This window comes from Tachypleus tridentatus, chromosome 10 (genome assembly GCF_004210375.1).
Source record: "Tachypleus tridentatus isolate NWPU-2018 chromosome 10, ASM421037v1, whole genome shotgun sequence".
In the NCBI taxonomy this organism is placed as follows: domain Eukaryota; kingdom Metazoa; phylum Arthropoda; class Merostomata; order Xiphosura; family Limulidae; genus Tachypleus; species Tachypleus tridentatus.
Genome location: NC_134834.1, coordinates 192,439,582 through 192,511,670, shown reverse-complemented (window position 1 = coordinate 192,511,670; position 72,089 = coordinate 192,439,582). Strand labels below are relative to the sequence as shown.

Genomic DNA, 72,089 nt, shown 5'->3' with positions numbered 1-72,089 from the left:
TACTCTGGCCTACTCTTTAGCCCATATGTCGCATGAGGTGTCATCAGATTGAAAATACAAAAGAAAAAAAAAAAGGCGAGCGAACAGTTACGGCCTAATTTAGGGTTAGTACTGGAATGATACCTGAAATCTATTATACTATTATCTAATGGTTTAAAACGGCATGTAGTCAAAAACCAGTGATGACGTTTTTCTTGACGATTCCAGTCGCACCAAACATGCTCGTACTTTCAGCCGTGAGGGCGTTAAATGTTACGGTCAATCCCACTATTCGTTGGTAAAATAGTAGCCCATGAATTGGCGGTGGGTGGTGATGACTAGCTGCCTTCCCTCTAGTTTTACACTGCTAAATTAGGGACGGCAAGCACAGATAGCCCTTGAGTAGCTTTGTGCGAAATTCAAAAACAAACAAATTTTTTTAACGAACTCTAGTGACAGTTGTACAAATTATAAATTACATTAATCACTTTTAATTAACTCTTTGGAAAATTCTTTCACCTTGTCAGTCCTAGTAAGATTCAATTTCAGCACGAACTATCTTAAACGTTATAGAATTGTTAAGAGATCTGAGTTCTACACAGGTGTTTATTACTTTTATCGTTATAACTAATCCAAATACTAACAAAGGTATCACTTGTTGGAAAAAGAATGCAGAACTTGGCTTCAAGTTTTTCGTATCCAAGAAATCTGTGGTGATGAGTTGATTAACGTTCAGTGGGGGAATATTTTTCTTTCCATTTTAACGAGTTCCTTCGCTGTAAGAATCGTTCGCTTTATCACATCAGGTACGTTTCTCCACAAAAAGAAAGAACGCTTGGTATTTTCCATTAATTCCAGCAACACGTGCACGGAATGTTCCATTATCGTGAAGATATGTCCAGTATGCAAATTAAATGATATTTTAAAACAGGACCAACTTTTGTTCATAATCATAACTTTCAGCTCTCAAGTCACGTTGAATCGATATCAGCAGTTTGAGAAAATGCTCAAGATATGCCGATGTAACGAGAGATAGAGGTGGGGTGGGGGTGGATATAGCTCCCACTGGTATCCGCCTCTCTCGTGTAACAGCAGAAAGGAGGAACTTTATTCGAACATATTTTGAACGACTAGGACATTATAACTTTGGAAAAACCAAGAATGGAATGTTTGTGTCTTTGTGAAAAATTAAGGTACGTAGAAAGAGAGAGAAGTGTTTCCAATACGATAGTTTATTTTTTACTTCTACGTTTTATATATATATATACACACAAGGTTCGGCATAGCCAGGTGGGTTAAGGCGTTCGACTCGTAATCTTATGGTCGCGGGTTCGAATCCCCATCGCATTAAACATACACGCCCTTTCAGCCGTGGGGGCGTTATAAAGTAACGGTCAATCCCACTACTCGTTGGTAAAAGAGTTGGCGTTTGGTGGTGATGACTAGCTGCCTTTCCTCTAGTCTTACACTTCTAAATCAGTGACGGCTAGCGCAGATAGTCCTCGTGTAGCTTGACGCGAAATTCAAAACAAACAAAGTTATTTCTGTTATTCAAGATCCATTCCCGCCTGAAAGTAAGTGGTGATAACAAGCTTCAGTTTGGTGAGTATCTACTAAATGGTAATGCTTATTTGTCAGCCTAAGATGCGTCTACCAGTTGTGTTTGTGAAAAATGCAAAGTAACTGTTTTCACAAGGTTGTACGTCTCATAGCCTGTAAAAAGCGAAACGTTTGCTTGATTTAATAGGCCTGGCATGGCCAAGCGTGATAAGGCGTGCGATTCGTAATCTGAGGGTCGCGGGTTCGCATCCCCGTCGCGCCAAACATGCTCGCCCTTTCAGCCGTGGGGTGTTATAATGTGACGTTCAATCCCACTATTCGTTGGTAAAAGAGTAGCCCAAGAGTTAGCGGTGGGTGGTGATGACTAGCTGCCTTCCCTCTAGTCTTACACTGCTAAATTAGGGACGGCTAGCACAGATAGCCCTCGAGTAGCTTTGTGCGAAATTCAAAAACAAACATCCTACGTCATAACCTGTACGCTAATGGCCTTCTTAATACACGCAGTGTTTGTATTGTAGTTAAGCCTTGTTTTAATACACGCAGTGTTTGTATTGTAGTTAAGCCTTGTTTTAATATACGCAGTGTTTGTATTGTAGTTAAGCCTTGTTTTAATACACGCAGTGTTTGTATTGTAGTTAAGCCTTGTTTTGATTGTTAAAATGTTTGATCTTAATATTTACTCAACTGTCGAAAAAATGGTTTACAAAAGTGTGTGTATATATATGTGTATATACTATTCATGTTTTTAAACGTGTGTGTATATATTATTCATGTTTTTACAGGTGTGTGTATATATGTGTATATATTATTCATGTTTTTACAGGTGCGTGTTTTTATGTGCATATATTATTCATGTTTTTACAGGTGTGTTTTTATGTGTATATATTATTCATGTTTTTACAGGTGTGTTTTTATGTGTCTATATTATTCATGTTTTTACAGGTGTGTTTTTATGTGTCTATATTATTCATGTTTTTACAGGTGTGTGTATATATGTGTATATATTATTCATGTTTTTACAGGTGCGTGTTTTTATGTGTCTATATTATTCATGTTTTTACAGGTGTGTTTTTATGTGTATATACTATTCATGTTTTTACAGGTGTGTGTATATATGTGTCTATATTATTCATGTTTTTACAGGTGTGTTTTTATGTGTCTATACTATTCATGTTTTTACAGGTGTGTTTTTATGTGTCTATACTATTCATGTTTTTACAGGTGCGTGTTTTTATGTGCATATATTATTCATGTTTTTACAGGTGTGTTTTTATGTGTCTATATTATTCATGTTTTTACAGGTGTGTTTTTATGTGTATATACTATTCATGTTTTTACAGGTGTGTGTATATATGTGTCCATATTATCCATGTTTTTTACAGGTGTGTTTTTATGTGTCTATACTATTCATGTTTTTACAGGTGTGTTTTTATGTGTCTATACTATTCATGTTTTTACAGGTGCGTGTTTTTATGTGCATATATTATTCATGTTTTTACAGGTGTGTTTTTTATGTGTCTATATTATTCATGTTTTTTACAGGTGTGTTTTTATGTGTATATACTATTCATGTTTTTTTACAGGTGTGTGTATATATGTGTCCATATTATTCATGTTTTTACAGGTGTGTTTTATGTGTCTATATTATTCATGTTTTTTACAGGTGTGTTTTTATGTGTCCATACTATCCATGTTTTTTACAGGTGCGTGTTTTTTATGTGCATATATTATTCATGTTTTTACAGGTGTGTTTTTATGTGTATATACTATTCATGTTTTTACAGGTGTGTGTATATATGTGTCTATATTATTCATGTTTTTACAGGTGTGTTTTTATGTGTCTATATTATTCATGTTTTTACAGGTGTGTTTTTATGTGTCTATACTATTCATGTTTTTACAGGTGCGTGTTTTTATGTGCATATATTATTCATGTTTTTTACAGGTTTTTTTATGTGTCTATATTATTCATGTTTTTTTACATGTGTGTTTTTATGTGTCTATACTATTCATGTTTTTTACAGGTGCGTGTTTTTATGTGCATATATTATCCATGTTTTTTACAGGTATGTTTTTATGTGTCTATATTATCCATGTTTTTTACAGGTGTGTTTTTTATGTGTATATATTATTCATGTTTTTTACAGGTGTGTTTTATGTGTCTATATTATTCATGTTTTTTACAGGTGTGTTTTTATGTGTCTATACTATTCATCTTTTTACAGGTGTGTGTATATATGTGTATATATTATTCATGTTTTTACAGGTGCGTGTTTTTATGTGCATATATTATTCATGTTTTTACAGGTGTGTTTTTATGTGTCTATATTATTCATGTTTTTTTACAGGTGTGTTTTATGTGTATATACTATCCATGTTTTTACAGGTGTGTGTATATATGTGTCTATATTATCCATGTTTTACAGGTGTGTTTTTATGTGTCTATACTATCCATGTTTTTTACAGGTGTGTTTTTATGTGTCCATACTATTCATGTTTTTACAGGTGCGTGTTTTCATGTGCATATATTATTCATGTTTTTTACAGGTGTGTTTTTATGTGTCTATATTATTCATGTTTTTTACAGGTGTGTTTTTTATGTGTATATACTATTCATGTTTTTACAGGTGTGTGTATATATGTGTCTATATTATTCATGTTTTTACAGGTGTGTTTTTATGTGTCTATATTATTCATGTTTTTACAGGTGTGTTTTTATGTGTCTATACTATTCATGTTTTTACAGGTGCGTGTTTTTATGTGCATATATTATTCATGTTTTTACAGGTGTGTTTTTATGTGCATATATTATTCATGTTTTTACAGGTGTGTTTTTATGTGTCTATATTATTCATGTTTTTACAGGTGTGTTTTTATGTGTCTATATTATTCATGTTTTTACAGGTGTGTGTGTATATGTGTCTATATTATTCATGTTTTTACAGGTGTGTTTTTATGTGTATATATTATTCATGTTTTTACAGGTGTGTGTATATATGTGTCTATATTATTCACGTTTTTACAGGTGTGTTTTTATGTGTATATACTATTCATGTTTTTACAGGTGTGTGTATATATGTGTCTATGTTATTCACGTTTTTACAGGTGTGTTTTTATGTGTATATACTATTCATGTTTTTACAAATGTGTGTATATATGTGTCTATATTATTCATGTTTTTACAGGTGTGTTTTTATGTGTATATACTATTCATGTTTTTACAGGTGTGTTTTTATGTGTATATATTATTCATGTTTTTACAGGTGTGTGTATATTATTCATGTCACTGTAGCACATACTTACACAACGTTATTTTCAGATCTATTTTTTAGGTAAGCGTGTATCCATTTTATTAAGTTTCCACTAACACAATTTTAATCATTTTAAGTTAAATCCCACAATGTTTTCAGGTTTTAACAACAGGTGATATCGTTCTGTTTTTGTTTTTATCAGTCTACAAACGTTTCAAACTTGTAACACAAGACTCTTGGCCATGTTCAGCACGTTGGATATACGGAAAAGTAACGAAAATCCCTATTCTGGTTTGGTTTGTTTCGAATTTCGCGCAAGCCACACGGGCCGTCCCATTTGAGTACTGATAGACTAACGCGGAAGAAGTTAATCATCACCACCCACTGTCAGCTCTTGGGCTATTCTTTAACCAAAGAATAAACTAAAATTATTCTTTAACCAAAGAATAGCGGGATTGTTCGCGACATTTTAACACCCCCCACAGCCAAAAGGGCGAGCGTATTCGGAAGGCTGGGGATTCGAACCTACGACCTTCAGATTGCTACTAAAACACCTAAACCACATGTCGTGCCTTCATATTTTGTACCTTGACGTATTGAAATGTAAGGACACGATAAAGTTACGTTTCGTAAGTCGTTGTTTGAGTAGCTCTGAATTTATCGTACAAGCAGACTCAGTAATGTGAAAAAGGTTATTTTTTAAGTTATGACCTCGCCAGAAGTAATAAGACAATGCTTAACGTTAGAAAATTAAACTAAAATTATTATTAAGCCCCTTTTTGTTGTTTCTTTTTGGTAAATTTGTTTGTTTGTATGTTTTGGGGCAGAGCTACACTAGTGCTATCTCCACATAGCCGTACCTAGTATTGAGCTGACAGATTAGAACGCTAATCTTGTCTGATAGGATAATGGGATTTGACGTCATTTTTGAACTCTCGTAGCCCGAGAATGTAAAACGGTTTTGGTTTTGTTTTTTTGCTGCAAAGGGAAGCTAGTGTTGAATTATTGGACACAAAGTCTGGTCATTCTAAACACCAAACTTATTTTTCATCTGCTGGGGATGATAACGAACGGATCATTATGGGATGTCTAGGACTGGATATTCCATTGTTTGTTTCTATTCTTTTTTTCTCATCGATCGAGAACACAAAATGGTGTAGTGAATACGTGGTACAAATTTTCAGTTTATCGTCTCATTGGTGTCGTCTCTTGAGATCGACACGACAAACAACAGAGAAAACATTTATCGAACTGTTTCAAAACGTTACACGAGGGCTATCTGTGCTAGCCGTCCCTGACTTTCGCAGTGTAAGACTAGAGGGAAGGCAGCTAGTCATCACCACCCACCGCCAACTCTTGGGATACTCTTTTACCAACGAATTGTGGGATTGACCGTAACGTTATAACGCCCCCACAGTTGAAAGAGCGAGCATGTTTGATGTGACGGGAATTCGAACCCACGATCCTCGGATTACGAGTCGAGTGCCTTATCCACCTAATCATGCCAGGCCTTTTCAATTAAGGAAGCCACGATACTGTAAGAGTGAATAAGTTACTACCGTTGTCAACAATTGTAAGATGGCTTTACAAATTTGTGGCACATATTCGCTAAGTCTTTTTGTTCTATCGGCTAATAAAAGTAAAGACAAAACCAGCGAGAAGAACACACAACTGTTGTTATAAATTTATAGATTTACACTGTTAAAGCCTGGGATTAGAGTCCCCAGATTTGACAGAGCGCATATAGCCCCCCGTGTTTGTTTTGGAGCAAAGCCATATTGGTCTATTTTGTGTGTACGCCGTGGAAATCGAGCACCGGATTTCAGCATTGTAATTCCGTAAACTTATCTCTCTCTCCCATCGGGTGAACAGCTCTTTGTGTAGCTTTGAGATAAACTTTAACAATTACAACGACCATTCATTATTATTGTTGATTACAAAGAAAGTTTGCAGTTCACAACTCATACAAGGCGTAGAAAGGTTAAAATTGACAGGGTTAGTAAAGGTTTTATATGGATGCAAATGTCACAAGAGTCAGATGTTGTTACCAGGGGTTCACAGCAGCTATATAAATGTCATAAGAGTCAGATGTTGTTACCAGGGGTTCACAGCAGCTATATAAATGTCACAAGAGTCAGATGTTGTTACCAGGGGTTCACAGCAACTATACAAATGTCACAAGAGACAGATGTTGTTACCAGGGGTTCACAGCAGCTATACAAATGTCACAAGAGTCAGATGTTGTTACCAGGGGTTCACAGCAGCTATACAAATGTCACAAGAGTCAGATGTTGTTACCAGGGGTTCACAGCAGCTATACAAATGTCACAATAGTCAGATGTTGTTACCAGGGTTCACAGCAGCTATACAAATGTCACAAGAGTCAGATGTTGTTACCAGGGTTCACAGCAGCTATACAAATGTCACAAGAGTCAGATGTTGTTACCATGGGTTCACAGCAGCTATACAAATGTCACAAGAGTCAGATGTTGTTACCAGGGGTTCACAGCAACTATACAAATGTCACAAGAGTCAGATGTTGTTACCAGGGGTTCACAGCAACTATACAAATGTCACAAGAGTCAGATGTTGTTACCAGGGTTCACAGCAGCTATACAAATGTCACAAGAGTCAGATGTTGTTACCAGGGTTCACAGCAGCTATACAACTGTCACAAGAGTCAGATGTTGTTACCAGGGTTCACATCAGCTATACAAATGTCACAAGAGTCAGATGTTGTTACCAGGGGTTCACAGCAGCTATACAAATGTCACAAGAGTCAGATGTTGTTACCAGGGGTTCACAGCAGCTATACAAATGTCACAAGAGTCAGATGTTGTTACCAGGGGTTCACAGCAGCTATACAAATGTCACAAGAGTCAGATGTTGTTACCTGGGGTTCACAGCAGCTATACAAGTAGGGATCAAGTGTGGTTCGTCAGTTCATGAATTGTTAACAAATCACGTTAAATCTGCTTGAAAAAATCTTACCGAAGAGTTATATGAATAAACGATATTTGAAAATCCATACTCTGGGTGACATAACGTATACTGATGCGTCCTGTCCTAGTACAGCATGGCTGATCTCAGCAACAGTTAGAGTCAGTGGTACTTGATTTATCACAAGTTCAACCTGTCTTCTCAATCTTCCTTTAAATGAACTTACACACAGCAAGAGTGGTACAAGGCCCTCTGTGGTTATTATGCACTGTACCGTATTCTCTGGAAGCTGCCTCGGTATTATATCCTTTCTTGTAATAACATTTCACTATACATCTTGTCAACTTCACGTTGGTTTAAACGAGATGCACTGCCAGGGACAGGCCCGTTTATACTCATAGAAAATATGCAAAAGAAACTACAGTAGCACTCCTGGTGGCAACTGTGGCATTTTTATCCGCGTGATACCCTTCAATTTCAAACAGTTTTATCTTCCTGTGCCACACCATTTGTGAGATATAAAATACCGAACTGCGAATCTTTTTAAAACATTACTCACCTGTAAAGAAAAAACAAACAAACTTTGAGGCCGCAACAATAGAACATTTTGATTAGTAGTAACCGTTACCCAAATTTATCCAGTGGTAAAAAAAATATTGAAAATTCAAAATATTTTCAGAACTCTGGTGAATTATTGTTTAATATTCTTTGATGTTTCTATCACGAAATATCATAATCGTCTCATAATAAACGAATTGTTACAAGATATGAATTTAATACTTGACAAGATATTTATACAATTGACTAACACGTCTTTTAATAACCATAAAAAATACCAACGGCAGAAGATCTCAGTCGAAGAGTTACGTATTTAAATTTATTCTAGCTTGAACTTTTATATACAACTAATTAGTTGATATACTGATAATTTTGTTACACTTAATTATGTGCGTATGTGAGTGTTTTATTATAGCAAAGCCACATCGGACTATCTGCTGAGTCCACCGAGAGGAATCGAACGCCTGGTTTTAGCGTTGTAACTCCCTAGACTTACCGCTGTACCAGCGGGGGGGGAATACTTAATTACTACGACTTTTTTGATGAAGCCGAAAAAATTTATCTACCAAAACTCATCATGGAAATCCAAAGACCTGTTGCTAAAAATAAAGGACTTTATCTGAATGTAAACCTTAACATTATTTATCAAATATTTAAGTTCAAGGTTTTCAATAAAATGGATAGTTTCAACTTTATAAAGTTTTAAAGTTTTCATTCCCCAAAACAAGTATTTCAAATGTCAAATAAGTTGTAAGACAATTTGTTCTACAATACAAAATTTAGTTGGCAAATCCATTTTGTTTAGTGCTTTCAGCTTCCACTACACGTATGTTTGTAAAGCGACAAGGGTTAAAGTCGAATTAGACACATCTCGTACTATATTTAGTATATGTAAATATTATTATATTTAACGTGGTTGTATTTTAAACGTCGTATTCATATTTTTACTAATTATCGTACGACTCTGGAATTCGTTTAGTTCTTTGTTCATTATTATTTTGTATCTGTTTGTTTGTTTGTTTTTGAATTTTGCGCAAAGCTACACGAGGACTATCTGCGCTAGCCGTCCCTAATTTAGCAGTATAAGACTAGAGGGAAGGCAGCTAGTCATCACCACCCACCGCCAACTCTTGAGCTACCTTTTTACCAACGAATAGTTGGATTGACCGTGACATTATAACGCCCCCACAGCTGAAAAGGCGAGCATGTTTGGTGCGACTAGGATTGAAACCCGCAACCCTCAGATTACGATTTCGTTTAATGAGCAATAATTTGTCGCAAGACGTTGTTTGGCAGGGCTGTGTAAAGTTTTGGGTATACTGGTTTGGAATTCTTCAAGCAATATTAAAAGTAAAATAACAAGTGAAAAAAACTAATGTTTATGTGTTTCGCAAGTATACTTTAAACGTTCGTTAATGTTACTTTGATTAAGAAATTTGATTAAAATGTCAAATATATTAATTTTTATTTACCTAATAGAAAGATTAATTTGCACCATTATCTTAGCATATTGATTTAGAACTAACTTGAACCTCCTAAGATTTCCGAAGCTTGTGGCATATTATTGGGATTATAACCGAAAGTACTGCTCACAGTAAGAGTACCTCACCGATGAAAATCATTTTAATCTATCAGTGTCATCTACACTCATTACCGGGTTTAGTTTTACTTATGATCTATGTAAGTAGTTTGCTTTGTTTTCAGTTTTAATTGGATGGATAAATTGTATATTGTGAAAGTATCAACATGGTTAATTTTTTATTGTCTGGTTTAATCTTTCTACGCACTAGTTTTTTATATATTATGAGAACAAATCGTGTCTATGAAATTATTTTCATGATTTACTAGTGTTCCTTAAAGGTGAATTTTCAACAAATGTAATTATTGCCTTGGAAACTGTACTTTGGTTAGGTATAATTCCTGTGTGGTTGCCCTATTTTTAAACACTTTAGTTTTTGAGTAAACAGTGAAACAAAATATGCAGGTCCTCGAACTCAAGTTCCTCTCGGTCGTTCGACTGTTTCCGTGACGTTTTACAACCATGACGTAATAGTTGCCAAGCACGCTTCGTTGCGCGCCGACCATTTTGTTCCTTTCAGTGCTGGTGTTTTATGTAAATCTATCGGTGCTTTTTTTCGGATTACATACTTTGTGAGACTATTTTTGTCTTGATATTGCTACTTTATGTTTGTTTTATGATAACATGGTTTACTGCGTTGCTTATGGTTGTAGAAACGGTTCGGCATCGGGCAAAAGCTTCTCTTCGTTTCCGAGCAAGGAGAAGGAACCGGCAAGGTAGCGACAGTGGGTGCGGATGGACAATGGGAAGAACTGGACTCCTTCACACCATGCAAAGCTTTGTCAAGATCACTTTGAACGCTCATGTTTTGTGTCGGATCCCCCCTGATTCCGTGGGTTTCAAACCAGGAAGGTTGAGACTGAAAAATCCATTGGTAGTAAACAGAATCGTCCCCACCATCTTTCCTCGTGTAGAGCTGAGGACTGATCTCAGCCTGCAGCGTACAGGTTCCACCCCTCTGAAGCCATCCCTTGCTATCACGAAAAGAACAAACATAAAGGTATGTGTGCAGTATAAAGCGATAAACAATAACTAGTATAATATAATAATTTAAAAAGTACAAGTTTTTGAAGAATGTAACTAGACATACACATTTCACATTCATGAGCGTGTTTTGCATTTGTGGCACCTGAAAGTCAGTGAAACCTTGATTTTCTAGTCTAGACAGTGGACAAATCTATCCCAAATAGAGTATATTCCAAGTTTAAAAGCTGGTAGATCATTCTGTAGATGTTTTTGTGTCATTTTTTAAATATGGAAAAGTTTGAAGAATTCCATTTTTCGAATTTAACATTTCAAGATAAATTTAAATAAGACTATGTCTTGAACATGTTGAAGTAATCAAGTACATGTTATGTATTTAAAAAAAAATTGTAGACTTGTAAATCAAATATAAACTCCATAACCTAGTTCCATAACTCAATAATAATAAAATTAATCTTAGCACAGTACGTTGACATTGTCATATTTAATGTAAATCTCATAAACCTCATAAAGCATGTTGTTTTAATATATAATCGTATTTCTTCAGCTTTCAAAGGAAAGTACTGCTGATGACACAAAACAGACTCCGCCTCTGTTTCTCCGTATGCACTGGCCACGTTTATTTACATTCACGCGCTGGCGTTGGCGGTTTGTTTGGCAACTATTACGTCACAGTACATTTCCGAGCGGCAAACGTAAAAACTAAAGCGTTCGGATTGCCGCTCGGAAAGGGCTCTTTCTGTACCAAGTTCTATGTTTCATTTATTAGCACATATTTTTTTATAACAAATATAAACCTGCAGAATTAATCAGTATGAGTAGTTCTTCTGACTGCAAAGTTTTCTTTTTTCTGTAAAATTCACCTTTAATATACCAAATTCGTCTCTATGATAACCAGGTGCACCTTACTACTGTCCCTTACTGTCCTAATCTTGTCTCTGTTGTAACTAACAACCTCTATTATTTTCCTTTATAATACTAATCCTGTCTCTGTGATAACCAATAACTTTATCATTTTCCTTATAATGCTAATATTGTTTCTGTAGTAATCGAGCATGATTTACCGTTGTTTCTTTTAATAGAAGTAATAACCATTCTGTGTAGATTAGTATTGGTATAATACCTTTGTGTCTCAAATAAGTGTTTTTAAAACTTACCAACCGTTAGTTATAGTTTCAAGCTAGCTAGAATGTTTGAAGTTATGCGCAATGCCACTAAAGTTTCTCTGTGCAATTAATAGAAAATCTAAAGTGCAACGTGGAACGTTAATACCGATAAGTTCATAGTCTTCCACCTGAGGGCGCTTGAAACAGAAATACAGTATTTTCAAATTGGCTGGTCACTGAATGTATCTATTACAGTTTTCGAATATATCTGAAACCTCTTAGACATAGCTGCAGAGCTATATGAGAAACACGTTTATAACAAAATTTAATACCTGACAGAAGGGGAGGAGACAAACCATACTGCACATCACGTGATTGGTCTATTTAAACATTCTTTTTTTTCTTCCTATTTTTACATTCGTTCGTAAAATACAGACTTTGTTTATTGCATGAAATGTACGAATAATGTAAAAACTACTGTTTTGTTGTGTTTATGAATTTGTGAAAACTTGACTTTTATCATGCTACCAGTACGTGAGTTAATCCATATTTTTATAATACTACCAGTAGGTGAGATAATCCATATTTTTATAATACTACCAGTAGGTGAGATAATCCATATTTTTATAATACTACCAGTAGGTGAGATAATCCATATTTTTATCATACTACAAGTAGGTGAGATAATCCATATTTTTATCATACTACCAGTAGGTGAGTTAATCCATATTTTTATCATACTACAAGTAGGTGAGATAATCCATATTTTTATAATACTACCAGTACGTGAGTTAATCCATATTTTTATCATACTACCAGTAGGTGAGTTAATCCATATTTTTATCATACTACAAGTAGGTGAGATAATCCATATTTTTATAATACTACCAGTACGTGAGTTAATCCATATTTTTATAATACTACCAGTAGGTGAGATAATCCATATTTTTATCATACTACCAGTAGGTGAGTTAATTCATATTTTTATAATACTACAAGTAGGTGAGATAATCCATATTTTTATAATACTACCAGTAGGTGAGTTAATCCATATTTTTATAATACTACCAGTAGGTGAGATAATCCATATTTTTATCATACTACAAGTAGGTGAGTTAATCCATATTTTTATAATACTACCAGTAGGTGAGATAATCCATATTTTTATCATACTACCAGTAGGTGAGTTAATCCATATTTTTATAATACTACCAGTAGGTGAGTTAATCCATATTTTTATAATACTACCAGTAGGTGAGATAATCCATATTTTTATCATACTACCAGTAGGTGAGTTAATCCATATTTTTATAATACTACCAGTAGGTGAGATAATCCATATTTTTATCATACTACAAGTAGGTGAGTTAATCCATATTTTTATAATACTACCAGTAGGTGAGTTAATCCATAATTTTATAATACTACAAGTAGGTGGGATAATCCATATTTTTATAATACCACCAGTAGGTGAGTTAATCCATATTTTTATCATACTACCAGTACGTGAGTTAATCCATATTTTTATAATACTACCAGTAGGTGAGATAATCCATATTTTTATAATACTACCAGTAGGTGAGTTAATCCATATTTTTATAATACTACCAGTAGGTGAGATAATCCATATTTTTATCATGTTACCAGTACGTGAGTTAATCCATATTTTTATCATACTACAAGTAGGTGAGATAATCCATATTTTTATAATACTACCAGTAGGTGAGTTAATCCATATTTTTATCATACTACAAGTAGGTGAGTTAATCCATATTTTTATAATACTACCAGTACGTGAGTTAATCCATATTTTTATAATACTACCAGTAGGTGAGATAATCCATATTTTTATCATACTACCAGTAGGTGAGATAATCCATATTTTTATAATACTACAAGTAGGTGAGATAATCCATATTTTTATAATACTACCAGTAGGTGAGTTAATCCATATTTTTATCATACTACCAGTAGGTGAGATAATCCATATTTTTATAATACTACCAGTAGGTGAGTTAATCCATATTTTTATCATACTACCAGTAGGTGAGATAATCCATATTTTTATAATACTACCAGTAGGTGAGTTAATCCATATTTTTATCATACTACCAGTAGGTGAGATAATCCATATTTTTATAATACTACCAGTAGGTGAGATAATCCATATTTTTATCATACTACAAGTAGGTGAGTTAATGTATGGATTGTACGAGTTTGACACATAAAACTCGTACAATGTCAAGATCTTTGTGACTAATAACGCTCAAATCCAGGCTTCGATACCCGTGGTGGGCACAGTACAGCTAGCCCACTATGTAGCCTTGTGTTTAACAAAAGAAATAACTATCATGTGAAACCGCATGGTTTAATATTATCGTATTAAAGTCAGTAGTCTACATCACGTGTTATCCAACTCGTACTTTGATATAATTAAATCATACTTAATGATTTATACCATTGTTAAGAGGATTTGTACTTAACACGGATTCAAATAAAAGTTAAGTAAATTAAGAGAAAAACATATCATACAAGTTAACTTCCTACCACAATAATGATATTTTGAAGGATTTCAGTGTTTGGAGACACGTGCGAACCAAACTGAAACACGTGTTACAAGAAGAAAAAAAAATACATCTATTTAATGAGTTCTAACTAACTAAACATTGGCAGGAAGTTAGAATGAGAGACCTGTCTAACTGATAAAAAAATAAACAACTCTGACTAGATCTGTTTAACATGTCGACTTTGTTTTTCAATTTATGAATTTAAGAATCCAAGTTTATTTTAGTAATGGGCAAATAAAGAATTGTGTGGTATTAATTAAAATTTAATATATGTCTCAAATTTTTAATATTTATCACGTGATAAATATTATTATTTAGTACGAATTTTGTGTCTTAATTATTATTGGACTTAAAGATCAGGGTTTATTTAATCTGGTTTCGATACCCGCGTTGGTCAGAGTACAGATAGTTTAAGTAAAATAGAAAAAAAAACAGCTGTAAATCTGCGAAAAATTGAAAAGTTAGTCTAGTTAGTTCTAACGTTGAAGAACCACATTTTACTGAAGAAAAAATCCTAGTTCATCCAGGAGTTATTAGGTTTTAGAAATACAGTTAAGTAACTTGTAATTTCATATTATTTTGGAACAAAGTTGTGCAATGGGTTGTTCGTGTTGGTTACGCCACGGGATTCGAATCTCGTATTTCAGAGCTGTGATCTTTGAAGCCTACTTACTACTGAGCCACCGTAGACACGCAACAGGTAAAAGCGAATATTTTCTACAGTGTTACTACGTAATGTAAAACCCTGCATGTTTAAAACTTTTTGTAATGTGTATCGTTCATTCACAATCAGGGTTAATTAAACCGGTGTTTAGAAAAATGTCGCTAGGAAACCACTGTCATGGTCACGCTTCATTCAAGTCCTAACGAATACTTTTTATCACAGAGAATTTCTCGGATCTCGACAAGTATGTAGAGTAGTTTTTTTTTATTACAAAAGTTCGTTAATATATATGAAAATAAACTACCCATCATGCTATACGATCGCTATTAATTAATTAGTAGTTGGCTAGCTGACTGAATAGACACTAACGACCACCTTAGATCCATAATTATCGAACACCGAAGCCCGTAATAACTTTATAAATTCTGTTAATTTATTTTATAAAATCACACGTTATAAGCAAAATACATATTAACCGCAAGGACAACATATAGGCTCCAACAAGTTAGGCTAAAACAAATCGTCGTTTTATGTTCTAAAAGTTAGGCAAGTGGAGAAAAAAGAACATTAATCTTCTGCGCGAACACAGTGACGTAGTGTTTGATGACGTAAATAACAGGCCCAGCCTCTTTTCCCGCCTCTGAAAATCGAATAACCAGGAAATAGTGACAATTCTGTCTTGGAAACTGAGTGCAAAGGACGGACGCGATTTCTCTGAAATGTTATGATGCGGTGAGTAACGTTCATTACACCTGGTGACAAGTGCATTACGACGTCAGGTAAAACTCAGCATTGTAAATATTGGTATGGTATATATCTTTAGGGTTAGGTTAGACATTACAATACCATTTTTTTTGTATTCTTTGATATCAGAATTTGAGGTGCATACTAAACATTTTTATTTATTTTTAATATCATACTATTATCATAAACATCTGTTGTACGTTTGAAGTTTCGCAGTGCTACTTACGCTTCAGACTAGAGCAGAAATATAAAACCATTAAACAGTCTGTAAGCATAGAATAAATACATAATTCCTGATATTTGTATTTCGTTTTCTGATAATAATAATAATACACTTAAAAACAACAACTCATCAGGGTATATAAAATCTGGTTTCGATATCCGCGGTGGTTAGAGTACAGTGTTTGTGTGTTTTTCGTATAGCAAAGCCACAAAGGGCTATCTGCTCAGCCCACCGAGGGGAATCGAACCCCTGATTTTAGCGTTGTAAATCCGGAGACATACCGCTGTACTAGCGGGGGGGCTGGTTAGAGTACAGATAGCTTAAGTAAAATAGAAAAAAGTCCGTAAATTTTAGAGCTTAGAGCGTTGAAAATTGAGTTTCGATACCCGACAAGGAGAGCTCATTGTGCAGCTTTGTGTATAATAATAAAGAAACATATCAAAAATACCAATAAACAATAGCTTAACACTCGTTATTATTAGGCTTAACTGTAACGTATATATTATTATATCAATATCAATTTGCCTTGTAAAACTTGATGGCATTGTTTTACAAACAGTAATGTAGGGGAAAAATAAGACGGAAACATAAGACTTCATGTCCTAGTGTTTTCCAATGTGCCATCTTGTCAGTACTCGAAATGTGAAAAAAAATCGGTGAAATACAGTAGCAGGAGTTTTGTTGTTGTTTAAAATTCGATGAATGAAGGTTATTAGGCCATAAACTTTCTTACTCAAGGTAAATCAGCTGAAGGTAATAAAACAAGGAAAGTTTATTTCCTAAAACATAGGTGGAAACGATAACAAATATATATATATATTTTATTTTTTATGAACTAGGTGATGACCCCCATTACTAAACTAATACTCATATGATTACACTTCAGACACATTAGTGCTATATGTTTTTATTTGTTTTGTTCTTGTCAAAAACGATTTATTCTGATTTATCTTAGGATGCTTAATGCATCGGTACAAGTACATAAATTGTATTTGAGTGGGTGTCAAATATAATTTTTTCCAGTGTCACGTGCCATATTATAAACTTTATTCATTCGCTTCGATAATATTAGCTATTGAATTTTATTTAATATTCCAAAGTCTATCGATGAATTTAAATCTTTCCAGCTTTTATTTTCGTTTCAAAATAATCCGTCGTATTTATCGGAACTAGAAAGAAAACTTGTATTTTAGGCTTTACTGTATAGCATCCGAGTATTGCCGGAAAGCTAACACAAAAAACTAAGAAAATAAACTAAATTCGAAAATAATAATAATAATTTCCTGCGAATAAGTTGCGTATTTTATCCCTAAGATCACCACGGTCCTTTACACTGAGCGTTAGGTTCACTTCACCCTAAAGCATGCTCTATACTAGTTGTGTTTAGTTAGTCGGTTAGAAATGTATATAATACAGCAGGAGGCGATAAAATTTGGCACCTAAGCCTTAATAAATTCTTGCTATACTTTATAGCTGATAATAATTACAATTTAAGCCTAAGACATTTTCTGAAAGTAAATGTGAACTGAAAAAAAATATGAAAAACAAAACGATAACAACAAATCAACGCATGCGTAGAAGTATTTCGCATAAAACAGTTACAACGAACGATTAAATGTTACTAATTTAGAATTATACCACTGTTAATCAACTATAATATCTAATACAGTCCCTAGATATACTGCAGGTAGTTAAACTAAGGTATACAGTTTACATAGTACTATTCACGTATTATGTGGACTAGGTGTTGTACTTTTAAAAGTTTTACATTTTAACGTGTCTTACATTTCAAATATTTCTCCACATTGAAATAGGTGTTGTGTTTTTGTCTTATTTTACAGCGAGAATATGTTTTACGTTTCGAATATTTCTCTATACTGAAACAGGTGTGTTTTGTCTTAAGTTACAACCAGAATGTGTTTTACGTTTCCAATACTTCTCCACACATATACAAACGTACTCGGCCATATACACCTATGTGTGTGTGTTTGTGTGAATAAATATCTAGTTCCAAAATGGAATTTTCAACACCTAGTTCTTACTTAACGTTTTAAACCCAAAAGACACCTTATGAAACACATGGGCTAAACGACAAGGTAAGAGACCTGTAAGGCTAATTTTGATCTACAGATGAAGGTAACCAGTCTTCAGTAACCGCCGCCACAGGAGCTTGCTTGATCTGGCTCTTTGAATCGGACTGACTCTCACTCTTATAACACATTTACATATGAAAGTGCGAAGCGTGCTCAGTAGCATTACGTCTCAAACCTTGAGCTTTCATAGTCGTAACCCAGCACGCTAACCATTTGCCCACATCCTGGTTGAATTATATAATAAAAAATTGGATAACACATTTCTATCTATTTATTTGTAGCACTTGGTCTATATGTGTACACATCTATTTTTTATTTTAATTACTTTCTTTAATTTGTATGTATTACATTCGTTGCACAAAATAGGAAGTTAGGCTTATATAATACTAAGTTTTTCAATAAAACATTTTTAGTATGTTGATGTTGTCATATACTCTCATGGAAAAAAAATGGTCCCCAATTATTTAAAACATGTAAAAAGACATTATAAATTTTTGTTTAGGGCAACGTAAGTTAACAATAACACTGGCCAGCGATGATTTTATTGTTTTGAAATGTTTACAAGTTCTATAGTATACCTGTATAGTGAACTGAAAAAAATTATATCAGTTATTCGCCATCACGAACAGGTTTTTCACAAAATATCATATGTGTTTTTATATAAGTGAATCATTTTCACTGTAATGGGGTTGCATTTTGTTATGCTTGAAATCCTGACAACCACTTGCCGTAGATTTCTCTAGACCAATCGCGACCCGAGAGTCCTATCGATCGTTCAAGAACCCAAAGATAACAAATATAATAATAATAAAAATGTTCGTTGTTGTGAACGAAATAATAATTTGATCTAAGTGATAGTTGTTTTCTGCCAGATATGTAAAAAAATCCTTACGTAACAGATAAAAAGTAATGTATTCGAAATATGAGTAGTTAAATTATGGAAAATCCGTTATTAAAACCAAAATAACTTTTATGAAGTTTAAATTCGTATGGCTATGTAATTGCCGACAAGAGAAAACCATCTTCGTGGGTCAGAAAATAAATCTTATCTGTTAATTAATGTATCTAATTAATACCGGTCTCACAACGTTATAAAACAAACACGTATGGTGGCTGCAATGCACTGATTCCTTATTTCAATACCATTTCGCTGTGTCAACTATAGGGATCGAAACCCAGTTTTTAACCTTACGTCTTTTCATATTTACTGCTGAGCCATGTAAAATAACATGATTTATTGTTTCTCCTCGGTACTATTTGATTTTGTTTTTCGATGAAATTAATTTTTAAGTTGGATAATAACCATTCTTATAAGAACAGTATATATATGTATAATTGATTTAAAATAATGTGAATAATAGACTTACAATGTTTTTGGAAAAACATAAATTAATTATTTTTTCTTTGCCGACTAAGGCATTCTAGAACAATGTAATCACACACGTGTTTTAAGCCTTCCATTGTAGACAAAATTAAATCTTATTTGTCTCAGCCTAGTTCCGCGTTTCTTTTCAATTAACTACTTAGAATTTATCACATCATACGGCTTGAAGGACAGAGGTAATTAAGTTGCTTTATTCCACTAGCCTTTTCCTATGGTTTCATTCTCGTATATCGCAGGAACTTTCCTCTTCTGTTTCATTCTTTTGTGTCCCCTTGGGAAGGAGGGGACAGTAGATTTACAGACTGACATCGTTAAACTCCGAAATCTGATTCCCCGCGGTGGACAAAGCGCAGAGAGTCCATTTTGTAGCACTGCGCTAAAAAAAAACAACACTTGTATGGTGTCTCCTGCTAGATCGGTGGTAAGTTTTACGAACTGCTATCTCTAAAATCTGGAGTTCGATCACCCGCAGTGGAGAGATCCCAGCTAGCTCATTATGCAGATTTGCATTAAAACAAATAAAGAAACATTCGTAGTATTGCTTATAATTTCGTGTTCGAAAATAACAACAACCAAGAGGCTACAGATAAAAACATATCTTTACCCTAACTTAAAACGAGAATACTTAACTTTATTATATAATATTAAAGAGATATAACGATGATCAGTACAAACGAGGCTTAGCATGGCCAGGTAGTTAAGGCCCTCGACTCGTAATCTGAAGGGTCACGGGTTCGAATCCCCGCCACACCAAACATGTTTGCTCTCTCAGCTGTGGAAGCGTTATAGTGTTACGGGCAATCCCACTATTCATTGGTAAAAGAGGTGGCGATGGGTGATGATGATTAGCTGCCTTCTCTCAAGTCTTACACTGCAAAATTAGGGGCGGCTAGCACAGATAGCTCTCGCGTGGTGTTGCGCGAATTTCAAACCAAGCCAAAACTTAAGTGATACACTAGTCAACCAGAGTAGTCACGAACATGGAAAAGTTCGGTAAAAGTTATCAAAATTCGCATATAAAACAAGCCCGGCACGACCAGGTGTGTTTGATTTGTGATCTGCGGGTCGTGTGTTCGAATCCCAGTCGCACCAAAGATACTTGCTTTTTATACTGTTGGGTCATTATAATGTGACGGCCAATTCCACTATTCGTTGGTAAAAGAGTAATTCAAGAGTTAGTGGTGGGTGATGATAACTAGCTGCCTTCCCTCTAGTCTTATACTGCTAAATTAGGGACGGCTAGCGCAGATAGCCCTCGTGCAGCTTTATATTATTTATATGCATTAAAGTATCTTAACGTTTGTCTGTAGTATTTATTAACTCTCTCTTTCCATAAATAAATGAATATTGTTTCTAAGTCTTCTTATTTATGAAACAGTTGGTTTCACTAATACATGTGGGCTATCTGTGCTCTTCCAATTGCGGATATCGAAACCCGGGGGGTGGCAGTAAACCTGTTGCTTGATTGCTCTGAGAAAATGCGTTTAGGACTTTCGCGCAAAGCCATACGAAGGATACCTGCACGTGACAGTTCCTAATATTGAACTGAAAGAATAAGAGAAGAAGGCAGCCACTCAACAACACGTAACGCCAACCATCACCCACGGCCCCAAAGTGCATCACTGTCGTAGCGCACCCACGGCCCCAAAGTGCAGAGCGTGTTTTAGAAGCAACGGGTCATGAACTGGAAACATTTGGATTCACAGACCTACACGTTAACCCCTAGGTCACTTTCAGCCCTGATTTTGGAACTATAGTAAATATATATTTTTTTAATTTTTCGTTATTTTATTCTATTTTATAATTCTATTTTCATTCTTTTTACGTAAACATTTAACTATCAAAACTCTGTTGGGTATTCCCAGTACATTTTGAAGATCCACAAAAGTAGATTATAGGCAATTCTATAAAATAAACTTACTATAAATATCCTAATTTCGTTTTGTTTGTTTTTTTAGCTCAGTGAATACGAAGATTATCCAGAAAGTTAAAACATGGAGTGAAGGACTTTCAGCAATGTGTTAGTTTTTAATTTGTTGTTTTTAAGACAGTAACTTTTACGCTCGTAATGAGCTCTGTTCAGTCACAAAGTTAAAAATGATTATCAAACGTCAAGAATAAGGTGGCAGGACACGTGCATGCATAAACATTTATCTATAAATTTGTTTACGATCCGGTTACGGGAACTTCTGTAACGAAACGCGAGTTGATTCGATAATCAACTCATTCAAATAAGCCACATAAGAGCTTACAGAATCGTCTACTTGTCGATAGAAAACAACAACTTACATTTCACAACGACTCGAAACGACGAAAGGGTAAAAAGAAATGTGGCGTTTTAACAACTACGGGATTCATTCTTCTTTGTATAAATGGCACCTTCTGTCGTTTGTCGTCACGTGTTTCCTAAGCCAGTCAACCTATGGCCAAGGTAAGTATTTTCTTTCTATGTCTTTTCCATTGGTTTAAGTCTTAAAAATCCTAGTCTGTTTTGATCGTTTTAAGCTGCTTCTTACACAACTTTGTCGTGATTGTGCTGAATTAGCATTTCGTTTTACCACCAGCATTATTTAGATTTATTTCTATTAGAAATTGACTCGTCTTAATACGTATAACAACTTGCTGTTTATTACTTTAATTAACACCGCGTACATTTAGAATTAGGTCTTAAGCCTTAACGGCCACAGCTCTTTCATCCATCTCCTCACTCTTGGTTTATGTCTTTCTCTCTCTATCTGGCACTCCTTTTATTCTTACTTCTCTCTCTCCAAACTCACACAGAACACGCCCGTTTCCATTATGTTGGATTACAACGTGTCATAGCCATAGGTGGTTCTGTAATCTCCACAGTAGCTGAACAAAAAGATGGCTGATTAGTCCAATAATTTTCCAGCGACTTAGAGTGCACTAATCCTCTAATCACTTAAAGACTGATTAAAATATGTCCGCATGCTTACCTCTCTTTACCCAAACTAATATTCCTTACCCCTTATTTTATAACACTGTTCTATAGTTCGATCATTATTTTTACACATATGCGCAGTTCCATCTGTTTTTATTTGACTAAACAATTAGCATCAGAAGGAACCGAAACCGAGTAAACAAAAGGCGTGTCAGTGAAATCCAAGTGAAAACTCTATGAACTAACATTACTGGAAGTTTAGATGGTTTTAGCCATGTAAATGTGTTACTAAATATATATCATTCCGTTTCCATGATACAGTGACGTTATTACTGCATACCGTTCATTAAAAAGTAGTGAAAGCTGTGAGATATTTAGGCCTTATGATTTATTAGTGTCACGTGGTCATTACTTTTATACCTTACACTACTAGCACACTAAAGCAGAATGAAAATAGAACTGAGTCATCGGGTGTGTTTCACACAGAAAAAAAAATGGTCTATGTGTTAATCTCTGTTCCACTATATAGTTCAACTATCCTCGTTGGTTATGACACTAATCCGTGCAGGACTCATTCTGATTTATCGTACGAGGTCCAACTTGGCACATGAAAAGTGTGATGTCATAAAACAACACAATTTATTAGTTTCTAAATAGGTGAGCGTTGACTTCGATATATGATACGTGGTTGACCAATGATTTTAAAAGGTAGAGACTACCGTTTAAACGTTTCGTGTTTGCTATTCTTTTAGCTTTAACCGCAACTGTGACTTTAAAAAAAAATGTAAACTTTACGTACGATGTCATTTCTTTAGTTAGTCACGTATATATTTCTGGAGATAAAAACTGGTATCTGAAAATTTTTGACAAGGAAGAATTGTAAAATATAAATGTACACGTCACAATACTTCTGTAAATTTTTACATAATTTCTGTAACAAATGTAGTCATGTGATAACATATGGTCAACCCCCTTATCCTCCCCGTTCCCCTCACATAGAGTTAGGAAGATCGTTTATTATTATTAGCAGCCGCTACAAACCAGGCTTCGGTTCATCTAACTCCAAGTATGCAATAAATATTCCGGTTTACTTTCCACAAGCGGCCGGGAAGACATAGTGCGGGGTCTAGTTTGTGCGTTTTCGTTACTAGCAACAATATAAACAGCGACTACCAGCTATTAGTGAAAATTATCAGAAAAAAAAGAGGGAGAGCTTACTGGGACTGTTCTGTCTTGCACGTGCCGTTCGAGTTTCACTCGTGGATGTATAAGATTAAACAAGTACACGTGGTCAACACGTGCATTATATCACCCTACAGTTTACAACTGAGTGTGACTGGCTTGTCAGCTTTGTTAGTTGTCCGAGTAAGGAGAAAGGTTTTGGACAAATGAGTAACCTTAAAGTTCACCACATGAAACTGTAGTTACATTTCTATAACATCAAAGATGCTACTGTATACTTACCACAAATGTCACTGTTTACTTACGTAGTATGTCACTATTTGCTTACTAAGGATATCACTATGTACCTACCAAAGATATCATTATGTACTTACTATGGATGTCATTATAAGCTTACTAAGGATGGCACTATGTATTTACTAAGGATGCTACTGTGTAATTACCAAAAATGTCATTATGTACTTACCAAAAATGTCGCTATTTACTTACCTAGTACGTCATTATGTACTTACAAAGGATGTCACTATGTACTTACCAAGAATGTCACTATGTACTTACCAAGAATGTCACTGTGTACTTACCAAGGATGCCACTATGTATTTACTAAGGATTTCACTGTGTACTTACCAAGGATGCCACTGTGTACTTACCAAGGATTTCATTATGTACTTATGTAAGATGTCACTGTGCTTCTATTACATTAAACAATAACAGTCTCTTATTATGTTAACAATCAGAAGCTCTCATTACGCCAATAATTAAACTTTATTATGTTAACCATTAGAAACTACTATTACGTTAACTATTAAAGCTGTTTTATTGCAGAGTCAAACTATAACATATTTAAAAGCGGGTTCTCTTTATTATTTTTGATAATTATAATTAATTACAACCCAACGTTCACATAAGAATTAAGAACCATTAAAACTTACAGCATGTGTTAGTTTCTACCTGATTATATTATGTTGTCAACAGAATTAGAATACAACTTTTCTACACCTCTAAACTGGAGACGTGAAGATTTCGTGACAGTAGTTTCGTTTAAGAAACTTTCCCCAACGGTGGGGGGGGGGGGTGTACAAATATATTGTTATCCCCTTTCGCCCCACTCGCTCGTGATAGTTTGTGTTTATTATATACGTAGGGTATTTTAGGTGAGTTCGAAGGCTTGGAATTGAAGTATTGAGAAATGAGCGAACCAGAAGCATGTCGGGAAAGTTCCAAGACAGAAAGAGAAAAACAACAAGACTGAAGAGATTACAAGTTAATTATTTACACATCCACCTGTAAGACACATTATGCGGTATTAATAGAAAAGATTATGAAGCGATTTTCCACGTTCTCTAGCTTAGACTGAAGTAATCTAAATTATCACATGTGGGATGTGCTCTACTGAAATCCATATCAAATTTCAAAGCAATCCATTAAAAAAATACACGAGATATAAAATCTCCCATTTTTATCCAAGCTCTTTTTGTTTGTTTCTCTCTTCGCACTGGTATTTTACTTGAAGAAAAACATACTTAACTTTCATGGATTTTATATCAAATTTGAAACATTGATAGATCCTTATAACCTACAATTAGATGTCACATTTGGTCTAAATACAATTGGACTAAAATATTTATACAGCTTCACCTATGAATAAAAGTAGACCGTTTTTGGTTTTTGTCACTCGGAACAAAGACAGCTCATTTAGAGCAGCAAATCTATAGGACAAAAGCATATGTAAATATGTAAGTATTAATTATGCGACGCAAACTAGATTAACAGTTTTTATATCAAGTTTTTAAAAGGATCGTACGAGTGGAAGGTTGTTATTCATTGCTAACTTTTAAGCGCGAACTTGCTAAATTTTATGAAATTCTCCTAATTAAAAAGGGTTTAAAATCACGTGATATTAGCGTAAATAATGATACTTGATACTGCTGTCCCGAGTACGTGCGGGTGATGACAAGAAACTGTTAATTTAGGGTCATTGGTGTTTCTATAAAGAAAGTTATTAACACTGTTTTAGAGAAAAACTTACACCAGATATTTTAAATAATTTGGCTGGTTTTGTAAAGAATAAATATGTTTCGAATAATAGGATTATCATCTTAAAATTAATGGTGGTTACTATCGAGTTTCCGTAATCTGAGGGTCTCGAGTTTGAATCCCCGTCACACCAAACATGCTCGCCTTTTCAGCCGTGAGGGCGTTATAATGGTACGGTCAATCCCACTATTCGTTGGTAAAAGAGTAGCCCAAGAGTTGGCGCGGGTGGTGATGACTAGCTGCCTTGCCTCTAGTCTTACACTGCTAAATTAGGGACGGCTAGCACAGATAGCCCTCGAGTAGCTTTGCGCGAAATTCAAAACAAAAAAAAACCAAACTATCGAGTTTCACTTTCTCACTTACCGTAGCTTGTTGGTGTGTACTGAGGTGCGACCGAAAAAAAAGAATTGAGCATGCGTTATAAAAAGGATGAAATCAAAATTGGTGACCAAACTGGTTGTTACGCTTATAACACTGATAATAGTTTTAAAACAAATATTCATTCATTAATTAGCCAGACCGCGTATTGTGTTTTACCCATCATCATGCTCCAAAATTAGATTTTTATTATACTGTATGATTGCAACTACTATACAATGCATTTTCTTATTTCCACAGATAGGTGGCACTGGTATGAGGAGTCTAAAGGAAACCTTCTCCGCAATCTGAAGAATGAGCGAAACTATAACGTTGCTAGGAACTTAATCCTCTTTGTTGGTGACGGAATGGGGCTCACCACCATCACAGCTGCCCGTATTCTACGCGGCCAGCAGCGAGGTCAGACTGGGGAAGAAAACAGCCTAGCCTTTGAAAAGTTTGAACACGTGGCACTAGCGAAGGTGAGAACACATATGTAAGATCTTTCTTTAAAAATGCAAATTGAGATCAGAGAATGAAAACCTTCAAACCAGGACTCTTTGGAGAACAGAGTAAAGTTTAATTACTTTAAATCATAAAAAAATGGGCTTGTTTGGGGATTTATCAAAATTTTTCTCAGTGTATTTTCTCATGTGTAGTTATTATTACGTGTAGACAAGGCTTTCCATGTATGTTCTTAGATTTTTAATAAAGAAAGTTGAGTACGTTACATTAAAATTATGATTAATGTGACACCATTGGCAATATAAAGTCCAGGTGGAATAGAATTACAATTATACATTGTTTGGTATTACGTAAGTAGTGTGGTGGTATTGAAAATTAATCGTTTTGGTGAAGAATCTGTAAAAGCTTCTTCTGACACAAAACAAAAGATGTGTGTTGGTGGAGATTTAGAATTTTAAAATATTATTTGTACTTAATAGTATTGAAAAGCAAAGGAATTTGAATCAGCTTTGGCAAATAGACCCTCCAGAAAGAGACCTGCAACAAGTCCTACCCCAAGCGTGGTAAGCAAAATGCGGAGCCTTGTTATACGTAAGAATCCACGAAAAACAACTTAATGTTGCAATAGCTGACCACAAGTCCTAGGCAGCAGTGAGCAGCATAATCAAGAAGGATCTCTGCCTGTAAAAAGTGACACAAATCACGTAAATACACATGTATTCCACAACATATCAAGAATAGGAATATCAACTGTAGGAAAATATACAACCCGCACCTCGCAAGGAGAAATTGGCAGTAAGTGGTGACTTTTGACGCAGCATACCTGAACCTTGATACCCGTTAAAATTCTCGTACCGTTTTATTCCGATTAATGAGTAAAAACAAAAATCTAAAAAAAAAAGGTTCACTGTATGCCACAAATATTTTTTTCGAAAGGATTCGTGATCATCGGCGAATACCACGTAAGGTGCAAGTTACGAATCATGGGACTAGAGACACAGGTCATGATGAACTCTGCCTATAATCAGATTAATGTTCTGAACTATTTACAACAAACAAAAATACCGGCTTTGTAGAAAAACATGAACCAGCAGAGTATGGGTTCACCAGAATAAGGTTTTTAGTTACAACTCCTATTCAACCATCACACACCTCAAGTACCTGAAGAAAACAAAATGGTTATTCATGTTATTCTATACAAATCAAGTCCCAGAATTCATGTGGGATCGGACTTTTGAAACAGAAATAAGAAAACTGTTGAACTCAGACAGTCGATGGCAAATAGAAGCAAGCAGGGAGGATTCGTGTGCTTTGAACCTGTCAGTCTTATGCGGGACTATTGTTAGAACATATAACCATCAGACAGAGCATGACTGGACGTGGTAAGGCTCCAAGTTGTTTTAATACAACACTCTTAATCCTCTGTATAAAACGTTCCTCGATATATTGACTCAGATTTATTTCAAAATAAACACAGTGTGTTTAAATGGGATAATACTGATATGTAAAAATCAGTTTTATATGCAGGAAATGCTCTTGTTTGGCGCCAGTCTGAGCAAATGGTGCGCAAACTTTATAATGGGCTCTCCTTTCTAAACACGTGCTTTGCTGCTCGCACCCCGCAACCCATATAATTTATTTCTTCTTGGACTATACACGCCATTTTTCCATTTAATAGTTGCTACTAAACGACTTAACATTGGTAATATTTATTCGACAATTTAAATGAAGTAAGTCTCGTCTAAGGTTGTGATACACTTGCAGGCCTAAAACTATGAAGTAACTCTCGTCTATGGTTTTGGTATACTTGCAAGACTAAAACTGTGAGGTAAGACTTGTCTAAAGTTGTGATATGTTTGCAAATGTAAAACTGTAAAGTAATGTATATCCTTTCCAACAGAAAGGAAAGTAATGCGAAGTAATGCGGTCAAAAGATTTTTTTTTCCAGAAGATTAAATTTTGTTATTTACATTTTTTTTATCTTACCTTAATTTTCATTGTATACAAAGTACTCATAACTTGTCTTAAAGTAAAACATACTAAACACTTTTTAAAGTACCCAATCTGTTTTCCAGTAATAAATTATTTTCGTTATACATAAAGTTTTCATTTTTATTTTACAGTAAACGGTATTAGACGAGATTTTTTGTAGACAAACTAATAGCTTTTTGTTTTTTAAAGTTCGCGCAAAGTAACACGAGGGCTATTAGCGCTAGTCGTCCCTAATTTAGCAGTGAAAGACTAGAGGTAAGGCAGCTAGTCATCACCCCCCCACTGCCAATTCTTGGACTACTATTTTACGAACAAATAGTGGGATTGACCGTAACTTTATAACGCCCCCCTCAGATTACAAGTCGATCGTCCTAACTACGTGGCCATGCTGGGTCCAGAACAGTCGTCGTTATCTTGTAGTAAACCGTACTAGACCAGTATCATGACCATGGTCATGAATCAATGTAACTGGTGTGAATCCTCGGAAGATAATTTGAACAATCATTATGCTCAACTTGGTCAGTCTTTCTCTTCCCTTGAAACAGAAACAGGATAGAATGATACGCAAATGATCTTATTATGTGTATCAAAAAACGGACAACAATACAAAAATACAGCCCAATAAGCATCACTACTGACAACAATACAAATATACAGCCCAATAAGCATCACTACTGACAACAATACAAAAATACAGCCCAATAAGCATCACTGGGAATAACATTACTTCAGTGACTATTATGTAAATAGGTATTACTTCTTACATTAGGTACTAACAGAAAACTAAACACGAGAGTACACTGCGGTCCGGCATGGTCAGGTGGGTTAAGGCGTTCGACGCGTAATCTGAGGGTCGCGGATTCGACTCCCCGTCGCACCAAACATGCTCGCTCTTTCAGCCGTAGGGGCGTTATAATGTTACGGTCAATCCCACTATTCGTTGGTAAAAGAGTAGCCCAAGAGTTGGCGGTGGATGGTGATGACTAGCTGCTTTCACTCTAGTCTTACACTGCTAAATTAGGGACAGCTAGCGCAGATAGCCCTTGAGTAGCTTTGGGCGAAATTCAAAACAAACAAGTACACTGCGACAAGAACAAGAAATGCTTACTACGAATTAAAATACAATTTGTATTGCTGAAAAAAGAAGCCGTTGGTTTTTTTTATAGAACAAAAGAATTACTTACGAAACTGTTGCTTAATTCATACGAAACAAGTGTTTTATATAAGCAACTTAGCATGTGGTGTTATTGTTTATTATATAAATGCAAATGAACGTATGAAACTTTCGTCTAACGACAACTGACCTCAAAACTTCTAACCTTGATCTTTCGTCTAACGACAACTGACCTCAAAACTTTTGACCTTGATCTTTCGTCTAACGACAACTGACCTCAAAACTTCTGACCTTGATAAACTTCAGACTAATAATATTCTCACGATTCTTCGCCTCGGCAGACTTCAGACTAACGGTATCTAATTTTTAAAAAAGTCAGTCAGACTCAATACGTTATACGGAATTACGTAAATAGGGGGCAAGTGCTACAAAGCACGAAGTGAAATGTGGAAGACAAGTTGCAGTTCTTCTAGAAGTAGAAATAAATATTATAAAGAAAGAAGTTTTCTCAGGAATCCACCCCTTCTCATTCAGTCTTTTGTTTTTAGCTAATGCTCGTCTCTTCGGTTTGAGTCAACCAATCCACTGCTGCTGAAACAACTGTTTCTAAATATTTTCATAACACTCTTAAGTTCCACCGAAGCCACAAAACTCCTTTGTGAGGCCTTGGGAGAGTTCTGAAGCTCTGCCCAAGATGATTAGATATATGGATAATTTTCTCCAAATCCTTCCATCAATACTCCCAGTGAAGGGATGTGGATATGTCTTGACAAAAAACATTTCATTTCGTCAATCATTAGGGCTACTAAAATATAATAAAATAAATATAGAGAACTGGAAAACTGTAATAATAGCAGTCTTTTTTTCTCTTCTTCTGGGGAGCGAGGACGATTTCGGAGTCAAAATGTTTCCATTCTAAGACACCTTGTGCAGTGCCTAATATAACGTTCAGGGAACGTCTGCTAAAGTCTTCTGAAGTGTGAGGATATAATTCTCATTGATATAATGCAATATTGATGAAAGGATATTTTGTAACAATAAGTTTATTTACTAAGATATTAGGTTGGGAACGATATCAGACCAAGTAACTCTTTTACGAAGAAGGAGGACACCTTCTCCTCTTTGAATAGAACTAAGGACACGGCATGACCCAATTTCTAACTTTGTTTAATAAGGCCCAAAATAGAGCTTAAATGCAAATGAGGAAGGGGTATATGAGGGTCACCTGAAATACTGAACATGTCTATGGCAGAGGTCTGATGTTGGTGGATTCAGGGGGGTGAGTTCCCCTACTTCCAGTGGAAAATTAATTTAATTTCATTCTAATGTTGTTCAGACAGTGGTGTTAAATAATTACATTTTTCAAAAAAAAAGATAAAGGGAAGAAAGATGTCCCTCTTGGAGGACGTCTTTGTTAATAAGCACAAATCTACATAGAGAGATATATGTGCTCTGCCCATCACCAATATCGAAACCTGGTGTCCAGTGACATAAATTCGCAGATATGACGTTGTGCCACTGGGGAAAAGAGTCGAGCACCCTAACCACCTGGCCACGCCGGGCCCGTATAGTTCATAAAAGTTAATATTACCGTAGTGGAGTCCTCTGCATAGAAAAGAAGAGAGTTTACTTCCACATTGCTTAAGTAAAGCTGAGATGAACCTAAACTAGGTTTGAAGGTACATCTTTACGATGTAAATTATACACAATTCCATTATATTCCTTCTGGAGAACAAATATAAAAGAAATAGATATTGTACTTAACTCTTGAACTAAAAAAAAAATACTGAGCTAATTATAGTTTTCTACGCTTTTGGTATTAAATTAATATTAGCTGACAATCTCGAAAAATCGTTAAGTTAGCAGTAAAACGGACTGCTTAAGTCCGAGTAGTCTGGTCTTGAATACAATACTTACTGTATTTATTAACGTGTCTCTGTTTGCAGAAAGTACAAACTTGTTTAGAAATCTTTGCAAGCTTTTGATCCTCTTGGTTTTAACTGGTTTTTTTTTCTCGGGTTTACAGACATACAACATTGACAGTCAAGTAGGGGACTCTGGAGCGTGTGCCACTGCCTTGTTGAGTGGGGTGAAAAGTCGTTACGAAACGTTAGGTCTGGATGACAGCGGACTTTACGAGAACTGCTTGTCTAGCATCACTTCTAGAATCCCTTGCTTGACGGACTGGGCCCAACAAGAAGGTAGGAGTTGCACGCGTCTCTAAAGAAGATTACCTTTACTTAGCAAAAGAATCAAAGTCTGTTTGAAACAAGATATTTGAAATACAAGTTTGAAATATTCAATCATTGAAGTTAGTTTTGGTTTGTACGTTTGATTTTTTAAATTCAAAAATACACAATAATTTAATTGCACAGTGTTTCACCAAGGAGAATCACGGGGCGTGGGAAACTAGTTCTGGTTCAGAAGGAATTATTCTTAGTGTCTTCTTCAAGGACTTTCTGACGGTTGTATAAAACCCTTTCTAACGATTTGTTTACAATTCTTACAGTGAAATACGGGAAGCACAAGTTGGCTCCATGGAGTTCTGGATTTCGGAGCTGACGAGTCGAGTTTTATTCCACCCAATTTAAACTGTTACAATAGATCAGGGGTTCCCAACCTTTTTTATGCCCCGCACCCCTAAAAAATTTTTAATACGTTCTCGCACCCCTCACAGTAGTTATTTATTTAAGAATAAAGGTGAAGGTGGCCAAAACAAATGTTATCTCGCACCCCCAAGGGGTGCGACCACCGCTGGTTGGAAACCACTGCAATAGATACACTCGATCCCTTAACGTGGATTGTGGGGTGCTGCTATCTGGCTGCATTTCTTTTTAGCCAGTAGTTCAAATTTAACAAGAGCGACAATAGCATTATTAGATCCGCCGTAAGCAACACATACAAAAATAAAGGGTTATACATAAAACTATCTTACCAACTCTTGGTTAATTGGCTATAAAAGTTAAATATTTAAAACGCGGGAACTCGGTGTTTAATCGCGGCAAACATCGAACAGAATGTTCATTCGAGTTCTGGGTTTCATCTGTGTTTTAAAAAATGGAAGTTAGTCTTTTTCTAATTAGTTAAGACAGCTTGTAACAACTTTCCACTCTATAAAACATAATTAATCAGTTTCTTCGGAGTATAAGGAACTTAATTCGTTGTAACCTACTTCAGGTGAAAATAACAGATCTATCTTTGTGCTTTCAGTCGTGGGGGCGTAATAATGTTACGGTCAATCCCACTATTCGTTGGCAAAAGAGTAGCCCAAGAGTTGGCGGTAGGTGGTGATGACTAGCTGCCTTCCCTCTAGTCTTATGCTGCTAAGTTAGGAACGGCTAGCGCAGATAGCCCTCGAGTAACTTTGCGTGAAATTCAAAACGAACTATGTTTGTGACGTATCGGTTTCACATTTGAATGACTCTGACGCTCCCGTCAACGAAACTTATAAAACATCTATTTATTATCGCCAATAAAAATCAGATTACAGCTCTCAGAATGAACTGAGATTCTTAAATGAAAATGCCCGATTAACCTCGTTAGGTAAGGCGACTGGACTAGTAACAACAACCAGGGTCACTCATGCTACCCCAGCGGCCATGTACGCCCACTCAGCCAGCAGATACTGGGAGTCTGACGATAAGATGCCGGAAGATGCCCGTAGTACGTGTAAAGACATAGCTAGGCAACTAGTTGAAGATGAGCCTGGTCGCCACATAAACGTAGGATATTAATTCATTTTCTTTTATTACGTATAACTACTAGTAGAATATTGTAACTGATCGCCACAAAAACGTAGGATATTAATTCATTTTCTTTTATTACGTATAACTACTAGTAGAATATTGTAACTGATCGCCACAAAACGTAGGATATTAATTCATTTTCTTTTATTACGTATAACTACTAGTAGAATATTGTAACTGATCGCCACAAAAACGTAGGATATTAATTCATTTTCTTTTATTACGTATAACTACTAGTAGAATATTGTAACTGATCGCCACAAAAACGTAGGATATTAATTCATTTTCTTTTATTACGTATAACTACTAGTAGAATATTGTAACTGATCGCCACAAAAACGTAGGATATTAATTCATTTTCTTTTATTACGTATAACTACTAGTAGAATATTGTAACTGATCGCCACAAAAACGTAGGATATTAATTCATTTTCTTTTATTACGTATAACTACTAGTAGAATATTGTAACTGATCGCCACAAAAACGTAGGATATTAATTCATTTTCTTTTATTACGTATAACTACTAGTAGAATATTGTAACTGATCGCCACATAAACGTAGGATATTAATTCATTTTCTTTTATTACGTATAACTACTAGTAGAATATTGTAACTGATCGCCACAAAACGTAGGATATTAATTCATTTTCTTTTATTACGTATAACTACTAGTAGAATATTGTAACTGATCGCCACATAAACGTAGGATATTAATTCATTTTCTTTTATTACGTATAACTACTAGTAGAATATTGTAACTGATCGCCACATAAACGTAGGATATTAATTCATTTTCTTTTATTACGTATAACTACTAGTAGAATATTGTAACTGATCGCCACATAAACGTAGGATATTAATTCATTTTCTTTTATTACGTATAACTACTAGTAGAATATTGTAACTGATCGCCACATAAACGTAGGATATTAATTCATTTTCTTTTATTACGTATAACTACTAGTAGAATATTGTAACTGATCGCCACATAAACGTAGGATATTAATTCATTTTCTTTTATTACGTATAACTACTAGTAGAATATTGTAACTGATCGCCACAAAAACGTAGGATATTAATTCATTTTGCTCTATCATGTTGTTGTTGCTGTTGTTTTAAATCAAGCATAAAACTATACAATGGGCTATCCGTGCTCTGACCATCACGGATATCGAAACCCCGTTTTTAGCGTTGTAAGTCCGCAGACATGCCGCTGAGCCACAGGAGGGCATTTTATCATGTATAACTAATGGTAGAATATTATAACTGTCGCCACATAGAATATTATTCTTGACTGAGAACTGGTGGAAAATGATTTTGAGCAAGGAATAAACCTAGGATTTTAAAAGAAACAAAACTTATAAAATGTTTAATAAAAGATGCAGTCAGCTGACGCATAAATAAACGTATTAATTATTTTTCTGCATGTCAACAAACAAACATATGACCAAGAAATGGATAGTAAAGGCTCAGCATGGCCAGGTGGTTAAGGCGCTCGACTCGTAAGCCGAAGGTCGCGGGTTCGAATCTCAGTTGCACCAAACATGCTTGCTCTTTCAGCGGTTGGGGCGTTATAATGTGACGGCCAATTCCACTATTCGTTGGTAAAAGAGGTGGCGATGACCAACTGCTTTCCCTTTAGTCTTACACTGATAAACTAGGGATGGTTAGCGCAGATAGCCCTCGAGTAGCTTTCCGCAAAATTCCCAACAAACAATTAAGAGTAAATATCACGATATCAATTTTTTTGGATAAAAACAAAGTCATAAAAGTTGGTGTCTTCGAAACAGGAACTTACTATAAAATATTGGAAGCATTTATAATATTAAATTAACCTGACGTCGAGAATACAACACAAATAAAATATATTTGTGGACTCGGTTGTTTCAAATTCACAAAGTTAAATATAAAATTGAAATTATATATAGTTTGTCAAAAAATTCTACCTCTGATATCCATTAAACATTGTCTTGAACTCAACTGAGGTTTAATATGCGGAGGTAAAAACCAGCAGCCTGAAACTTCTGTATAGCATGTTGTCGTGTTCTCAGGCGTCATTGGTCTGATATAATAGACAATCTTATGTTATTCAGTCTTGAAGTGAACTGTGATTGTGTAGGGGAAGAAGCCACCTATCTGTAAGTTCTTAACAATTACGTGACTGACTGAGTGATTTGTCTTTGTATTATGTATTATTAGAGTGATTTGGAAATATCGATTATTGAAATCAATGCATTAGGTGGCGCTAGTTAACAAGATGTTTTTAAAGATAAATATCAAACTTTCTTGGTAAGGTTTGAGATTTAATATTGATTTGAATACATTTAGTCCTGAGCAGTATTTACACATTGCTCCTAGTCCTGAACAATATTTACACATTGCTCCTAGTCCTGCATATTATTTACACATTGCTCCTAGTCCTGAACATTATTTACATATTGCTCGTAGTCCTGAACAATATTTACACATTGCTCATAGTCCTGAGCATTATTTACACATTGCTCCTAGTCCTGCATATTATTTACATATTGCTCCTAGTCCTGAACATTATTTACACATTGCTCCTAGTCCTGAACAATATTTACACATTGCTTTTAGTCCTGAGCATTATTTACACATTGCTCCTAGTCCTGCATATTATTTACACATTGCTCCTAGTCCTGAACATTATTTACACATTGCTCCTAGTCCTGCATATTATTTACACATTACTCCTAGTCCTGAACAATATTTACACATTGCTCCTAGTCCTGAACAATATTTACACATTGCTCATAGTCATGAGCATTATTTACACATTGCTCCTAGTCCTGCATATTATTTACACATTGCTCCTAGTCCTGGACATTATTTACACATTGCTCCTAGTCCTGAACATTATTTACACATTACTCCTAGTCCTGAACATTATTTACACATTGCTCCTAGTCCTGAACATTATTTACACATTGCTCCTAGTCCTGAGCATTATTTACACATTACTCCTAGTCCTGAACATTATATACACATTGCTCCTAGTCCTGAACATTATTTACACATTGCTTCTCGTCCTGAAAATATATTTACACATTGCTCCTAGTCCTGAACATTATTTACACATTGCTTTTAGTCCTGAACATTATTTACACATTGCTCCTAATCCTGAACATTATTTACACATTACTTCTAGTCCTGAACATTATTTACACATTGCTCCTAGTCCTGCATATTATTTACACATTGCTCCTAGTCCTGAACATTATTTACATAATGCTCCTAGTCCTGAGCATTATTTACACATTGCTCCTAGTCCTGAACATTATTTACACATTGCTCCTAGTCCTGAACATTATTTACACATTGCTTCTAGTCCTGAAAATATATTTACACATTGCTCCTAGTCCTGAACATTATTTACACATTGCTTTTAGTCCTGAACATTATTTACACATTGCTCCTAATCCTGAACATTATTTACACATTACTTCTAGTCCTGAACATTATTTACACATTGCTCCTAGTCCTGAACATTATTTACACATTGCTCCTAGTTTTGAACATTTTTTACACATTGCTCTTAGTCCTGAACAATATTTACACATTGCTCCTAGTTCTGAACATTATTTACACATTGCTCCTAGTCCTGAACATTATTTACACATTGCTCCTAGTTCTCAACATTTTTTACACATTGCTTTTAGTCCTGAACATTTTTTACACATTGCTTTTAGTCCTGAACATTATTTACACATTACTTCTAGTCCTGAACATTATTTACACATTGCTCCTAGTTCTGAACATTTTTACACATTGCTCTTAGTCCTGAACATTTTTTACACATTACTCCTAGTCCTGAACATTATTTACACATTGCTCCTAGTCCTGCATATTATTTACACATTGCTCCTAGTCCTGAACATTATTTACATATTGCTCCTAGTCCTGAGCATTATTTATACATTGCTCCTAGTCCTGAACAATATTTACACATTACTCCTAGTCCTGAACAATATTTACACATTACTCCTAGTCCTGAACATTATTTACACATTGCTCCTAGTTTTGAACATTATTTACACATTGCTCCTAGTCCTGAACATTTTTTACACATTACTCCTATTCCTGAACATTATTTACACATTGCTCCTAGTCCTGAGCATTATTTACACTTTGCTCCTAGTCCTGCATATTATTTACACATTGCTCCTAGTCCTGAACATTATTTACATAATGCTCCTAGTCCTGAGCATTATTTACACATTGCTCCTAGTCCTGCATATTATTTACACATTGCTCCTAGTCCTGAACATTTTTTACATAATGCTCCTAGTCCTGAGCATTATTTACACATTGCTCCTAGTCCTGCATATTATTTACACATTGCTCCTAGTCCTGAACATTTTTACATAATGCTCCTAGTCCTGAGCATTATTTACACATTGCTCCTAGTCCTGCATATTATTTACACATTGCTCCTAGTCCTGAACATTATTTACATATTGCTCCTAGTCCTGAACAATATTTACACATTGCTTATAGTCCTGAGCATTATTTACACATTGCTCCTAGTCCTGCATATTATTTACATATTGCTTCTAGTCCTGAACATTATTTACACATTGCTCCTAGTCCTGAACAATATTTACACATTGCTTTTAGTCCTGAGCATTATTTACACATTGCTTTTAGTCCTGAGCATTATTTACACATTGCTCCTAGTCCTGCATATTATTTACACATTGCTCCTAGTCCTGAACATTATTTACACATTGCTCCTAGTCCTGCATATTATTTACACATTACTCCTAGTCCTGAACATTATTTACACATTGCTCCTAGTCCTGAACATTATTTACACATTGCTTCTCGTCCTGAAAATATATTTACACATTGCTCCTAGTCCTGAACATTATTTACACATTGCTCCTAATCCTGAACATTATTTACACATTACTTCTAGTCCTGAACATTATTTACACATTGCTCCTAGTCCTGAACATTATTTACACATTGCTCCTAGTTCTGAACATTTTTTACACATTGCTCTTAGTCCTGAACAATATTTACACATTGCTCCTAGTTCTGAACATTTTTTACACATTGCTCTTAGTCCTGCATATTATTTACACATTGCTCTCAGTCCTGAACATTATTTACATAATGCTCCTAGTCCTGAGCATTATTTACACATTGCTCCTAGTCCTGAACATTATTTACACATTGCTCCTAGTCCTGAACATTATTTACACATTGCTTCTCGTCCTGAAAATATATTTACACATTGCTCCTAGTCCTGAACATTATTTACACATTGCTTTTAGTCCTGAACATTATTTACACATTGCTCCTAATCCTGAACATTATTTACACATTACTTCTAGTCCTGAACATTATTTACACATTGCTCCTAGTCCTGAACATTATTTACACATTGCTCCTAGTTTTGAACATTTTTTACACATTGCTCTTAGTCCTGAACAATATTTACACATTGCTCCTAGTTCTGAACATTATTTACACATTGCTCCTAGTTTTGAACATTATTTACACATTGCTCCTAGTTCTCAACATTTTTTACACATTGCTTTTAGTCCTGAACATTTTTTACACATTGCTTTTAGTCCTGAACATTATTTACACATTACTTCTAGTCCTGAACATTATTTACACATTGCTCCTAGTTCTGAACATTTTTTACACATTGCTCTTAGTCCTGAACATTTTTTACACATTACTCCTAGTCCTGAACATTATTTACACATTGCTCCTAGTCCTGCATATTATTTACACATTGCTCCTAGTCCTGAACATTATTTACATAATGCTCCTAATCCTGAGCATTATTTATACATTGCTCCTAGTCCTGAACAATATTTACACATTACTCCTAGTCCTGAACAATATTTACACATTACTCCTAGTCCTGAACATTATTTACACATTGCTCCTAGTTTTGAACATTATTTACACATTGCTCCTAGTCCTGAACATTTTTTACACATTACTCCTATTCCTCAACATTATTTACACATTGCTCCTAGTCCTGAGCATTATTTACACTTTGCTCCTAGTCCTGCATATTATTTACATATTGCTCCTAGTCTTGAACATTATTTACATAATGCTCCTAGTCCTGAGCATTATTTACACATTGCTTCTCGTCCTGAACATTTTTTACATAATGCTCCTAGTCCTGAACATTATTTACACATTGCTCCTAGTCCTGAACATTTTTTACATAATGCTCCTAGTCCTGAACATTATTTACACATTGCTCCTAGTCCTGCATATTATTTACACATTGCTCCTAGTTTTGAACATTATTTACATAATGCTCCTAGTCCTGAGCATTATTTACACATTGCTCCTAGTCCTGAACATTATTTACACATTCTCCTAGTCCTGAACATTATTTACACATTGCTCCTAGTTTTGCATATTATTTACACATTGCTCCTAGTCTTGAACATTATTTACATATTACTCCTAGTCCTGAGCATTATTTACACATTGCTCCTAGTCCTGCATATTATTTACACATTGCTCCTAGTCCTGAACATTTTTTACATAATGCTCCTAGTCCTGAGCATTATTTACACATTGCTCCTAGTTTTGAACATTATTTACATAATGCTCCTAGTCCTGAGCATTATTTACACATTGCTCCTAGTCCTGAACATTATTTACACATTCTCCTAGTCCTGAACATTATTTACACATTGGTCCTAGTCCTGAGCATTATTTACACATTGCTCCTAGTCCTGAACATTATTTACATATTGGTCCTTGTCCTGAACAATATTTACACATTGCTCCTAGTCCTGAACATTATTTACACATTGCTCCTAGTTTTGAGCACTATTTACACATTGCTCCTAGTTCTGCATATTATTTACACATTGCTCCTAGTTTTGAGCACTATTTACACATTGCTCCTAGTTCTGAACATTATTTACACATTGCTCCTAGTTTTGAACATTATTTACACATTGCTCCTAGTTCTCAACATTTTTGACACATTGCTTTTAGTCCTGAACATTTTTTACACATTGCTTTTAGTCCTGAACATTATTTACACATTACTTCTAGTCCTGAACATTATTTACACATTGCTCCTAGTTCTGAACATTTTTTACACATTGCTCTTAGTCCTGAACATTTTATACACATTACTCCTAGTCCTGAACATTATTTACACATTGCTCCTAGTTCTGCATATTATTTACACATTGCTCCTAGTCCTGAACATTATTTACATAATGCTCCTAATCCTGAGCATTATTTATACATTGCTCCTAGTCCTGAACAATATTTACACATTACTCCTAGTCCTGAACAATATTTACACATTACTCCTAGTCCTGAACATTATTTACACATTGCTCCTAGTTTTGAACATTATTTACACATTGCTCCTAGTCCTGAACATTTTTTACACATTACTCCTATTCCTGAACATTATTTACACATTGCTCCTAGTCCTGAGCATTATTTACACTTTGCTCCTAGTCCTGCATATTATTTACACATTGCTCCTAGTCTTGAACATTATTTACATAATGCTCCTAGTCCTGAGCATTATTTACACATTGCTTCTCGTCCTGAACATTTTTTACATAATGCTCCTAGTCCTGAACATTATTTACACATTGCTCCTAGTCCTGAACATTTTTTACATAATGCTCCTAGTCCTGAACATTATTTACACATTGCTCCTGGTCCTGCATATTATTTACACATTGCTCCTAGGTTTGAACATTATTTACATAATGCTCCTAGTCCTGAGCATTATTTACACATTGCTCCTAGTCCTGAACATTATTTACACATTCTCCTAGTCCTGAACATTATTTACATATTGCTCCTAGTCCTGCATATTATTTACACATTGCTCCTAGTCTTGAACATTATTTACATATTACTCCTAGTCCTGAGCATTATTTACACATTGCTCCTAGTCCTGCATATTATTTACACATTGCTCCTAGTCCTGAACATTTTTTACATAATGCTCCTAGTCCTGAGCATTATTTACACATTGCTCCTAGTCCTGCATATTATTTACACATTGCTCCTAGTTTTGAACATTATTTACATAATGCTCCTAGTCCTGAGCATTATTTACACATTGCTCCTAGTCCTGAACATTATTTACACATTCTCCTAGTCCTGAACATTATTTACACATTGGTCCTAGTCCTGAGCATTATTTACACATTGCTCCTAGTCCTGAACATTATTTACATATTGGTCCTTGTCCTGAACAATATTTACACATTGCTCCTAGTCCTGAACATTATTTACACATTGCTCCTAGTTTTGAGCACTATTTACACATTGCTCCTAGTTCTGCATATTATTTACACATTGCTCCTAGTCCTGAACATTATTTACACATTCTCCTAGTCCTGAACATTATTTACACATTACTTCTAGTTTTGAACATTATTTACACATTGCTCCTAGTCCTGAACATTATTTACACATTGCTCCTAGTTTTGAACATTTTTTACACATTGCTCTTAGTCCTGAATAATATTTACACATTGCTCCTAGTTCTGAACATTATTTACACATTGCTCCTAGTTTTGAACATTATTTACACATTGCTCCTAGTTCTCAACATTTTTTACACATTGCTTTTAGTCCTGAACATTTTTTACACATTGCTTTTAGTCCTGAACATTATTTACACATTACTTCTAGTCCTGAACATTATTTACACATTGCTCCTAGTTCTGAACATTTTTTACACATTGCTCTTAGTCCTGAACATTTTTTACACATTACTCCTAGTCCTGAACATTATTTACACATTGCTCCTAGTCCTGCATATTATTTACACATTGCTCCTAGTCCTGAACATTATTTACATATTGGTCCTTGTCCTGAACAATATTTACACATTGCTCCTAGTCCTGAACATTATTTACACATTGCTCCTAGTTTTGAGCACTATTTAGACATTGCTCCTAGTTCTGCATATTATTTACACATTGCTCCTAGTCCTGAACATTATTTACACATTCTCCTAGTCCTGAACATTATTTACACATTACTTCTAGTTTTGAACATTATTTACACATTGCTCCTAGTCCTGAACATTATTTACACATTGCTCCTAGTTTTGAACATTTTTTACACATTGCTCTTAGTCCTGAACAATATTTACACATTGCTCCTAGTTCTGAACATTATTTACACATTGCTCCTAGTTTTGAACATTATTTACACATTGCTCCTAGTTCTCAACATTTTTTACACATTGCTTTTAGTCCTGAACATTTTTTACACATTGCTTTTAGTCCTGAACATTATTTACACATTACTTCTAGTCCTGAACATTATTTACACATTGCTCCTAGTTCTGAACATTTTTTACACATTGCTCTTAGTCCTGAACATTTTTTACACATTACTCCTAGTCCTGAACATTATTTACACATTGCTCCTAGTCCTGCATATTATTTACACATTGCTCCTAGTCCTGAACATTATTTACATTATGCTCCTAATCCTGAGCATTATTTATACATTGCTCCTAGTCCTGAACAATATTTACACATTACTCCTAGTCCTGAACAATATTTACACATTACTCCTAGTCCTGAACATTATTTACACATTGCTCCTAGTTTTGAACATTATTTACACATTGCTCCTAGTCCTGAACATTTTTTACACATTACTCCTATTCCTGAACATTATTTACACATTGCTCCTAGTCCTGAGCATTATTTACACTTTGCTCCTAGTCCTGCATATTATTTACACATTGCTCCTAGTCTTGAACATTATTTACATAATGCTCCTAGTCCTGAGCATTATTTACACATTGCTCCTATTCCTGAACATTATTTACATATTGGTCCTAGTCCTGAACAATATTTACACATTGCTCCTAGTCCTGAACATTATTTACACATTGCTCCTAGTTTTGAGCACTATTTACACATTGTTCCTAGTTCTGCATATTATTTACACATTGCTCCTAGTCCTGAACATTATTTACACATTCTCCTAGTCCTGAACATTATTTACACATTGCTCCTATTCCTGAACATTATTTACATATTGGTCCTAGTCCTGAACAATATTTACACATTGCTCCTAGTCCTGAACATTATTTACACATTGCTCCTAGTTTTGAGCATTATTTACACATTGCTCCTAGTTCTGCATATTATTTACACATTGCTCCTAGTCCTGAACATTATTTACATAATGCTCCTAGTCCTGAGCATTATTTACACATTGCTCCTAGTTTTGCATATTATTTACACATTGCTCCTAGTCCTGAACATTATTTACATAATGCTCCTAGTCCTGAGCATTATTTACACATTGCTCCTAGTCCTGAACATTATTTACACATTGCTCCTTGTCCTGAACATTATTTACACATTGCTCCTAGTCCTGAACATTATTTACACATTGCTCCTAGACCTGAACAATATTTACACATTACTCCTAGTCCTGAACAATATTTACACATTGCTCCTAGTCCTGAACATTATTTACACATTGCTCCTAGTCCTGAACATTATTTACACATTACTCTTAGTCCTGAACATTATTTACACATTGCTCCTTGTCCTGAACATTATTTACACATTGCTTTTAGTCTTGAGCATTATTTACACATTGCTCCTAGTCCTGCATATTATTTACACATTGCTCCTAGTCCTAAGCATTATTTACACACTTTTTTAGTCCTGAACATTATTTACTAATTGCTCCTAGTGCTGAACATTATTTACACATTGCTCCTAGTCCTGAACAATATTTACACATTACTTCTAGTCCTGAACAATATTTACACATTGCTCCTAGTCCTGAACATTATTTACACATTGCTCATAGTCCTGAGCATTATTTACACATTGCTCCTAGTCCTGAACATTATTTACATATTGTTCCTAGTCCTGAGCATTATTTACACATTTCTCCTAGTCCTGAACATTATTTACACATTGCTCCTAGTCCTGAACAATATTTACACATTGCTCCTAGTCCTGAACATTTTTTACACATTGCTCCTAGTCCTGAACATTATTTACATAATACTCCTAGTCCTGAGCATTATTTACACATTGCTCCTAGTCCTGAACATTATTTACACATTGCTCCTAGTCCTGAACATTATTTACACATTACTCCTAGTCCTGAACATTATTTACACATTACTTTTAGACCTGAACAATATTTACACATTGCTCCTAGTCCTGAACATTATTTACACATTACTCTTAGTTCTGAACATTATTTACACATTGCTTTTAGTCCTGAACATTATTTACATATATCGCTTTTAGTCCTGAGTATTATTTACACATTGCTCTTAGTCCTGCATATTATTTACACATTACTCCTAGTCCTGAATATTATTTACACATTGCTCCTAGACCTGAACAATATTTACACATTACTCCTTGTCCTGAACATTATTTACACATTGCTCATAGTCCTGAATATTATTTACACATTACTCCTAGTCCTGAACAATATTTACACATTGCTCCTAATCCTGAACAATATTTACACATTGCTCCTAGTTCTGAACATTATTTACACATTACTCTTAGTCCTGAACATTATTTACACATTGCTTTTAGTCCTGAACATTATTTACACATTGCTTTTAGTCCTGAGTATTATTTACACATTGCTCCTAGCCCTGCATATTATTTACACATTGCTTTTAGTTTTGAACATTATTTACATAATGTTCCTAGTCCTGAACAATATTTACACATTGCTCCTAGTCCTGAACATTATTTACACATTACTCACGTCCTGAACATTATTTACACATTGCTCCTAGTCCTGAAGAATATTTACATATTACTCCTAGTCCTGAGCATTATTTACACATTGCTCCTAGTCCTGAACATTATTTACACATTACTCCTTGTCCTGAACATTATTTACACATTGCTCATAGTCCTGAACATTATTTACACATTACTCCTAGTCCTGAACATTATGTACACATTGCTCCTAGTCCTGAACATTATTCACACATTGCTCCTCGTCCTGAGCATTATTTACACATTGCTGATAGTCCTGAACATTATTTACACATTGCTCCTAGTCCTGAACATATTTACACATTACTCCATCAAATTTTATGATCGTTGCTATCTTTTTGCGTCAGAAGTTTGTTTGTTGTTAGGCCCCACGATACCCAATGAGTTATACGTGATCTGTTTACAATAGGTACGAAACCAGATTTCTAGCCTTATAAACCTTCAGCCGTATCTCTGAGCCACTAGAGGGCTGCTTTACGAGCCAATGCGTAAAAATGAACTTTTGCACACAGGTAATTTACACTTATCATGGAACTCAAGCAAATATATATTGTCAGTGTTAATTTTCTGGGACCAAATGCACTGGATCCCCGTTTACACGCGTGTGGGGTGAGATGGTGAGCTGAAGGGATCAACATAGTTTACTATGTCCGTCAGATAGTAGTTGGCAGTGCAGTCGAAGCAGTCTTAAAATTAATCTTAATGTTTTCACTTTTAGATAAAAAAGAAAACCAACAGATTCCGGATCTTAGATCCGGCAAAAATTAAGCCTCATATATTGGGAAATACACGGACACCAACACATCATTTATGAAATCAGAGATCTTTATTTTGAAACATCTAAGTTCAAAACAGTCTCTGATGCATGTGTAGTAAGTATGGAGGCTTTCCTTGAGGTAGGCAGACATGTAACATCATAGGAGAAATGCCCAACTCTAACACGCAGGGTTCGAGTCTCCTTCCAACTGGGGTTACAAGAAGTCAGCACTTTTACAAACTGAACAGATGAAGAGTGTAGCTCGAGAATGGATCTTCTTTATAAAATGGTTAGGTTGTAAAAGAGGATTGCCTTGTTGACAGAAAAAAGTTCGCTAAGGGATTTTTTTTAAGATTAGGCTTAATCCGTAATTGTTTTTGGTATCGAAAAGAGTACACTGGTATTACTCTAATATTAATTAAAACACTTTTACTCTTCTGGTCAAGAACGTTTGGATATTGCCATTGGTTTCGATTTTATAAATAATATTCGGAGTGCTTGAGTATTTTGTTACTTTTTATCCAATTACGTTTCAATTAATTATATTCCAGGTAATACTCGGAGGAGGTCGACGTCACTTCCTGCCACAAAACGAACGAGATCCTGAGCGTCCGGCTGACATAGGACGACGTCTGGATGGAAGAAACCTGATTGAGGAATGGCAGAAGGACAAAAAAGGCACGAGACTTACATCATCGATTCGTGTGGAAGAAGGAAGATTTTGAAGCAGTGGACACTGGTCGTACGGATTACTTGTTAGGTAATTAGTTTCTGATAAAGTTTATAATTTTGGCCACAATACATAATATAAAAACTAGTAAGGTTTTTTTGCTCGTTTCAGTACCTCACGCAACGACATGAAAAGGGATCTACACACAGCAATCCTAATTTTTTTAGCTAACACACAAGAGATAAGACAACTAGTTAACAGTGCCCATCCGACAAAAATTAAGCCTTGTATATTGGATAATATACAGAAAATAGAAACGTCTTAAATTGTCGGTACATCATACAGAAAATCAGTAATTTTGATGTTGACACATCTGAGTTCTAAACAGTCTCCGATGTCAGTAAAGTATAATGACTTTCCTCGAGTTATGTAAACATGCAACATTACAGGAACAAACATCCAACTCAAGGACGTAGGGTTCGAATCTCCTTCCAAGACTTCTATGACCGCATAAAGAGCACATGTTTGCGACAATGAGTGGCAAACCATGAAGTCTCTAACTTTGAGGCCAGGCACGCTAAACATTAGACGACGTCCAGCTCCTCAGTAAACTAAATAAAAGTTACTTTAGATAAGCACTAGTGTTTAGAGAGACAAACAAAAATAAGATAAAATGATTTCAGTAGCGCTCTGTTGATTAAGACCAATCAAACAATAAGATGTTTGAATGAAGGAAAAGCACCAAGCTAAACCTTGCCATTTGTTCTTACAAACAGTATTATAAGGCCTCTTAACATTCTTCAGGCCCAGCATAGCCAGGCTGTTAGGACGCTCGACTTGTAATCCGAAACTCGTGGGTTCGAATCCACATAACACCAAACATGCTCGCCCTGTGGGGGCGTTATAAGTTACGGTCAATCCCACTATTCGTTGGTAAAAGAGTAGCCCAAGAGTTGGCGGTGGGTGGCGATGACTAGCTGCCTTCTCTCTAGTCTTACATTGTTAAATTAGGAACGGCTAGTACAGATAGCCCTCTGTAGCTTTGTGCGAATTTCAAAAACAAACAAAACATTCTCCATCAAAATGGCTCCAGTGGCTTAACTTGTTTTCGTTTGTTACTGTTTTTATGGAATTCGCACTTAAATTGTTGATTAGTTTGAGTCTTATGTCACAGCTGAGACCCTTTTGATATGTATATTTTCCGTGGTTAGTCATTCCCTTTGAAATATATAACATATTTTTTCTCCCATAAGTTATCATCTTCATCAGATTGAAAATAATTAAAATAAGTTTTAGTTTATTTTAAAACAGCCCCGTAAAAAATGCAAGTTCTTTTTAATTTACAGTTGATTGGTGAGCTGTCTAAAAGCCTCAAATAATGAATTTGAATATTTAAGATTTGTTTTTAATACATATATATACAGATTTTGTTAATGTCGCTAAAATTAATACTTCTGAAAAACGATTGCTAATTATTTCACATCTAATCAGCACGTAGTTGTACTGTTAGCAAATAAGTATTGTAACAAGAGACGAGGAGCTAAAAATATCTCATTAATATAATTTTGAGTAGTGTTTAAGGATTTTAAATTATATAGCCTTCATCTAGTGAAGTAACACTTTTGGAACATTTACTTAACTATTAATTCAAAACACATCACAAGAAAAAGTCGCCCATTGGATCAGTGGTTGTTTTCTGGACTTAAAAATGGTTAAATTCCTGGTTCGATCTCTCGTGTTGGACACAGTGAAGATAGCCGTATGAATAACTCCGCGATAAATAAAACACAACAAAAGCACGAGATAAAACATCTGTGTGAAGATATTTGTTTAAATAAACAAAATATAATTTATCTATGTTTCTTTTAATACTAAATTTCCAGGCGTAGTCGGGTGTCTAACGCGATAGACTCGTAATCCGAGGGTCATGGGTACGAATCCCCGTTACACCAAATATACTCGCCCCTTTTTCGCCGTGGAGGCGTTATAATGGGACGGTCAATCCCTCTATTCGTTGGTAAAATAGTAGCCAAAAAGTTGGCGGTGGGTAGTGGTGACTAGCTAGCTGCCTTCCCTCTAGTCTTACACTGCTAAATTAGGGACGGCTAGCGAAGACAGCTCTCGTGTAGCTTTGAGCGAAATTCAAAAACAAACAAAAACTAAACACAATTATACAATAATGGTAAAAATTAAGTTTAAAAACTCACAAAAACGAAGAATGGCAGCCACAGTTTATGGTACAAAGTGAAATTTCCCAATGGATATACTCTACCATATTACACATTTAAATCTATTTGCAAATAGCGAAGTAAATATAGTGATATTTCTTTATTTTAATACCCGTTCTGTCAAACAGCTTATAATTTTATATGAAAACGTTTCAACACTTTAATAATAAAATCAGAACTTTCATTTCTAGTGTAGTGCTGCAAAAGAAACAACAAAAACAGACTGCACATTACTGTTTTAAAATATGTATAGATCTTCGCATAGCTTCACTTTAAGATTTTGTGCTTTGTACACGAAGGAAGTTTTGATTTGATGCTTAAAGTCAGGGCACGTGCTCTCCTGTATCGGGTTTGGAACATTTCTTTATTACATTTATTTAAAAGAAATGTCTCATTTGATGATAGCTTTCTATCCCAGTGATATTACTCATAAATCATTTCGTTTGATCTGATGGATGGAAACACACTCCAGGAGATCGAAACGTTGTCTTCAAACTGGTACACTAAATCCGTTGAAACGATTTAAACGATTTGGATAGATATTGATACGATAGTTATAATCACGTTATTCGGTGTCCTTTTGTTTGTTTGTTTGAAGTTAAACGCAAAGTTTCACAATGTGATATCTGTGCCCTGCCCACCACGAGTATCGAAACCCAGTTTCTAGCGTTATAAGTCCACAGACTTACCCCTGTGCCACTAGGGGGCTACTCGGAATCAGCGTTGTTATATATAATGTTAAGGTATCGGTGTGTATGTTCTGAAACACAAAACTACACAATGGGCTAACTGTGCTGTGCCCACTACAGGTATTGAAACGTACCGTGAGCCACTGGGAGGACGACTCATTGGTTATTACAGTCAAAATAACTTCTGGCATATCTCTAGTGAGCTCGCTGTGTGTTTCTCCTCATGATTACGCTTTTGTTAATGACAGGAGTAGGCCCGGCATGGCCAGGTGGTTAAGGCGCTTGACTCATAATTTGACGTTCGCGGTTCGATTCCCCATCGCACCGAACATGCTTGCTCTTTCAGCTGTGTGGGCGTTATAACGTGACGGTCAGTCCCACTGTTCGTTGGTAAAAGAGTAACCTAAGAATTGGTGGTGGGTGGTGTTGACTAGCTGTTTTCCTTCTAGTCTTACATTGCTAAATTAGGGATGGCTAGCGAAGATATCCCTCGTGTACCTTTGCACGAAATTGAAAAACAAACAAACAGTGTCAGGAGTTTGGGGAAGTTGATGGATTATGTAGCATTACATATTCGTTCAAGTCGCTTCTTGGAACATTTAAAAAACAAACAATTATTTTAAAAGTTTATTTTCAGATATTAAATATTAACGTACGTATTTAATACAAAGCTAGTGCTTCACTGAATACTGCAAAAACTCACTTGCAGAAGAACTGAGACCCAGGCGTGGAATAAAACAGATGATAGACTGTTTGATTCACGTGCGCAGGTTGTTGTGACAGAACGAATCATGGTAATGTTTGATAAAGCGTGGAATCGACAGCAGCTAAAGCCCATTCGTGACAGATAAACATTTGGACATGAAAACATGGCTTATCACATAAACGACGGCGTTTGTTTGTTTCTTTTTGTAGTTATTTCAAATTATTCGGTATAACTTACATTAATTTTCTTATCCAAGCGATTAACGATAAGAAAGTCGTATCTGAAGAAATTCCTACATAACTGAACTACAGCTTAATCATTAGAAACGGCATGAAGAGATTCAAAATGTATAATTCTTTTTTTTTTAAAGGGTTGTGGATGAGGGTTTGTAATCTCTTGAATTAACCCAATGATTTGAAGTTATTACACAAGGCTTTGTTTGTTTGTTTCTTGAATTTCGCACAAAGCTATTCGAGGGCTATCTGTGCTAGACGTCCCTAATTTAGCAGTGTAAGACTAGAGGGAAGGCAGCTAGTCATCACCACCCACCGCCAACTCTTGGGTTACTCTTTTACCAACAAATAGTGGGATTGACTGTCACATTATAACGCCCCCACGGCTTGAAGAACGAGCATGTTTGGTGCGAAGGGGATTCGAACCCACGACCCTCAGATTACATGTCGAACGCCTTAACCCACCTGGCCATGCCGGGTCTCACAAAGCCTTAAAGAGCTGCTATAAATCAGCTGAATGTTCCATTATTAATTCTTCATACTTATTTACACGATTCGAAAAGCCTAACGACTTCTTTTTTAAGGTAACACAAACCCAAGTTTCGCTCCTGTGAGCACACTTTGAAAATGTTATCAAATTTTATTTTTTAGAGAACGCAACACAGGCTCAAACTCTGGACACCATACGGTTAGAAAATGATTACAGTTATGACATTTTCAACTGCGTAGTTAAAGAGTCATGACAGTTAGCCTGACATTAAAGTTTAACTTTAAAAAAAAAACAAATCATATCATGTGTAAGTAAGGGCGTGGCATTTCTTTAGTTCCGGTTACAGTAGAGTACTTCCGATTAAAGATATCAAAGGATGCTTCCTAGAGAATGACTTCCTGTATTAAAACCTCTATCGCACCCGCTTAAAACGTTAAAAAATATTTTTTGAAATTTGATTATATACATATATTTAAAGTATTAATGTTACTACCGTATATTATATGAACAAAATTAATTCCTTGAGTTTATATAGGCGTTGAGGATTTTCGTGCCATAAGTACACCTGCAAAGAGACATCAGCGCACAGCCGTTTCTAATTTTGTGCTGATGGATAGGTTAAAGAGAAGGCACCAAGTTAACAGTTCCCACCGTTAATTGTTGAACTAGGGTTACCTGACCGAATAGTGGGATTTGACTGTCACTTTTACTACGCACACACACACACACACACACATTCTTAAAGTGCGACGTGCCCCCCCCCAGTGGCTCAGCGGTATGTCTGCGGACTTAAACGCTAAAACCGGGTTTCGATACCCGTGGCGGGTATAGCACAAATAGCCCATTGTGTAGCTTTGTGCTTAATTCAAAACAACAACGTAAAGTGCGACGCACGTGTTTATGGCACAGACTTTCGAACCAGGAACCTCAAAGCCACGCTTGGCCCATGCACTGACGTCGAAAGAGACAATTTGCTGTCTAGTGCCAAACAATTCAGTCTCTCGGCTTTCTAATAAGAAAATTAAACCATGCACTATATTCAATATAATAAAATTGTTAATTTTTCTTCCACTTTTGAAATAATCAGTGACGTCTTATAGGACTATTGTATTCAAATTATGAAACAACAATTCTGTTGTTCACGTAGATGATGAGAGTTTTGAAGCTTTTAAAAAGACAATCTGTTTAAACTAAAATAGCCCCTATATTTTAATAATCATTTAATATTATTAACTGAATATTCGCTTGTTCCTGTTGTTAAATAAAAGTATGTTTTAAAACACACACACAAACGAATGATAAACGAAAATTTCCTAATCTATTGCAGGGTTATTTGACCACTCTCACATGACATACGAAACTGACCGAGACAAAGGTCCGAATGGTGAACCCTCTTTAGCTGAGATGACTCAAAAAGCTATTGAAATACTGCGTAGAAATCCTCACGGCTATTTTCTAATGGTAGAAGGTACGTATACCATTAGTAAGGGTCTATTACTACTGTATATGTGTAGAGATAGCGTACGTCTTTTGGGATGTAAGTATGCGAACAGCTTTTCATCATGTCGAAGTATTTATCTTATTTCTTGCGTTTAACACAAATCAAATCCCCCCCCTTCGGAAGTATGCTCACCCATTGTTTTGACGACAAGGAACCACGTTGAGGTAATAAAAGTTGGAAGACGTAATAGATGAGCACTTGATAATAAAAAACGAGAGGGAATAATCAATAGCCGCAGCTGTAGATAATCTCAAATCGGCCAAGAGATGGAGTTTTGAGCTGAAAGTTTGTACTTGGAAAAAACAACAAACTCAAAGCCATTATATGGGTCAATATGCCGTAACTATAAACACCTTGGCGAAATTGTGTACGTGTGTACTATGTTATGTTTGTAACAAAGCTTTCTTCAGTGCTCACTGAAACCTTCTTTTCTTATTGCTTAGTCTACATGTTTCTCCAAATAAAAGTATTTCGGTGTTATTTCATATATTCAGCTTTCTAAGCCTAATTTTAAACAACCTAACTTTAAGGCTTAAAGTATATTTGAGCCTCTTAATACGAGGGCGTTAATATTCTTTTATTCTATTTCTTACTTTTTTGGTTCTTTTTTTTCAGCAAAATTAACAGTTCATCTTACTTCGAGTCTCAGAGTCAGTGGTTGTTTTAACTTTCATGTTTCTCGTCCATCTTTTGATATTTCAAATGTGAGAATAAAACTATACCTCATGTTTCACAAATCATAATTTGATAACAAAATTGTTAAAGCTGCAATATAATTTTCCTTTTTTTTTTTTATACCCCCAACAGGAGGCCGAATAGACCACGCTCACCACTTTAACAATGCCTATCGCGCTCTAACGGACACGTTGGCACTAGAGGGCGCTGTAAAAAAAGCGTTAGAAATGACGAGAACAGACGATACATTATTGGTTGTGACCTCAGATCATTCGCACGTTTTCGCTTTTGGTGGCCATCCAAGACGAGGAAATCCAATATTCGGTAAATGATTTTTTTTTCCCTATCTTCATGGAAAAAAAAATAAAGTGTTATAATATCGGAAAGTATACTTCCAAACAACTACCTTCCATTTCATTTTTAGCACAAAACTATACCAGGAACTATCTGGACGTAGCCGGTAATCGAACCTTTATGTGAAAATGAGCTATAATTTTAAACAGGGACTTTGAAGCAACGAATTAAAAGTAATTTTTATATACTAACAACTGACGCTTTCCCAGAGGCACAGCGGCATGTCTGCGGACATACAACGCTAGAAACCGGATTTCGATACCCGCGATGAGCAGAGCACAGACAGCCCATTGTGTTGCTTTGTCCGTAACTTCAAATAAGGCCCAGCATAGCCAGGTAGGTTAAGGCGTTCGACTCGTAATCTGAGGGTCGCGGGTTCTAATTCCTGTCGCACCAAACATGTTTGCCCTTTCGGCCATGGGGGCGTTATAATGTGACTGTCAGTCCCACTATTCGTTGGTAAAAGAGTAGTCGAAGAGTTAGCGGAGGGTGGTAATAACTAGCTGCCTTCCCTCTAGTCTTACACTGCTAAATTAGGGACGACTAGCGCAGATAGCTTTCGTGTAGCTTTGCGCGAAATTAAAAAACAAACAAACTTCAAATGCATTATAAAAGTGACTGTCAAATCTCACTATTCGATTAAAGAAGTCCAAAAGTTGGCAGGGAGTGCTGTTGACTAGCTGCCTTCCCTCTCGTCTATCATTCCAAAATTTAAGATAACCAGCTCTTATATCGCAGCTTTGAGTGAATGTCTAAAAACAAAACAAACGGTCTAGATTTTACTAGTTTCTTGTTGACAAGCGAAAAGGAACCGAGCACTGTTTTGTATCACAAATAAAGTGAAATAAGTACGTGAAAAACACCTGTTTATTATTCCATTTACCTCCACTTGTAATAATGCTGGTTTGGACGAATTTATTTTGTATGTTCTAGTCATTAAGTGCAGTTACTTTTATTTGTGCCCTCGCTCCCCTAGTGGCATAGCGGTATATCTGCAGGCTCAGACCGCTAGAAACCGGATTTCGATACCCATAACAAGCAAAGCACAGATGACCAATTGTGTAACTTTGTATTTAATCCCAAACAAACCAAACTAAACTTTTATTTGTTTGCTTCAGACGTTCAAGCAAATCTAAACAAAGGCAATCCGCACTAACAATCTCTAATTCTGAGTTAATAGCCTAGAAGGAAGGCAGCTAATTAACAGCACCCACCGTCTACTCTTCGTTGCTTTAAATAAACAATGTGACTTGGCCATCACTCTTATAAAGCACTCACGGCTCAAAAATACGAAAACAAAAATGATTTTGCGGGAACAAGATAAAAACCATCAATTCACGATCAGACAGACACAAGAAACCAATGGTTACACGCTCTGCGCAATGTGTAATAAACTTTACAAGAGAGTGACTTAGTAAAACTGATTCCTTATATAACAATAAAAGTAAATGAAAGTTAGTCTACTTTTTAAATGTTTCGACTTCATTGTGATGTATATTTTATGTCAATTGTGTAGCGGAAGGTAAACATAGAAAAATAGTGTTTTATCTATTTGTCACTTGATGCTTTAGTGCCTATTACGTCACTACTCGGACGTACCAAGTATGTTAAGTTTATCCGCCTGTTTAGTTATTACTACAGCATTGTTTTAAGTGTAGACATTCAGTATTGTTAAATATTATCGCCCGTAGTGGCTCAGTGAGATGTATGAGGGTTTATAATGGTAGAATTAGGAGTTCGATCCTAGCTACGCACGCGGTACATATAGCCCATTGTGTTTAAACAAATAAAGTAAACAAAAAGTGAATGTTAACAAGTTGTGATTAGGTTTTCACAGATAAATTCTGTGAGGGACATCTGCACAGTTTAGTGCCACAATTTAAAGATAAAGCCTAGGTAAATGAAAAAAGGTATTTATAATAAAGGGAATATGAAATTAAGAGTGAAATAATGCAGTAAAATGTATCACTATATTATTCTTTGTTGTTAAGGCAATGCTAACGTTTCTTTTGATCGACCTGACAGATGATATGTGTACGTGTTTGATTTTAACCCTAAATTTTACCTACCGCGCAGAGTCGTCTGCAACTGAAGACGGTTGTTATTCTTAAAAGTTCGGATACAAACTTCAAGAAGCAGTTACTCATTTAAGACATTGTGGGTAGTGCCAACATGTCTTCCGTTATCGCTTCATTCGTTTTTATAGTGTTCACAGGTGGCGTTAAAAGAAAGAAATGCCAATAAACTTTACATTGTGTTAAATTTATTATTTTAGGCTTGCGTCATTACCTTCCCTACAAGAATATTGGTTTGAAACATAAATTATAATGAAATAAAAAAGACGTATTTTCTGTGCTAGGAATTTCCAAACTTTAATTACTTTTTATTAAATATATGATTCTTTATTTTCACATTTTTAGTGAGTACCATCATTTGAAACCACTGGTTCAAATTTGCGTGGTTATTCTAAACGTTCTTCTTGTTTGTATAACAGGCACTGATGATCATGTATCTGACGTAGATGGTTTACCGTACACGACTCTTCTGTATTCTAACGGACCAGGTTACAACAGAAACTTCCCGTTGGGTCGACAAAACCTCACGGGGTTAGACACTGGTAAGGACTTCATGAGTCTCGCTTCTTTTTTTTTTTCAGAATTAGATCTTTCCTAAGCCTACTCTCAAGCTCATCACGAGTCTCCTGGTTCTTTCGTAGAATTAGGCCTAACTTTACCGTGGATTTACTTCGTTTAAAACACCAATTACATTATGACGTTTAATCTACCCACTCCTCAGCGGTACAGCGGTAAGTTTACAAATTTACAACACTAAGTTTGGGGCTCGATACCCTACGGTGAACACAATAGATAACCCAATATAATGTGACTTTGTTCTAAATATATATATATATATATATACACGTTATAAATTTGTATATCACTTCTTTTTTAAAATATTTTACTTTTTAACATCTCCTATACGACCCAGCCTAGCATCTTTTTTGTACTAAGCCTAGTATAGTCAACAGTAAACCGGTGATTTAGGGTTATTTCAATAGGTTTCAATGAAAGAGGCTCGACACAACTTCTGCAACTCACAAAAACAAGTAAATACGAATGAAAACATGATATGATGAAAATCATTCTGAATTATAACATGGTGGTGCATTATACGTTATATCATCCTTCTTACTTACTATTAATAGCAGAAATGATAGTCTAAACTTGAGAATCGCTAAGGAAATTATTACCTAATTTCATCTGGTTCAGCTTCAACACTGCACCTTTAGGCTTTACTGTGCCGTTAGTTTCACAAAATATTGAAACTAATATTTTAAAATATCCTTTTTAAAAAAATAACGATACTGTTGTTGTTGTTGGGTTTTTTCCACTGTCAATACAGTAATCAGTTGAGGAATTTCCGATTCAGCTGGATTGTTAAATAAATTGAGATATGTTCTAACTGGTTCTTCCTTCATCCGACCTGGACCCACGGTTTAGCTTATTTATTACACTACAACTACACCTAGAACATGTTTCATTGCTACTTCGGTTTACTTTACATTTACAAGTTAACTTATCCATGTTGACTCTCATGTTATCGGATTAGGTCACAGCACCTAGGCCTCGAAAATAATGTCTTCCTTTTGTCTAATTAAAACAGCCCCAAAAATTTCTGGGATGGCTCTTTTATTTTATTTTAAGAGGGGGGTACACATTAAGATGCCAGGCTGACTCTTAGCAGGATTTGCATTTTTCTACAATTTGTAGATAATTAAGATAAAATATTAATACTAAATTAGCTTAAATATTTATCTACTCGATTCAGTCAAATATGTCTTATGTACAACGAGACAAAAACAGAAAAATTAATTAAGAACACATACATGGAAATAGAAGAGAAAAAAGACAAGGTAAAAAAATTAGTAGTTTAGAAATTGATGATAAATTGCTTTATTCCTACCTCCAGGAGATAAAAATTATGTACAACAGTCAGCAGTCCCCAGGAGATGGGATACTCACGGAGGAGAAGATGTACCAGTGTACGCTCATGGGCCTATGGCTCACCTATTCAGGGGAGTGTTCGAGCAAACTTACATCCCCCACGCTATGGCTTACGCTGCATGTATCGGTCCTAACAAGAAAACGTGTGGTCGAGGACGACATCACCACCAACCTCAGAAGTTGGACTGTCCACCTGTAGATGGAAAGGTTGCCTCAACTTGGAGAAATGGAGGGGTGACGGAAACCCCTCTTGTTTCTGTGTGTTGCGCTACAGTGATTACAGTTTTGCTGATCTGGCAGAATGAAAAATGTGATATGGGCGTTGGATTTAACATGGTTTAACGTGAACAACATTGTTTTAAGTTTAACACCTAACATTTCATTTTGATCCATCAGATCAGTTGTGAGGATGTGTGATGGAACTTAAGACCAGTATTACATAAGAAACAGGCACGTTTGTAAAGGAAAATAATGTTTGGATTGTCTTAAATTTAGCGCAGATAGCCCTCGTGTAGCTATGCAGTGTAAGACTAGAGGCAAGGCAACTAGTCATCACCATCCACCGCCAACTCTTGGGCTACTCTTTTACCAACGAATAGTGGGATTGACCGTCACATTATAACATCCCGGCGGCTGAAAAGGCGAGAATGTTTGATGCGATGGGGATTCTAACCCGCGATCCTCAGATTGCTAGTCGAACGCCCTAACTACCTGGCCATGCCGGCCGGAAAATAATGTTCCAACTCGTTAACATAATATAATTACTTAAAGTTTGTGTTCTGAAGTTTGAAGCATGTGTACTGGGGAAAATAACTGATGTAGTTACACCTTTAACTGATAAACAATCACATAATATTTAACAATATACATATCAGTGTGCAGATATATTTAACAATATACATATCAGTGTGCAGATTGCCATGACTGTGGCTGTTTAAATATTTGCTATTTAAAAACTGTTGTACTAATGTGAATACTGTACTCCTGCCATTTTAAAGATCACTGGCCCGGTATGACCAGTTGGTTAGGGCGTTTGACTCGTAATCTGAGGGTCGTGTGTTCGAATCCCGTTACTTCAAACATGCTCGCCCCTTCATTGGGGGGGGGCGTTGTAATGTTCGGTCAGTCTCTTTATTCGTTCGTAAAAGAGCAGCCCAAGAATTGGCGGTGGGTTGTGATGACTAGCTGCCTTCCCTTTAATTCTACACTGTTAAATTGGGAATGACTAGCGGAGATAACCCTCATGTTGCTTTTCACGAAAATTCAAAGCAGTCAAACAAATGCAAACATGTTAAGGTTCACTACAAAATCATCATGATTTATTACGTGTGACCACTATCAGCCATATTGAAAACCTTCAATGTGACCGTCTGTTTACACTGTCAGTCCACCAATGGGACAGCGGTAAGTCTACGGATTTACAACGCTAAAATTAGGGGTTCGATTCCTCTCGGCGGATGCAGCACATAGCCAGATGTTGCTTTGCTGGAAGAAAAACACACACACAGTCAAGTTAAGCATCCCTATTGTTACGTAGCGTAAATAGCTTTAAAAACTGAAATCCCTTCATACTCGGACAATTACCAGTAATGAAATTAAACAGTTGGAAACACTGACAGTCTGAGAGTGGTCATGGATTCTTTTTGGTAATGTATTTAAATATTACCGGTTACGAGAACAAATTACATGGTAATCTCGACAGCGTGGAAGTGGCCATAGATTATTTTTCTTTATGTGATAAAAACAGACGGTAATTTTGATAGACTGGGAGTGGCCATGGATTATTTCCTAAAATGTGTATTAATATTATCGGTTTCGTGATCAAACAGTCGTTAGCCTTCTGAATTCTGTTTTTATTACGTCCATTTTTGTTTATTACATACAAACACTCGAAATACAATAAGTATTTCTCATGCAAGAAACCTCGTGTAAAGTACAACCAGAGAGTCCCAAGGCTCAGTCGAGACAACAACAACAACTGAGACCTAAATTCACACTTTTCGTTTATCTCGCCCCTTAGTTACTTCTTGGTTACATATTTCTGAAATGGATTATTACTTTGGAAAGTTTAAAAACTATATTATAAACAACTTGTAGTCCGTCTTCCTCAGACCAGATGAGATGAGGCTTAGCAAACATTGTAACGTACAGTGAGTACTGTCTTATCGGATTAGTAACATTATCTCTGAGTATGTACACCACATCGTTGGTTAAGTATAACTACATCCTATAATTATGCATACCAACATTTGTTCTATATAAGTATGTTTAAATACGTGCCGTATATGTCTTTTCAAGATACAATGTTCACGAAAAGTTAAGTTTTTGTAAACAAGAACCTAATTCCCTCTAAGTTGACCATGTAAAGTGTAAAAAACAAACAAATTGTGAGTTTTCCATTTTTTTACTAATTCAGTGTATTTGTTATGAAAGAGAGTTCTAGTTTTCAACCCTTTTTTGTGTATACGTATTGTCATGTGTCCTTAAGATGTGACATGTGACCACGGAAGATATGGAATAAAAGTTGATATCTCTGCACTAATATACGTGTCTTTTACAAAACTAAACATCTGATTTCTTACTGTTTTTATAATTATATTAAAAACACAATAATTTGAGCTTCAACAGTGACTTGACATTAATTCGTTGAGCAATAATCTTTTTTACAATTTGATGTATGTGTTTTTTTTTTATATATTTCTGGAAGCACAATAACATTAATTTATGTCTAACTCGATTTTGAACAAGATGCCAATGTTTCTGAAAGCGTTGGGTAAATTATTACAGACCCGTGTATCTAGTCGTCTTATAACAGTATTGTTCACACTATAACATTGTGTGATGAAATTACGTCTCACTATTATACAACAATGTATTCATTAAATTACTACAGACATTGTTCAATTACTCCTTACATTATTATTTTGTGATAAATTATGTTGTATGTATGTATGCTTAGCTGAGTATGGTTAGAACAAAATAATAAAGATTCGAAACAGCTGTATTACAACAGTTAAAAACAGTGTCATTCATATCTGTAATAACTGAACTTTTATGTATATACTAAAACGACCAATTTATAACCTCTCAACTGTGACTGTCCAGTCACAACTAATCTCAAATTGTATTCAGTACAGGTAGCTCGTTCATATCTTTTCGAGACTGCAATTAAAACAATAATACGTACAGAAGATATACTTGAAAACTAGTTCGAGTCTGCCACCAGGAGGAGGCATATCTGTTACGGATATTCTAAATTTTAGTTAACTTACAGAAAATAGAAGATGAAATTCTAAGCGTTCATCACATCAAATGTGTGTGTGTATTCATTATGTTGTCTGTGTGTTGAATTTTCGCGTAAAGTGCTAATTTAGAAGTGTAAACTAGAGGGTTTGGTTTTATGAATTTTGCGCAAAGCTATACGAGGGTTATTTGCGCTAGCTGTTCTTAATTTATAGCATTGTAAGACTAGAGGAAGGCAGCTAGTCATCACCTAATTCTTCTAATTTTGATCACCATTTTCCCTGTTTTCAAAGAATAAAATGTTTGCCATGTAGACATTTATATACGAATGTCATTTATTGTGACGACTTAACATTAGAGGTGGCGATAAGTTATAAGTAACAAACAATCATTATTACATGGTAATATTTTACATAACACAGTTAAATGGCCCGGCATGGTCAGGTGGGTTAAGGCATTCGACTCGTACTCTGAGGATCGATGGTTCGAATCCCCGCCACACCAAATATGCTCGCCCTTTCAGCCGTGGGGCGTTATAATGTGACGGTCAATCCCACTATTCGTTGGTGAAAGAGTAGCCCAAGAGTTGGCGGTGGGTGGTGATGACTAGCTGCCTTCCCTCTAGTCCTACACTGCTAAAGTAGGGACGGCTAGCGCGGATAGCCCTCGTGTAGCTTCGCGCGCAATTCGAAAACAAACGAACAAACAAACATAGTTAAAATTATCTTTTGTTTACAAAAACAAAACATTTTATAATCAGTGTACTTTCCTGTTTGTAATGTTTTTAATAAAATTCCAGAAAACAGTGAGATATCAAATATTTCAAATAAGATTTTCGTGGGATAGCGTTATCGCTAATGATCCAAGTTATTGGAAACTAACCGTTGTGTCAGTACCATATTTACCTAACGGATAGGTCGACTAAGACAGATATTATGTTTTACTCCACCCTGCTATTTGTTTGATGCTCAAGGTTGGTTAAACGCTGCTCCTGCAACAAAGACGATAAATGAGGGAAGTCTCCCCTTAAAAAAAAAAAAAAAAAGGAGTTATCGTTAGGGAAGTGAAGCGTAAAGGTTGAATAAGTCCCTAACAAAGACGCATGTTGGTGTAAAACCGCAATTTTATAGTAAACAGGAGATAAAAGTTTATATGTATAGCTCCAGGGTTGGGTCGATAACTAGTTCTCTCGAGATTCATTCGCTCTAGCTGTCGGAATGTTTGATCCGGGAAAATGTGTTGTTCTTTGTTCAGCAGTTTATCAGAAGAAAACGTCTCCCTGTACTTCGGTCCGTCCATCCATCTATCTGTTGGTCTTTCTGTACCTCAGTTCATCTATCCATCCACCTATTTATCGTTCGATCTTTCTGTTTGAAAGTCGGCTTATCTCTGTGTGTACCACTCCGTCCATTTATCAATGTATCTTTGGTCGGTTTGTCTGCTTGTAAATTTTCCCATCTGTCCATCTTCTATCCGTTTACCAACATCGATTCAGTTATCCGTTTATCTGCCTATTTTTGATGGACGGGTTAATATGATACGAATGTTGGTCACTTTGACCAACGTGCAAGTTGGATTCAATTCCCTGTTATCGACACGCCTCAGAGCTTCCGGTAATTGAAAATTCTGGTCATAGAACTCCGACAATTTCGCGCTTCATCAAGATAAAAGTCGAAAATATCGAGAAAGCACAAACGTGTTGGCTCGCGGAGGCGCGAGCTCGCACTCGAGATCGTAAGCACCATGTAGGTTCAAGCTTCGACCAACGCCCCAAAATATTGTGTTAAACCTGAAAGCTTTATCGTGTACTACTAATGCTGAAGAAGAAGAGATAGAGAGGTTTATAGTTAACCGTTTCCCAAGTAGGGGGATTTGAAACCGGTTCCATATAGAACCAGAAACACAGAGGAAAGAAACATTCTTTTGAGGCGAAAGCAAATTGAAAGTTGTATGATGTACTCACTGAGAACTGAATGAAATGGTATCTTTCATCACTCCCACAGGTTTTGTATTCCTCTGGACCAGTTCTTGATGCAGTGTTGGAATACGATTTCGGATATCTTTACTTTAGAGACAATGTTAAGACTACGTCTATTAACATCTATACTTCTCTGGATCAGTTCTAGAGGCAGTATCAGAGTGTGACTACTGGTATCTGTAATCTCTTTATCAGTTCTACAGAATTTATTTTAAAGTAACAATTAATATATGTGTATAAGATTCCAAAACAATAAATATAAGTTTATGTTTTTTGAATTAAGCACAAAGCTACTCAATGGGCTATCTGTGCTCTGCCCACCACGGGTATCGAAACCCGGTTTTTGGCGTTATAAGTCCGCAGACGTACCGCTAAGCCACTGGAGGGCAAAAATATAAGTATTTAAGTAAAACCTCACCGTAGTATTAAACATAATATCAAATTTCAGTTATTGTTACTTTATCCTATTAATTTCAAACAAAAAAGAATTTAAAAAGAAAAGTATTCAGTTTTGTATTTTAGTATTAACTTCAAAATCTTACAAAGAGATAAAGACTGCAATAAGAAAAACGTGTTTGTTTCCTTCTAAACGTTATAAAACCTGCGGCAGACATTTTGAAAGACCGAATTTTGTCTTATAACAAATGGCCAGGTGGTTAGGGTGCTCGATTCGCGTTCTGAAGGTTGCGGGTTCGAATCCTTGTCCCACCAGAAATGCTCTCCTTTTCAGCTGCCGGTGTATTATAACGCGACTGTTCATCCCACTATTCGTTGGAAAAAAAGTACCAAAGAGTTGGCGGTGGGTGGTGATGATTAGCTGTCTTCCCTCTAGTCTTACACTGCTAAATTAGGGAAGGTTAGCGCAGATAGCCCTCGTGTAGCTTTGCGCAAAATTCAAGAAATAAAGATGTCGGTTTCTATCGGTTTCGTGCAACTTGTGTAATTACTTCTAACTTTAAAGTAAGTAGCCGATATACCCCACATCTCACAGTCGCCCGTGGAAGTATATATTGTTCATAAATTCGTTGTTGTTTGTTTTAGAGTCAACCCACATTGAGGTCTATGCCGTTCTCACCGCAAGGAATCGAGGAGTCAACTTATCAGTGGCCCACCGGGGTACAACTTTCATGTAGTGCTAAAATTATTCAAAGAGGATGGAATTTATTACATCAACTCAGTAACAAGAATACTTTTGTTTTTTCTTAATGACGGTAACATTGATTCTGAAAAGTCCTTTCATATACCTTCGCGTGGTCTTAGTGGTGAGCGTGTGACTGGATCCGCGAGTTCCCCGGGTTCGAGACACGGTATTATCGAACACGTTTGACTCATTCAACTATGGATGCGTTATAAGAATGATATTCAAACTCGTTATTTGATTAAGAGTAGATATCTCAGGTGGCGACTGCTGCTGACTGCTTATCTTGCCTATGTAATTAAGCACGACTACAGGGGTGTCTGACTTTGACCTTCAGCCTGTTAGACGCCTTAGGTGTTGTTCAAAGGAGCAGTCAGACATATTAGATTAATCGTGAGACTGATACGAGCTAAATAACAAAAAGATCTACCTTCTGACTAGCGAAACTGGTTTTTGCCTCTTATTCATGCAAACAAGCAAAATATCTGATATAACAATTCATATACCCGACAATTTCAGATACAGTGTATTGAGTATAACATATACCATCGTATTTTGGTCATCAGGCCTAATATAACAGGGCCCAGCATGGCCAAGCGTGTTAAGGCGTTCGACTTGTAATCCGAGGGTCGCAGGTTTGAATCCCGGTCGCACCAGACATGCCCGCCCTTTCAGCCATGGGGGCGTTATAATGTGACGGTCAGTCCCATTATTCGTTGGTAAAAGAGTAGTCCAAAAGTTGGCGGTGGGTGGTGATAACTAGCTGCCTTCCCTCTAGTCTTACACTACTAAATTAGGGACGGCTAGTACAGAGAGCCCGCGAGTAGATTTGTGCGAAATTCAAAACAAACAAACAAACTAATATAACGTTTTAAAGTGGACTGATGGCTGTGTTTTCATCACATAAAGAGAGGACTAATAGTCCTTTAATGAGATAATTCATGTTTTTATATCCATTACAATCCCCCTTTTATTAGAGGAGTTAAATACGGGTACTACAAACTTCTCGTTTTCGAGACATTTCTAAAACATAAGTATACATAGTTAGATAGTACAGTGCCATATCCATGATAAAACCCGGCAACCAAGCGCACCCCTCGGAGTTCTAGAAAAATAAATTACAACTATTTTATGATGAGTAGTTCTCTTTGTATTACAAATATAGTATATTGTGAGTACCCCCTCCATAAAAATTCTGAATACGCCCCTGTAATTGTTCATTGTATAACGTACACATTTAATAGATGTAAGGTGACTTTTAGACCATTATGTTCACATTTAATACGTATAAGGTGACTTTTAGAACATTATGTTCACATTTAATACATATAAGGTGACTTTTAGACCATTATGTTCACATATAATACATATTTAATACCAAGCGCACCCCTCGGAGTTCTAGAAAAATAAATTACAACTATTTTATGATGAGTAGTTCTCTTTGTATTACAAATATAGTATATTGTGAGTACCCTCCATAAAAAATTCTGAATACGCCCCTGTAATTGTTCATTGTATAACGTACACATTTAATACATGTAAGGTGACTTTTAGACCATTATGTTCACATTTAATACGTATAAGGTGACTTTTAGAACATTATGTTCACATTTAATACATATAAGGTGACTTTTAGACCATTATGTTCACATATAATACATATTTAATACCAAGCGCACCCCTCGGAGTTCTAGAAAAATAAATTACAACTATTTTATGATGAGTAGTTCTCTTTGTATTACAAATATAGTATATTGTGAGTACCCCCTCCATAAAAATTCTGAATACGCCCCTGTAATTGTTCATTGTATAACGTACACATTTAATACATGTAAGGTGACTTTTAGACCATTATGTTCACATTTAATACATATCAGGTGACTTTTAGAACATTATGTTCACATTTAATACATATAAGGTGACTTTTAGAACATTATGTTCACATTTAATACATATAAAGTGACTTTTAGAACATTATATTTTGATAATCAAGAGATTCACATCGACATTTAACTTTGTGTTCTTTGTAAATAGGAACAATGATTACTTAGTTGCGCTAAGTTGGCAAGTTTTAAATTCGAAAATCAAATGGAATATTGCACTCAATTAGCAGGTGTTGACATAACAAAAATCAGAATTTGAACTTAAGTGAAACCGACTGAAGTTAACTTGAAGTATTAACGCAGTTTTCACAACTAAAGCTAAGGGTAACCTTAATAAGGAAATATTATATCAAACATACGAAACTTTTATATAAACATATTTACACAGAAGTCTCCTCATCTAGGTTGTTTTACAGGTTTCTTTTATACAAAAGATAGATTAATCCGTTTTAGAAGTAAGATGTTCTTATTTAAAAATGTATATATTTAAGGTAAGTTCGCTAACTTTCCGCTAGAGCACATTTCCCCCACTAATTTTATTTCTTTCTCCGCTAGAGAGCGCCCTGTTGGTGGACGGTGTGAATAATACAGTGTTTGTTTGTTTTTTAAATTCGCGCAAAGCTACACGAGGGTTATCTGCTCTAGCCGTCCCTAATTTAGCAGTGTAAGACGAGAGAGAGAAGACAGCTAGTCATCACCACCCACCGCCAACTCTTGGGGTACTCTTTCACCAACGAATAGTAAGATTGACCGTCACATATGACGCCCCCACGGCTAAAAGGCCGAGCATGTTTGGTGCAACGGGGAGTCGAACCCGCACCCCTCGGATTACGAGTTGAATGCCTTAACCACTGGCAACTCTGAGCCTATAGAGTACCATCTGACAACCTTATTTTATGAGCTCTCACGATTCATAAGGATGTTCGCGACTCAGCTGGCAGTTGATGGTGTCCAAACTCTTAAAGATAAACACAAAACGTGTTATTTAAACAGGTAAAATTAACAAACAAACAAAAATTAGGTGCTGGTGATTTCTGCGGCTAAAACAATGCAGAATAACCCATTATTTAGCTTAGCGCTAAAACCGATCTAATCACTACAGTTGGTGAAGACCTATTGCATGCAGTAGAAAACAAATATCAGAGTAATGGCATAGTAAAATAAAGGCAGTAGGTAAGGTTGAAATACAAGAACGTTAAATACGGCCATCCAACAAATAAATGAATTAACCATCTGGATCGCGCGAGTTTGTTGGTTGGTTTGTTTTGGAATTTCGCACAAAGCTACTCGAGGGCTATCTGTGCTACCCGTCCCTAATTTAGCAGTGTAAGACTAGAGGTAAGGCAGCTAGTCATCACCATCCACCGCCAACTCTTGGGCTACTCTTTTACCAACGAATAGTGGGATTGACCGTCACATTATAACGTCCCCACGGCTGAAAGGGCGAGCATGTTTAGCGCGACGGGGATGCAAACCTGCGACCCTCAGATTACGAGTCGCACGCCTTAACACGCTTGGCCATGCCGGGCCTAATTTTTATGTGATTTTCTCACTTCTCTGAGTGCACATGCTTAATTAACTAATTGGAAGGAATATTCCGCCAACCTTTAACATTAACGTACATTAATAATACAGTATTAAAAGTTTTGTCTTATCTTTGTTCAATTCATTTAATTATTAAAGAAACAAAACAACATAAATACTATTTTACAATTTCTCTTAGTTTGACAAACAACACAATATAATTTTATCTGAAAACAAAAACAGAAGTGGGATTGACCGTCACATTATAACGTCCCCACGGCTGAAAGGGCGAGCATGTTTAGCGCGACGGGGATGCAAACCCGCGACCCTCAGATTACGAGTCGCACGCCTTAACACGCTTGGCCATGCCGGGCCTAATTTTTATGTGATTTTCTCACTTCTCTGAGAAAATATTACATCAAAACACATTGAAGAATGACATTAGACAGGCCTCTGTTTTTTCTATAACATGGCTCATGTGAAATGCATGTGTGTGTGTGTATAATTGTAACGATACATACACACATACATGGGTAAAGAAAATATTATGGACGACACCTCGTCAGAAAATTCACAGCTGTTGCATAACGAAATTTGTTAGATTTTAGCCATGCGTTAAGATTCTTGTCTACTCTGACTTGGCTCAATTCCAAGGCTAACAAGTCCATTTAATTTATTGTTGTTCTTTAATCAAATTCACTTCTAATACCAACGGAATACTTGTCTACCTGTCTATCAATTTTTTTGCTTCCATATGTTTGACGCATGACATATCCTGTGTCGCTCTCTTTTAAGTTTGTGTAATTAGTTTCGTTTTCAACGGCTTTCTTTCCTCTGATGTTTATGTGGATTCCTAAATCGACAGCGCAATGATAAATAGATATTAAATGGATAAAGTTTCGAACTACTAACGCATATCTTCTTTCGTATCCCAGCGAGAAAAAAACAACACTGAACCTTGAGATCGGCCTCTCCCTACTTCATGGACTATCTAGCTTATGTTTATCACAGCTTACTCTATTTTTCGCGATAACGAGAAACCCACTTGACGTAAAAATGTTCTCGAGACGGATGGTTTTAATACCCATACCAGCCGTTTTGAGAATACATTCTTATTTTGATTTTCTTTTTTACCTTAGAGAATATCTTTAAAGGATAACAAGGCCAGCTCCCAGGATATCAGATCAAATAAACATTAAACTAATAAATTCAGTGTTATCTTATTCTTTTGCAGAAATTTTTATACCCGTCAGGGAATGTAATACATCATAGATTATTACATCAGAGTGTCCATCGCTGATATGCCACTATTCGTTGGTAAAAGAGTAACCCAAGAGTTGGCGGTGGGCGATAATGATTAGCTGCCTTCCCTCTGGTCTTACATTGCTAAATTAGGGACGGCTAGCGCAGATAGCCCTCGAGTAGCTTTGTGCGAAATTCGAAAACGAATGAACAGATATTCTAGATTACAAAATACCTTTTTGTTGTGTAGTTTCGGTGCATAGTGTCTTCACAATAATATTTGGTTATACTCACATTCTTAAGCTACGTGATATAAAAGGTATTATTGGAACACGTTGTTAAAACGTACTAGCTTCTCTATATATTAACAGTTGTTCTACAAGGAACCACTTCTTTTCTATGCAGTTTTTCCCTTGATGGCATTATGAAAAAGATGCGCACGTGCGTGCACGTCCGTGTCTGTCTGTCTCTGACTTACATCTATAACTTGCGATATAATGAACCACTTCTTTTCTCTGTGGGTTTTCGCTACCTTGCTTCATTAAAAACATGTGCACGCGCATGTGCGCAAGCATGTGGCTAAGTAATAATACCCAGGTGGACTTGACAGTTTGCCTTAGACCACATGTGTGTCTAACTGTGATATCTATTTCCTGCAAAAAACACATAGAAGAAAGTAGTAATAATACCTAGGTGCACACCCTCGGGATCTACTTAATATATATGTAAACTATCAGATTTCTCGGTTATTTTCTCTTGGAGTTATAACGGTCACACACACACACACAGTCACACCCTTTTCTTTCATTATTATTGATTTACCAAATTATACAGTACCTACCAATATGTATTATTATAGCGTGATACAGATTTTTCAATTTTAATTTGTCGATTGATTGGTTTTAGTTAATCACAAAACTACACGGTGGGTTTTCTGTGCTCTGCCCAACATTCAGTTTTAGTGGACACAATACTTTATCACATTTCATGTTTAAGAAAACTTAAAATACCTTCTTTACCGGGCGTGTCATGGCCAGATGGTTTAAGGCGTTCGACTCGTAATCTGAGGTGCGCGGGTTCGAATCCCCGTCGCACCAAACATGCTCGCCCTTTCAGCCGTGGGAGCATTATAATGTGACGGTAAATCCCACTATTTCGTTGGTAATGATGTAATAATGATTATTTGTTACTTTTAACTTATCGCTACCTCTAATGTTAAGTCGTCACAATAAATGATATTCATATATAAATGTCTTCATGGCAAACATTTTATACTTTGCAAACAGGGAAAATTGTGATTAAAATTAAAAGAATTACAGCCAGCTAGTGGATGTAGTGCTTTTATAACCCCAACAATGGTCAACGCATTGTACAGTAAGTTTTCATCCATAACCGGTCAGATGGTTAAGGCACTCGACTTCTAATCCGCGGGTTTGAATCTCCATCATACCAAACATGTTCGCCCTCTCAGCCGTGGTGGCCTTATAATGTGACGGTCAATCCAACTGTTCGTTTCTAAAATAGTAGCTCAAGAGCTGGCGGTGGGTGATGATGACCAGCGGCCATCCATAGTCTTACACTGCTAAATTAGGGACAGCTGTCTCAGATAGCTCTCGTGTAGCTTTGCACGAAATACCAAACAAAACCTTCTCTACGATTATACTTTAATTTCAAAATATCTCTTGCAAAGTTTTCCAAGTTTCACTTCATGCAGAGAGAGTATTTTTTATCATTATTACTGATCTGTGGATTGTTTTCGAGGAGCGGAATTACTGAGATACATCTTAATAGGGATCAGTCCCTATATTGTGCCCTTCTCCGGTGGATCAGTGTCAACTCTGAAGGCTTATACACTTTTATACTTACTAAGGGTGAATACCCCAGACATCTCAGTATTTTATATTCACATTATTTACTTACTTATTAAGGATCAATACCCCACACATCTCAGTGTTTTATATTCACATTATTTACTTACTTATTAAGGTTGAATACCCCACACATCTCAGTATTTTATATTCACATTATTTACATACTTATTAAGGATGAATACCCCACACATCTCAGTATTTTATATTCACATTATTTACTTACTTATTAAGGATGAATACCCCACACATCTCATTATTTTATATTCACATTATTTACTTACTTATTAAGGATGAATACCCCACACATCTCAGTATTTTATATTCACATTATTTACATACTTATTAAGGATGAATACCCCACACATCTCGGTATTTTATATTCACATTATTTACTTACTTATTAAGGGTAAATACCCCACACATCTCAGTATTTTATATTCACATTATTTACTTACTTATTAAGGGTGAATACCCCACACATCTCAGTATTTTATATTCACATTATTTACTTACTTATTAAGGAGGAATACCCCACACATCTCAGTATTTTATGTTCACATTATTTACATACTTATTAAGGGTGTATTTCCCACATATCTGAGTATTTTATATTCACATTATTTACTTACTTATTAAGGGTGAATACCCCACAAATATCACTATTTTATATTCACATTATTTACATACTTATTAAGGGTGAATACCCCACACATCTCAGTATTTTATATTCACATTATTTACTTACTTATGAAGGATGAATACCCCACACATCTCAGTGTTTTATATTCACATTATTTACTTACTTATTAAGGTTGAATACCCCACACATCTCAGTATTTTATATTCACATTATTTACATACTTATTAAGGATGAATACCCCACACATCTCAGTATTTTATATTCACATTATTTACATACTTATTAAGGATGAATACCCCACACATCTCAGTATTTTATATTCATATTATTTACTTACTTATTAAGGATGAATACCCCACACATCTCAGTATTTTATATTCACATTATTTACATACTTATTAAGGATGAATACCCCACACATCTCGGTATTTTATATTCACATTATTTACTTAATTATTAAGGATGAATACCCCACACATCTCAGTATTTTATATTCACATTATTTACTTACTTATTAAGGGTGAATACCCCACACATCTCAGTATTTTATATTCACATTATTTACTTACTTATTAAGGAGGAATACCCCACACATCTCAGTATTTTATATTCACATTATTTACATACTTATTAAGGATGAATACCTCACACATCTCAGTATTTTATATTCGCATTATTTACATACTTATTAAGGGTGTATTTCCCACATATCTGAGTATTTTATATTCACATTATTTACTTACTTATTAAGGGTGAATACCCCACACATATCACTATTTTATATTCACATTATTTACATACTTATTAAGGGTGAATACCCACACATCTCAGTATTTTATATTCACATTATTTACTTACTTATTAAGGGTGAATACCCCACACGTCTCAGTATTTTATATTAACATTATTTACTTACTTATTAAGGGTGAATACCCCACACATCTCAGTATTTTATATTCACATTATTTACTTACTTATTAAGGGTGAATACCCCACACATCTCAGTATTTTATATTCACATTATTTACATACTTATTAAGGATGA

General features: G+C 35.6%; 1 long non-coding RNA gene and 1 pseudogene across 2 annotated transcripts; one reads left to right on the top strand and one right to left on the bottom strand.

The window, feature by feature from the left end:
- Positions 1-15,859: 15,859 nt before the first annotated feature.
- LOC143227858 (alkaline phosphatase-like) lies at positions 15,860-60,592 on the top strand (annotated as a pseudogene). The gene is made up of 10 exons (XR_013015110.1): positions 15,860-15,967; positions 21,591-22,063; positions 26,372-26,592; positions 31,708-31,882; positions 33,225-33,403; positions 46,527-46,735; positions 52,319-52,459; positions 53,300-53,491; positions 56,016-56,138; positions 57,491-60,592. The product of XR_013015110.1 is annotated as an alkaline phosphatase-like (transcript).
- On the bottom strand, positions 22,278-50,338 carry LOC143227859 (uncharacterized). The gene is made up of 3 exons (XR_013015111.1): positions 50,266-50,338; positions 31,599-31,901; positions 22,278-22,485 (listed from the first exon to the last, which is right to left on the bottom strand). It is a non-coding gene; the product is annotated as an uncharacterized LOC143227859 (long non-coding RNA).
- Positions 60,593-72,089: the final 11,497 nt, after the last annotated feature.